Source organism: Lethenteron reissneri, chromosome 52 (assembly GCF_015708825.2).
Source record: "Lethenteron reissneri isolate LAM-NWPU_2019-01 chromosome 52, ASM1570882v1, whole genome shotgun sequence".
Taxonomy (NCBI): domain Eukaryota; kingdom Metazoa; phylum Chordata; class Hyperoartia; order Petromyzontiformes; family Petromyzontidae; genus Lethenteron; species Lethenteron reissneri.
In genome coordinates, this window is record NC_083830.1 from 5850936 (window position 1) to 5913203 (window position 62268).

Sequence of the window (62268 nt, forward strand, 5' to 3'; positions counted from 1 at the left end):
GAGTTGATAGTAGAGACAATGGGACGAAGAGGTGTATCTTCTTTATGTATCTTTGGCAAGCCGTACAATCTTGGTGGTCTGGCTGCAGAAGGTTTCAACGAGAACTGTTTGGTCTGATCAATTAATGCGGTTGAAGCAGAAATGATGTTGTTGGTTTTGGAGACGAGGCTGTTGGTGGGGTCTCTTTTTATTTTTGTATAGCTGCCATCGTTTAGTAGTTCTTGAATTTTGTTGTTGTATTCTATTTTGTCCATGATGACAGTGGCATTGCCTTTGTCGGCTGAGAGGATGACAATGTCATCCCTCTTTTTTAATTGAGCTAATTCAAAACGCTCCTCTTTGCTGATGTTGCTAGCTGGCATCTTAGCGTTTTTGAGGGTTACAGAGATTTCGGATCTTGCTACGTCTGCAGCGATGTGACTCAAGCCCTTGAGAGCTACATCTACTCGAGCAATTATATCATTAACTGGTATGTGTCTAGGTGTGACTGCAAAGTTTAGTCCTTTAGCTAAAACGGATTTCAAACCTTCAGAAATAGGACTGTTACTGCGATTAATTACGACTTTGTTAATATCTAGCTTTTCAATGTGTGGGTCCGGTTTCTTGTTTGAGAGGCGATTGAATTTGGAAATCAAGTTGTCCTTACATTTAGTCGACATAGCGGCAGCTGAAGAGGCAGTCATTTTTTCCACATGTTCCCAATCCGATGTGGACATTGTTACACTCAAAGATAAGTGTGATTTGTAGAGTGTCTTGTCTAACTGATCTAGTTCGGTGCGCGTAAGTCTGATTTTCTCTGAGATAAGAGCTAAGCTAGTTCTAGACAGAATTCGTTCCGCATTAGAAGAAGTTACAGCAGCAGATGTTAGTGTAAATGCGTTTGGTATTACCTTAGAGTCGCGGCATCTCTTCAGAAAGGTGAGAGACTCGATTAGCTGAGCCTTCTTATCCCGGAGCTTGTTGAAGGATCTCAAAGTTATGTGGAAACCCTCCCCGTAGAGGCGGTTAAATTTCGATTTAAAGCTTTCGTGACTGCAGGGATTCATCTTCTTGTTTCTTTCGGTAAAGTCACGTAGAAGGGAAGTAATAAAATAATAAAAATAAAACATAATAAAACAATTCTCACGACGTTTCGGCTACAACGCAAGCAGCCGTCTTCAGGTGAAGAATGAGACACTACCAAACTAGGAGCTTATATATAAGCTGCATTGGGGGTTGAAGAGCGCCTTAACAAAAAGAATGTGCATGTGAAGAGGGATTTAGCATATTCATGGAAAATGCGTAGGCGTTGGGCGGGGGGGTGTCAAAGTCATATTATGCCCATGCATTATGCAGGATCAGCAGCAACCAAGGGGGGTGCAGGGATTAGCAGTAACAAAGGAAAGGAATGTTAATGATATGTAGCTGCAGTTACTCAACAACACGTAGAAAACTAAAGTATAAACTACATAAAAAACTAAAGTATAAACTGCATCGCACCATCAGTATACTTACTATACTCTATAATAAGCTGAGTTACTAACAGCAAGTAATACATTACAATTTTACCTCGTAAAAATTCTATAATATGCTTCCATCTAAACCTTATTCTCTTACATCACACGAGCATATACCGTACTATATACTGCCATAGATAAACCCAACATTAAATTATATACTGTATTGCTGTAAACCAACCTATATCTTATACATTTAATATCACACTATGTATTATTCTACACACCCTAATGTGTATCGAAATGGTTTATTACGTCCTTCCAATGATTGCTGAGCCAGAATCCATCTTCTCGGTTAAAGTTGTCTCTGTGTTTGTATATGTGGATCGCCTCATGAACGAATCTCTCATGATAGCCAGATGGCTTGCAGAGAACCTCTGTCTTGGAGAAGTCAATATCATGTGAGCCCACTGAGTTGTAACAGTGATCTGCCACGGCTGAGGTGTTAGTCCTACCGTGTTTCAGGTCAGCTTTATGTTCACGGATGCGGTCCGAGACATGTCGTTTGGTTTCCCCAATGTAACTGCTACCACAGAGGCAACTTAGTTTGTAGACGCCAGGGTACTGTATGTCTGGAACCACATCTTTTACAGACGGTACCAGATCACGGATTTTATGTACTGTGTTGAATCGGACCTGGATCTTGTGTTTAATCAGGATTTTGGAGATCTTTTTTGTGACCCCAGCAATGTAGGGTAAGGTGATGGTCTTGAAAGGCTCCTCAACAGGATCCTTCTTGATGGTTGGAGTGATGGCTTTGCGGATTGTATAGTCGGAGTAACCATTTGCCTTAAGAGCTTGGCGTACGTGTTTGAGTTCACTGGAAATGTGTTCATGGTCGGAGATGCATTGGGCTCTATGATATAGAGTCTTGATGAGGGAATTCTTCTGAGATGGATGGTGGTGGGAATCCGGTTTTAGATAAGCATCCGTGTGGGTGGCTTTCCTGTAGACAGAGTGGCTCATTGAACCATCAGGTCTCCTTTTGATTAGGACATCCAAAAAGGGTAGCTTGCCATCATTTTCGACTTCCATGGTGAATCTGATGGCTGGGTGTATGGAATTGATGTGGTCGAGAAATTGGTCTAGAGCAGGCCGGCCATGTGGCCAGATGACAAAAGTGTCGTCTACGTACCTCTTCCATAAGGTCGGGCGTAGAGTGGCAGTCTGGATGGCGTCCGTCTCAAATTTCTCCATGAAGATGTTGGCTACAACCGGAGATAGGGGGGAGCCCATTGGGGTGCCCTCAATTTGCTTGTAGAAGGTTCCATTCCAGGTGAAGTATGTATTGGTTAAGCAGTGTCTCACCAGGGGGGGTACCCCAGCATTCAGTCCTTGATGAACCAAGTCTTCAATGATTGCGATGGTGTCAGGCACAGGTACCTTGGTGAACAAGGAAACCACATCAAAACTGACAAGCAGGTCGTCTGGGGACAGGGCAATCCCCTTGATTGTCGATACCAGGTCAGTAGAGTTTAGTACTGCAGAGGTGGTTTTTCCAGTGAAAGGCCGTAGGATTTCGGACAAAAAACGAGCCAGTTTGTAAGTGGGGGAGTTGATAGTAGAGACAATGGGACGAAGAGGTGTATCTTCTTTATGTATCTTTGGCAAGCCGTACAATCTTGGTGGTCTGGCTGCAGAAGGTTTCAACGAGAACTGTTTGGTCTGATCAATTAATGCGGTTGAAGCAGAAATGATGTTGTTGGTTTTGGAGACGAGGCTGTGGTAGCAGTTACATTGGGGAAACCAAACGACATGTCTCGGACCGCATCCGTGAACATAAAGCTGACCTGAAACACGGTAGGACTAACACCTCAGCCGTGGCAGATCACTGTTACAACTCAGTGGGCTCACATGATATTGACTTCTCCAAGACAGAGGTTCTCTGCAAGCCATCTGGCTATCATGAGAGATTCGTTCATGAGGCGATCCACATATACAAACACAGAGACAACTTTAACCGAGAAGATGGATTCTGGCTCAGCAATCATTGGAAGGACGTAATAAACCATTTCGATACACATTAGGGTGTGTAGAATAATACATAGTGTGATATTAAATGTATAAGATATAGGTTGGTTTACAGCAATACAGTATATAATTTAATGTTGGGTTTATCTATGGCAGTATATAGTACGGTATATGCTCGTGTGATGTAAGAGAATAAGGTTTAGATGGAAGCATATTATAGAATTTTTACGAGGTAAAATTGTAATGTATTACTTGCTGTTAGTAACTCAGCTTATTATAGAGTATAGTAAGTATACTGATGGTGCGATGCAGTTTATACTTTAGTTTTTTATGTAGTTTATACTTTAGTTTTCTACGTGTTGTTGAGTAACTGCAGCTACATATCATTAACATTCCTTTCCTTTGTTACTGCTAATCCCTGCACCCCCCTTGGTTGCTGCTGATCCTGCATAATGCATGGGCATAATATGACTTTGACACCCCCCCGCCCAACGCCTACGCATTTTCCATGAATATGCTAAATCCCTCTTCACATGCACATTCTTTTTGTTAAGGCGCTCTTCAACCCCCAATGCAGCTTATATATAAGCTCCTAGTTTGGTAGTGTCTCATTCTTCACCTGAAGACGGCTGCTTGCGTTGTAGCCGAAACGTCGTGAGAATTGTTTTATTATGTTTTATTTTTATTATTTTATTACTTCCCTTCTACGTGACTTTACCGAAAGAAACAAGAAGATGAATCCCTGCAGTCACGAAAGCTTTAAATCGAAATTTAACCGCCTCTACGGGGAGGGTTTCCACATAACTTTGAGATCCTTCAACAAGCTCCGGGATAAGAAGGCTCAGCTAATCGAGTCTCTCACCTTTCTGAAGAGATGCCGCGACTCTAAGGTAATACCAAACGCATTTACACTAACATCTGCTGCTGTAACTTCTTCTAATGCGGAACGAATTCTGTCTAGAACTAGCTTAGCTCTTATCTCAGAGAAAATCAGACTTACGCGCACCGAACTAGATCAGTTAGACAAGACACTCTACAAATCACACTTATCTTTGAGTGTAACAATGTCCACATCGGATTGGGAACATGTGGAAAAAATGACTGCCTCTTCAGCTGCCGCTATGTCGACTAAATGTAAGGACAACTTGATTTCCAAATTCAATCGCCTCTCAAACAAGAAACCGGACCCACACATTGAAAAGCTAGATATTAACAAAGTCGTAATTAATCGCAGTAACAGTCCTATTTCTGAAGGTTTGAAATCCGTTTTAGCTAAAGGACTAAACTTTGCAGTCACACCTAGACACATACCAGTTAATGATATAATTGCTCGAGTAGATGTAGCTCTCAAGGGCTTGAGTCACATCGCTGCAGACGTAGCAAGATCCGAAATCTCTGTAACCCTCAAAAACGCTAAGATGCCAGCTAGCAACATCAGCAAAGAGGAGCGTTTTGAATTAGCTCAATTAAAAAAGAGGGATGACATTGTCATCCTCTCAGCCGACAAAGGCAATGCCACTGTCATCATGGACAAAATAGAATACAACAACAAAATTCAAGAACTACTAAACGATGGCAGCTATACAAAAATAAAAAGAGACCCCACCAACAGCCTCGTCTCCAAAACCAACAACATCATTTCTGCTTCAACCGCATTAATTGATCAGACCAAACAGTTCTCGTTGAAACCTTCTGCAGCCAGACCACCAAGATTGTACGGCTTGCCAAAGATACATAAAGAAGATACACCTCTTCGTCCCATTGTCTCTACTATCAACTCCCCCACTTACAAACTGGCTCGTTTTTTGTCCGAAATCCTACGGCCTTTCACTGGAAAAACCACCTCTGCAGTACTAAACTCTACTGACCTGGTATCGACAATCAAGGGGATTGCCCTGTCCCCAGACGACCTGCTTGTCAGTTTTGATGTGGTTTCCTTGTTCACCAAGGTACCTGTGCCTGACACCATCGCAATCATTGAAGACTTGGTTCATCAAGGACTGAATGCTGGGGTACCCCCCCTGGTGAGACACTGCTTAACCAATACATACTTCACCTGGAATGGAACCTTCTACAAGCAAATTGAGGGCACCCCAATGGGCTCCCCCCTATCTCCGGTTGTAGCCAACATCTTCATGGAGAAATTTGAGACGGACGCCATCCAGACTGCCACTCTACGCCCGACCTTATGGAAGAGGTACGTAGACGACACTTTTGTCATCTGGCCACATGGCCGGCCTGCTCTAGACCAATTTCTCGACCACATCAATTCCATACACCCAGCCATCAGATTCACCATGGAAGTCGAAAATGATGGCAAGCTACCCTTTTTGGATGTCCTAATCAAAAGGAGACCTGATGGTTCAATGAGCCACTCTGTCTACAGGAAAGCCACCCACACGGATGCTTATCTAAAACCGGATTCCCACCACCATCCATCTCAGAAGAATTCCCTCATCAAGACTCTATATCATAGAGCCCAATGCATCTCCGACCATGAACACATTTCCAGTGAACTCAAACACGTACGCCAAGCTCTTAAGGCAAATGGTTACTCCGACTATACAATCCGCAAAGCCATCACTCCAACCATCAAGAAGGATCCTGTTGAGGAGCCTTTCAAGACCATCACCTTACCCTACATTGCTGGGGTCACAAAAAAGATCTCCAAAATCCTGATTAAACACAAGATCCAGGTCCGATTCAACACAGTACATAAAATCCGTGATCTGGTACCGTCTGTAAAAGATGTGGTTCCAGACATACAGTACCCTGGCGTCTACAAACTAAGTTGCCTCTGTGGTAGCAGTTACATTGGGGAAACCAAACGACATGTCTCGGACCGCATCCGTGAACATAAAGCTGACCTGAAACACGGTAGGACTAACACCTCAGCCGTGGCAGATCACTGTTACAACTCAGTGGGCTCACATGATATTGACTTCTCCAAGACAGAGGTTCTCTGCAAGCCATCTGGCTATCATGAGAGATTCGTTCATGAGGCGATCCACATATACAAACACAGAGACAACTTTAACCGAGAAGATGGATTCTGGCTCAGCAATCATTGGAAGGACGTAATAAACCATTTCGATACACATTAGGGTGTGTAGAATAATACATAGTGTGATATTAAATGTATAAGATATAGGTTGGTTTACAGCAATACAGTATATAATTTAATGTTGGGTTTATCTATGGCAGTATATAGTACGGTATATGCTCGTGTGATGTAAGAGAATAAGGTTTAGATGGAAGCATATTATAGAATTTTTACGAGGTAAAATTGTAATGTATTACTTGCTGTTAGTAACTCAGCTTATTATAGAGTATAGTAAGTATACTGATGGTGCGATGCAGTTTATACTTTAGTTTTTTATGTAGTTTATACTTTAGTTTTCTACGTGTTGTTGAGTAACTGCAGCTACATATCATTAACATTCCTTTCCTTTGTTACTGCTAATCCCTGCACCCCCCTTGGTTGCTGCTGATCCTGCATAATGCATGGGCATAATATGACTTTGACACCCCCCCGCCCAACGCCTACGCATTTTCCATGAATATGCTAAATCCCTCTTCACATGCACATTCTTTTTGTTAAGGCGCTCTTCAACCCCCAATGCAGCTTATATATAAGCTCCTAGTTTGGTAGTGTCTCATTCTTCACCTGAAGACGGCTGCTTGCGTTGTAGCCGAAACGTCGTGAGAATTGTTTTATTATGTTTTATTTTTATTATTTTATTACTTCCCTTCTACGTGACTTTACCGAAAGAAACAAGAAGATGAATCCCTGCAGTCACGAAAGCTTTAAATCGAAATTTAACCGCCTCTACGGGGAGGGTTTCCACATAACTTTGAGATCCTTCAACAAGCTCCGGGATAAGAAGGCTCAGCTAATCGAGTCTCTCACCTTTCTGAAGAGATGCCGCGACTCTAAGGTAATACCAAACGCATTTACACTAACATCTGCTGCTGTAACTTCTTCTAATGCGGAACGAATTCTGTCTAGAACTAGCTTAGCTCTTATCTCAGAGAAAATCAGACTTACGCGCACCGAACTAGATCAGTTAGACAAGACACTCTACAAATCACACTTATCTTTGAGTGTAACAATGTCCACATCGGATTGGGAACATGTGGAAAAAATGACTGCCTCTTCAGCTGCCGCTATGTCGACTAAATGTAAGGACAACTTGATTTCCAAATTCAATCGCCTCTCAAACAAGAAACCGGACCCACACATTGAAAAGCTAGATATTAACAAAGTCGTAATTAATCGCAGTAACAGTCCTATTTCTGAAGGTTTGAAATCCGTTTTAGCTAAAGGACTAAACTTTGCAGTCACACCTAGACACATACCAGTTAATGATATAATTGCTCGAGTAGATGTAGCTCTCAAGGGCTTGAGTCACATCGCTGCAGACGTAGCAAGATCCGAAATCTCTGTAACCCTCAAAAACGCTAAGATGCCAGCTAGCAACATCAGCAAAGAGGAGCGTTTTGAATTAGCTCAATTAAAAAAGAGGGATGACATTGTCATCCTCTCAGCCGACAAAGGCAATGCCACTGTCATCATGGACAAAATAGAATACAACAACAAAATTCAAGAACTACTAAACGATGGCAGCTATACAAAAATAAAAAGAGACCCCACCAACAGCCTCGTCTCCAAAACCAACAACATCATTTCTGCTTCAACCGCATTAATTGATCAGACCAAACAGTTCTCGTTGAAACCTTCTGCAGCCAGACCACCAAGATTGTACGGCTTGCCAAAGATACATAAAGAAGATACACCTCTTCGTCCCATTGTCTCTACTATCAACTCCCCCACTTACAAACTGGCTCGTTTTTTGTCCGAAATCCTACGGCCTTTCACTGGAAAAACCACCTCTGCAGTACTAAACTCTACTGACCTGGTATCGACAATCAAGGGGATTGCCCTGTCCCCAGACGACCTGCTTGTCAGTTTTGATGTGGTTTCCTTGTTCACCAAGGTACCTGTGCCTGACACCATCGCAATCATTGAAGACTTGGTTCATCAAGGACTGAATGCTGGGGTACCCCCCCTGGTGAGACACTGCTTAACCAATACATACTTCACCTGGAATGGAACCTTCTACAAGCAAATTGAGGGCACCCCAATGGGCTCCCCCCTATCTCCGGTTGTAGCCAACATCTTCATGGAGAAATTTGAGACGGACGCCATCCAGACTGCCACTCTACGCCCGACCTTATGGAAGAGGTACGTAGACGACACTTTTGTCATCTGGCCACATGGCCGGCCTGCTCTAGACCAATTTCTCGACCACATCAATTCCATACACCCAGCCATCAGATTCACCATGGAAGTCGAAAATGATGGCAAGCTACCCTTTTTGGATGTCCTAATCAAAAGGAGACCTGATGGTTCAATGAGCCACTCTGTCTACAGGAAAGCCACCCACACGGATGCTTATCTAAAACCGGATTCCCACCACCATCCATCTCAGAAGAATTCCCTCATCAAGACTCTATATCATAGAGCCCAATGCATCTCCGACCATGAACACATTTCCAGTGAACTCAAACACGTACGCCAAGCTCTTAAGGCAAATGGTTACTCCGACTATACAATCCGCAAAGCCATCACTCCAACCATCAAGAAGGATCCTGTTGAGGAGCCTTTCAAGACCATCACCTTACCCTACATTGCTGGGGTCACAAAAAAGATCTCCAAAATCCTGATTAAACACAAGATCCAGGTCCGATTCAACACAGTACATAAAATCCGTGATCTGGTACCGTCTGTAAAAGATGTGGTTCCAGACATACAGTACCCTGGCGTCTACAAACTAAGTTGCCTCTGTGGTAGCAGTTACATTGGGGAAACCAAACGACATGTCTCGGACCGCATCCGTGAACATAAAGCTGACCTGAAACACGGTAGGACTAACACCTCAGCCGTGGCAGATCACTGTTACAACTCAGTGGGCTCACATGATATTGACTTCTCCAAGACAGAGGTTCTCTGCAAGCCATCTGGCTATCATGAGAGATTCGTTCATGAGGCGATCCACATATACAAACACAGAGACAACTTTAACCGAGAAGATGGATTCTGGCTCAGCAATCATTGGAAGGACGTAATAAACCATTTCGATACACATTAGGGTGTGTAGAATAATACATAGTGTGATATTAAATGTATAAGATATAGGTTGGTTTACAGCAATACAGTATATAATTTAATGTTGGGTTTATCTATGGCAGTATATAGTACGGTATATGCTCGTGTGATGTAAGAGAATAAGGTTTAGATGGAAGCATATTATAGAATTTTTACGAGGTAAAATTGTAATGTATTACTTGCTGTTAGTAACTCAGCTTATTATAGAGTATAGTAAGTATACTGATGGTGCGATGCAGTTTATACTTTAGTTTTTTATGTAGTTTATACTTTAGTTTTCTACGTGTTGTTGAGTAACTGCAGCTACATATCATTAACATTCCTTTCCTTTGTTACTGCTAATCCCTGCACCCCCCTTGGTTGCTGCTGATCCTGCATAATGCATGGGCATAATATGACTTTGACACCCCCCCGCCCAACGCCTACGCATTTTCCATGAATATGCTAAATCCCTCTTCACATGCACATTCTTTTTGTTAAGGCGCTCTTCAACCCCCAATGCAGCTTATATATAAGCTCCTAGTTTGGTAGTGTCTCATTCTTCACCTGAAGACGGCTGCTTGCGTTGTAGCCGAAACGTCGTGAGAATTGTTTTATTATGTTTTATTTTTATTATTTTATTACTTCCCTTCTACGTGACTTTACCGAAAGAAACAAGAAGATATATACTGACTGTTTTAGTATTTACTATAGCGGTATCTACCAACTCGATAGCAGTATCTACTATCACTACAGCAATGTATACCGACTGAGGTCGTACCTGCTATCACTACAGCAGTGCATACTGCTGTGTTGGTACCTGTTATGATGACAGCAGTGCATATTGTGGTGGAACCTGCTATGATTACAGCAGTGCATACTGCTGTGGTGGTATCTGCTATGATGAGAGGAGTACATATTGTGGTGGTGGTACCTGGTATGATAACAGCAGTGCATATTGACTGTACTCATCATTCACCCTCACCATTCACCACTCACAACTCACCCTTACCACTCATCCTCACCACTCACCACTCCCACTCACTATTCACCATTCACCCTCACAACTCACCACTCACCAACCTCCCTCATCAATCTCCCTCACCACTCACCCTCACCACTCACCCTCACCACTCACCCTCACCACTCACCAATCACCACTCACCCTCACCACTCACTCTCATCACTAACCCTCACCACTAACCCTCAACACTCTCACTCACCACTCTCCCTCACCACTCACCACTCACTCTCACCATTCACCCTCACCATTCAGCCTCACCACTCACCCTCACCACTCACCCTCACCACTCACCGTCACAACCACCACTCACCCTCACCACTCAACTTCACCCTCACTACTCACCATTCATCCTCACCACTGACCAATCACCACTGACCAATCACCACTCACCACTCTCCACTAACGCTCACCACTCAACCTCACCACTCACCCTCAAAACTAACCACTCTCTCACCACTCACCCTCACCACTCAGCACTCACCCTCACCACTCACCCTCACCACTCACCCCCACCACTCACCCCTCACCGCTCACTACTCACCCATCACCACTCACAACCGCCACTCACCCTCACCACTCATCCTCACCACTCACCCTCACAACAACCACTCACCCTCACACTCACCCTGACCACTCACCACTCATCCTCACCAATCACACCCTCACCAATCACCACTCACCCTCACCACTTGCCACTCACCCTCACCACTCACCATTCACCCTCACCACTCTCCCTCACCACTCACCACTCACCCTCACCATTCACCCTCACCACTCTCCCTCACCACACTCCCTCACCACTCACCAGTCACGCTCATCACTCACCCTCACTACTCACCACTCACCCTCAACACTCACCCTCACCTCTCACCCTCACCACTCACCCTCACCACTCACCCTGACTACTCACCACTCATCCTCACCAATCACACCCTCACCAATCACCACTCACCCCCACTGCTCACCCTCACCACTCACTCTCACCATTCACCACTCACGCTCACCCTGACCACACAACCCTCACTAATCACCACTCACAACCGCCACTCACCCGCACCACTCACCCCTCATCCTCACCAATCACACCCTCAACAATCACCACTCACCCTCACCACTCACGCTCAACACTCTCCCTCACCACTCATGCTCACCACTAACCCTCACCACTCACCCTCACCACTCACTAATCACCTCTCACAACCGTCACTCACCCTCACCACTCACTCTTACCACTCACCCTCATCACTCACCCTCACCACTCACCCTCAACACTCACCCTCGCCGCTCACCACTCACCCTCACCACTCACCCTGACCACTCACCACTAATCCTCACCAATCACACCCTCACCAATCACCACTCACCCTCACTGCTCACCCTCACCGCTCACCCTCACCACTCACCCTCACCACTCACCCTGACCACTCACCACTCATCCTCACCAATCACACCCTCACCAATCACCACTCACCCTCACTGCTCACCCTCACCGCTCACCCTCACCACTCACCCTCACCACTCACGCTCACCCTCACCACTCACTAATCACCACTCACAACCGCCACTCACCCTCACCACTCACCACTCACCCTCACCACTCACCCCTCACTAATCACCACTAACCCTCACCACTCACCCTCACCACTCACTAATCACCTCTCACAACCGTCACTCACCCTCACCACTCACTCTTACCACTCACCCTCACCACTCACCCTCACAACAACCACTCACCCTCACTACTCACCCTCACCACTCATCCTCACCAATCACACCCTCACCAATCACCACTCACCCTCACTGCTCACCCTCACCACTCACGCTCACCCTCACCACTCACCCCTCACTAATCACCACTAATAACCGCCACTCACCCTCCCCACTCACCCTCACCAATCACCACTCACCCTCACCACTTACCACTCACCCTCACCACTCACTACTCACCCTCACCACTCTCCCTCACCACTCTCCCTCACCACTCTCCCTCACCACTCACCCTCACCAATCACCACTCACCCTCACCACTCACCACTCTCCCTCACCAATCACTACTCTCCCTCACCACTCTCCCTCACCACTCTCCCTCACCAGTCACGCTCAACAACCCCCACTCACGCTCACCACTCACCCTCACTACTCACCCTAACCACTCACCCTCAACACTCACCCTCACCGCTCACCACTCACCCTGACCACTCACCACTCATCCTCACCAATCACACCCTCACCAATCACCACTCACCCTCACTGCTCACCCTCACCGCTCACCCTCACCACTCACCCTAACCACTAACGCTCACCCTCACCACTCACCCCTCACTAATCACCACTCACAACCGCCACTCACCCTCACCACTCACCACTCACCCTCACCACTCACCACTCATCGTCACCACTCACCCTCACTACTCACCACTCATCCTCACCAAACACACCCTCAACAATCACCACTCACCCTCACTGCTCACCCTCACAGCTCACCCTCACCACTCACCCTCACCACTCACGCTCACCCTCACCACTCACCCCTCACTAATCACCACTCACAACCGCCACTCACCCTCACCACGCACCCTCACAACAACCAATCACCCTCACAACAACCACTCATCCTCACCAATCACACCCTCAACAATCACCACTCACCCTCACTGCTCACCACTCAACCTCACCACTCACGCTCACCCTCACCACTCACCCTCACCACTCACGCTCAACACTCACCCTCGCCACTCATGCTCACCACTAACCCTCACCACTCACCCTCACCACTCACTAATCACCTCTCACAACCGCCACTCACCCTCACCACTCACTCTTACCACTCACCCTCACCACTCACGCTCACCACTCACGCTCACCCTCACCCCTCACTAATCACCACTAACAACCGCCACTCACCCTCCCTACTCACCCCTCACCACTCACCCCTCAGCACTCACCCCTCACCACTCACCCCTCACCACTCACCCCTCACCACTCACCACTCACCCCTCACCCCTCACCACTCACCCCTCACCACTCACCCCTCACCACTCACCCCTCACCACTCACCACTCACCACTCACCCCTCACCCCTCACCGCTCACCCCTCACCGCTCACCCCTCACCGCTCACCCCTCACCCCTCACCCCTCACCACTCACCCCTCACCACTCACCCCTCACCCCTCACCACTCACCCCTCACCACTCACCCCTCACCACTCACCACTCACCCCTCACCACTCACCCCTCACCACTCACCCCTCACCACTCACCACTCACCCCTCACCACTCACCACTCACCCCTCACCACTCACCCCTCACCCCTCACCCCTCACCACTCACCCCTCACCACTCACCCCTCACCACTCACCCCTCACCACTCACCCCTCACCACTCACCCCTCACCACTCACCCCTCACCACATGTTAAGCGCGATCCTAAAGGAATCTACAACCTTCGAAGATTCCTTTGCGCGATTCAAAGAATCGATTCCTGGCGCATAGGAGGTTTCCATTTTTAATTACAGAGTTTTATTTTCATTGTTATGTTATGTTTAAAAGTTTTCAGGAGTTTTTAATTATATTTTAGCCCCAGTCAACGCCGGATATTTCCCATTCGTAGCAGTTTATATCAACTCTATAACCAACTTTATTAAACGGAAATAAGGCGATTCTAAATGAATCTACAACCTTCGATTCCTTTTCGCGATTCAGATAATCGATTCTTGGCGCGGTCGGGTTTATAATTTTAATTACACAGTTGTATTTTCATTGGTATGTTATGTTTTAAAGTTTTCAGAAGATTTTAAATGTATTTTTCCCCCGGGCAACGCTGGGTATATCGAGTTTATACCACAAAGTCGTCGCCTGACAGAGTTGCGTGTCGAGGCCTAGTACCGTGCAGAGCCTCCGGCCTCGCCTAGATTGCCCACCCGGCTGAGGGACGGGTACTGGGGCCCTTACGCCCCCCCCCCCCCCCCGCGCTACAATAATACTGTTTAATCGCTATAATTTTATTATCTACCGACCCTATAATAGTAATTGCACACATTGGGGTGGAAGGGGAGTGAAGAGGACGTGAAACTTTGATGAATTTACCTCAGAGTCGCGTGTTAATGCGTGCGCATATTTGTAACGGGAATTAAAAATGGCGTCCACCCCGCAGCGAAGTTGTTGCTACCCGTTGCCAGGGGCAACCGTCGTAGTCCGCGCCGGCCGGCAATATTAAATAAATAAATATATAATTGTGTAACTAAATAAAGAGCAATCGCACTAAATCGATAATCAGTCCGATTTAAAGTTTAGAGACGAAAAATCGGAAATGCCTAAGTTTACCGCGGGCCGGGGGCGTGCCCACCTGCAAAATTTAATCTCGGCGAACCCCACGGTCCGAGAGCTAAATCCCCCGGAAGGGAGCGTACGCAGACGGACAAACAGACAGACAGATAGACAGACAGACAGACAAAAAATGAATTATATAGGTTAGATTATCTCGCCCTCTATAGTCTCTATCTCTTTCATTTGCTGATCAGCGAAACGTCGGTTCTGTGTTTGTGAACCACGCCTCGATCGTCACCACGGCTCCGTCTCCTCTCTGTCTCTCTCTCTCGGGACGAGCGCTTTTTTATTGTTTTTAACGGTGGTGGGTGAGGCAGCTCAACTCCTCGGCACAGGCGCAAAAGGCATTCTCCTTGAATTATACTTCATAACGAGCGCATTGGTCGCGCGTGCCGTGGCGTGCGTGACGACGGCGGTGTTTGTGACGCGCGTGTCACGTGCGGCGCCACGTGACACGCGCGTCACAGAGTGGCGCGCACGCGTGACGCTGTACTCGATGTGACTTTGTATCGAAATGGGCTTCAGTGCTTTCGCTGTTGGCAACAATGAAAGTGGTTTAAAACTCTCACCTCTCTCCTTCTGTTCTATCTCCACATTATCTCTCCAACACTATCTCTCACTTTCTCGCAACTCTAATTAAAGTGTATCTTCTCACTCCATCTCATTGTCAGTATCCGCCCCCCCCCCCAATCTCTCTCTTCTCTCTCCATCTCTCTCCTCTCTCTGTGCGCGCGCGCTCCTAGTGCCGTCACGTCGTCATTCATTACATCGCAGCAAATATTCGTTTGAAGCGGTGGGGGGGTGGGGGGCGGTGGTGGGGGGCCCGGGCGGGAGAGAGCGATGGTGGGGGGGGGTGGAGGTGTGGGTAGGTGGGTGAGAGGGGCAGAGGGGGGTGGGGTGCAACGTTTATTTACTTAACATTTATATAAGTTTAAAGAAATATCGAGATTTTATGCTGCGCTCTCACTACACAGGAGCGTTTCATGAGGCCGACCCCGAAGGGCCCCAACCTCCTCCTCCTCCGCGTTCATCGCGGGAGCGGCTTCCCGGCTGCAGCCACCGCCCAACGCGCGTGGGAGACGCCGGTGGGGGTGGCGGCTAGAGGCGCAGCCCCTGCAACTTCTCGTGGGCGCCACGGTGGCCAGGAGATGTTGACTACCTCTTTTGGTAGGCAGGAGGTCGTGGGTCCGATCTCGTCCCTGACGATGCCTGCTGTATATTTGGAGTTTGCGTGTCTCTCTTATCATCATCACGGTGGCTAGGAGATGTTGACTACCTCGCCTGGTAGACAGGAGGTAGTGGGTCCGATCCAGACCATGACGATGCCTGCTGCTGTATATTGGAGTTTGCGTGTCTCTCTCACATCATCATCATCATCACGGTGGCCAGGAGATGTTAATTACCTCGCCCGGTAGGCAGGAGGTAGTGGGTTCGATCCAGACCATGACGATACCTGCTGCTGTATATTTGGATCTTAATTTTAATTTGGAGCTTTCGTGACTGCAGGAATTACTCTTTGGTTCTTTCGGTAAAGTCACGTATAAAGATAAAATAATAAATTAAATAATAGCAAGCGACGTTTCGATTGCAACACAAGTTTGCGTGTCTCTCTCTCATCATCATCACGGTGGCTAGGATATGTTAACTACCTCGCCTGGTAGGCAAAACGTCGTGGGTTCGATCTCGACCCTGACGATGCCTGCTGCTGTATTTTTGGAGTTTGCGTGTCTCTCTCACATCATCATCATCACGGTGGCTAGGAGATGTTGACTACCTCGCCTGGTATGCAGGAGGTCGTGGGTCCGATTTCGACCCTAACGCCTGCTGTATATTGGAGTTTGTGTGTCTCTCTCTCATCATCATCATCACGGTGGCTAGGAGATGTTGACTACCTCGACTGGTGTGCAGGAGGTCGTGGGTCCGATCTCGACCCTAACGCCTGCTGTATATTGGAGTTTGTGTGTCTCTCTCTCATCATCACCATCACGGTGGCTAGGAGATGTTGACTACCTCGCCTGGTGTGCAGGAGGTCGTGGGTCCGATCCCGACCCTAACGCCTGCTGTATATTTGGAGTTTGCGTGTCTCTCTCTCATCATCATCATCACGGTGGCTAGGAGATGTTGACTACCTCGCCTGTTATGCAGGAGGTCGTGGGTCCGATTTCGACCCTAACGCCTGCTGTATATTTGGAGTTCACGTGTCTCTCTCTCTCTCATCATCATCACGGTGGCTAGGAGATGTTAACTACCTCGCCTGGTATACAGGAGGTCGTGGGTCCGATCTCGACCCTGCCGCCTGCTGCTGTATATATTTGGGGTTTTGTGTCTTCCTCCCCGTGGTGTTCGCGTGGATAATTTGGCTGCGATACATTTCCACACGACGATAAGCTACATAGCTCAGTGGACCTTACCTGCTAATAAAAAAATAGTTTATTCGTTTTAAAGAAATTCTCGCGCTAACACCAAGACGGAGAGAGCCCGCCCCCTCCCCCACCCCATCAAACTCTGGATAGTATTTGGCCTACTCTTCCACGTTGTCCAAGCATATTTGGACAGTGGTATAGTTAGGGATAGAGGGTTAGGGCGATCACTCGTGTTAGAGACGGGGTGTGGTTAGGGTTAGATGGTTGGGGTTTAGAACTATCACTCGTGTTAGAGACGAGGTGTAGTTAGGGTTAGATGGTTGGGGTTTAGAACTATCACTCGTGTTAGAGACAGGGTGTGGCTAGGGTTAGATGGTTGGGGTTTAGAACTATCACTCGTGTTAGAGACAGGGTGTGGTTAGGGTTAGATGGTTGGGGTTTAGAACTATCACTCGTGTTAGAGACGAGGTGTAGTTAGGGTTAGATGGTTGGGGTTTAGAACTATCACTCGTGTTAGAGACAGGGTGTGGTTAGGGTTAGATGGTTGGGTTTAGAACTATCACTCGTGTTAGAAACGGGGTGTGGTTAGGGTTAGATGGTTGGGGTTTAGAACTATCACTCGTGTTAGAGACAGGGTGTGGCTAGGGTTAGATGGTTGGGGTTTAGAACTATCACTCGTGTTAGAGACAGGGTGTGGTTAGGGTTAGATGGTTGGGTTTAGAACTATCACTCGTGTTAGAGACAGGGTGTGGCTAGGGTTAGATGGTTGGGTTTAGAACTATCACTCGTGTTAGAGACAGGGTGTGGTTAGGGTTAGATGGTTGGGGTTTAGAACTATCACTCGTGTTAGAGACAGGGTGTGGCTAGGGTTAGATGGTTGGGGTTTAGAACTATCACTCGTGTTAGAGACGAGGTGTAGTTAGGGTTAGATAGTTGGGGTTTAGAACTATCACTCGTGTTAGAGACAGGGTGTGGTTAGGGTTAGATGGTTGGGGTTTAGGACTATCACTCGTGTTAGAGACGAGGTGTAGTTAGGGTTAGATGGTTGGGGTTTAGAACTATCACTCGTGTTAGAGACAGGGTGTGGTTAGGGTTAGATGGTTGGGTTTAGAACTATCACTCGTGTTAGAAACGGGGTGTGGTTAGGGTTAGATGGTTGGGGTTAGAACTATCACTCGTGTTAGAAACGGGGTGTGGTTAGGGTTAGATGGTTGGGGTTAGAACTATCACTCGTGTTAGAGACAGGGTGTGGTTAGGGTTAGATGGTTGGGGTTAGAACTATCACTCGTGTTAGAAACGGGGTGTGGTTAGGGTTAGATGGTTGGGGTTAGAACTATCACTCGTGTTAGAAACGGGGTGTGGTTAGGGTTAGATGGTTGGGGTTAGAACTATCACTCGTGTTAGAAACGGGGTGTGGTTAGGGTTAGATGGTTGGGGTTAGAACTATCACTCGTGTTAGAAACGGGGTGTGGTTAGGGTTAGATGGTTGGGGTTAGAACTATCACTCGTGTTAGAAACGGGGTGTGGTTAGGGTTAGATGGTTGGGGTTAGAACTATCACTCGTGTTAGAGACAGGGTGTGGCTAGGGTTAGATGGTTGGGTTTAGAACTATCACTCGTGTTAGAGACAGGGTGTGGCTAGGGTTAGATGGTTGGGTTTAGAACTATCACTCGTGTTAGAGACAGGGTGTGGCTAGGGTTAGATGGTTGGGTTTAGAACTATCACTCGTGTTAGAGGCAGGGTGTGGTTAGGGATGGAGGCGAACAGCGTTGTCTCGGTGTTAGTAAAGTCTATGAATGCCATCTTTGTGAACCCCAGGACGGTGATCGCGGCACCGAATACAAAGATCCCCCGTATAGCCTGAACAGACTGTAGGGGCAAGTGCTGCTAGCGAGTAGCAGCACCTAGCTATGTGGCCAGCACGGCGCCCGGCCGCCTTTGTCTCCCCCAATGGCCATGTTTGGTACACACCGCACACCAGGTACTCATTCGATGCCGAGTCGACCTAGGGGAGGGGGGGCCCAGGATCGGTTCAGATCATCGTCACAGGCGTTGGTGGCAGCGATCCGTTGGGTTTCGTAGCGCAATGCAACGCTAACCGCTGCGCCACCGCTCCCCAGCACCGAGCCCCATTCCCCCTGCCACGGGCGATCCCACAGCGCCCTCTGCTGCCGCTACACCCCCCCCCCCCCCCCCCCCGGCTCTGCTCACCTATGAACAACAAAATTAACTTACACGGTACAAGGGTTACTGTCTGTTAGGGGCCGTCCATAAATGACGTCACGCGATTTTGGATGATTTTTGACCCCCCCCCCCTCGTTACACGGCATCACAAATAGTCAGACCCCCCCCTCAAATATGACGTCACATAGCTGTGCCCCCCCCCCCAAATAAAACATGCTTCAAAACGCTTTAAACTATTGTGATTGTAGTGCGTAATTAATGTGGCGCTGCACTCTGATGTTGTCGGAGAAAACATTTATTTAAAAGTCTGTTTAATTAAGTAGAACGTGTTGTCTATATTTATTTAAAGTTGCGCATTTTGATGTGACATCACATTTCTCAAATCTCCCCCCCCCCCCGTCACACATCGTAACAAATTTCTGACCCCCCCCTTCCCTAGGTGTGTGACGTCATTTATGGACGGCCCCTTACAGCCGTTTTCTATCCACTGAAAAATAGCCGTATAGCTCAGTGGTTTCTTCAGAACCCGATAAGTAGATCTAAGGGTCTCTAAGTCGATGGGTCTCTATGTATGAAGTCTATGGATCTCTGTGTAAGTCGATGGGTCTCTATGTATGCGGTCTATGGATCTCTGTGTTCAAAGACAATGCATATATTATCATCGTGTGTTTTGTTTGCATTTCGACTGCAGGTGTTGTGGTTAATGCAGACATGAATCCTTGTAAAAAGGTTTCAGCTTTGTTGCAAGAAAAAGGGGAAAACCCCTATTATTATATTTGGGTACTGGCAAAGGAGGTCTAATGATGAAGTATGTATCGAACTCGCTGGGCTTGTGAAGCCGATTTCATAACGCGTGGCTGTCACGCGGATTCGATCCCATGTATCTCAGCGTCTCTGACCCCGATTCTAATCTCTTTTCACACCACAACGGTTTACCATGTTAGCTCGTATGTATCCGCAGCATGAATGTCGAATCTCTTTCGCACCGTACGTAGTCAGCCGTGCCAATCGGAGGTGTCGGGGGAAGGAAAACTCAACATAAAGACCAGTTCTAAAGAAATGCGTTTTAAAATCGAGATTTAAAAGTGCATCGTTCCATTGGCTTTCTAATACACTGGTCAACAACAAAAACAATTGTGGACTTTTGCAGCTGTTTTAGACTAATTTCAGGGTGCTGATTCCAAATCTGATCTCAGATTTGCTCTATCACATCTCACTTTTATGCTATCGGCATACTCCATTTTCATTGATTTTACCCGAAATTAACTCTGTCACTTATGATTGCAAGTTGTTGCGAGTCAGTGACTGCTTTAGTGTTAAAATATGGTGCTGTATTTTTAGGACAGTGTGTTCATAATATCATTTTATGTAGATATCCACATTTATTTAATCTTTTTCTTCTGCAGTTTTTATTGAAAATGCAATATTTGATATCTCAAAAACCTGATGTGATAGAGAAAAACCGATGCCAGATTTGGAATCAGCACCCCACAATGACCTTAAACCCGTTGGAATACCTCATGCCAGAAAAAAGTGTGTTGACCAGTGATATATCGGAGGGGAAAGCGTCTGCACGTATGCACGTTCAACTTCTTTCGCACCGTACGTATCCAAACCGTGCCAATCGGAGGTGCGTGGTAAGAACGACGAACACGATTAGGTCGATAGTCGCTTGACCCGAACACCTGAACTCTGACACGAAAGAACGACGTAGACAAAGGTCCCCCGTACAGCGCGAACAGACTGTCGGGGCAAGTGCTGTTAGCGAGTGGCAAGCAGCACCTACGAAGGCGGCCGGCATGACATCCGAGAGGTGGCGGAGGGGAGTGTGTGTGGGGGGGGGGGTGCCCAGCGCCACGTTCACAATTCCGACGGAGACTCCAGACGTGGACGAGTGTCAACGGATCTTTAATTCACATGGAAACCCACCCACACGCATGAACCCCTCCCTACACACACGTGAACGCCCTTCCGAATCACGAGCCCTCACGTCCCCTCCCCACACACATGAACGTTCCCTGCCCCCCACTCCCCACCCCCCACTTCCCCCCCCCCCCCCCCCCGGACACAGCTGTACCCAGCCGCAGTAAAATTCAGGGGCAATCTTGCAATTAATTGGCGGAACGTATTAACCCGGAACAATATTTATCCGTCTATATGTATAAAAAAAATATTAAATTTCTCCGTATGTACAAATCAATTCGAAATAAATTATCTTTACCTAAGATTAAGATTTGTTTTTGTTTCTGCTGCTGCTGCTGCTGTTCTTGTCGATTCATCTCCGATGGACGATGCTACTCACCGCATCGGCCCTGACGTCCAAATCAAGCAACCCCGCTTGTGCCAGGCTAGGTGCAGCAGCAGCAACACCGAATACCTCGTCTCATCCGTGTAGAATAGGAGGGGGTGGGGGAGCGGTGGCGCAGCGGTTAGCGCACTGTGCGCTTTGTCGTTGCCCGGAATATCGGAGGCAGTCCGTGGTGATGCGTGTCTCTCTCTCTCTCGCTCCCCCCGTGGTCGCGTGGATTTTTGTCTCCGGGTCTCTCCGGTTTTCCCCCCCCTCCACATTCAGAGTCAACGTCACGCGTTTTGCGAGAAGTTGGATGCTGCTATGAATGTCCGCACGACGATGATGATGATGACGATGATGACGACAATGATGATGATGATAACGATGATGATGACGACGATGACGATGATGATGATGATGATGACGACGATGATGATGATGACGACGATGATGATGATGACGACGATGACGATAATGATGACGACGATGATGATGACGATGATGATGACGACGATGATGATGATGACGATGATGATGATGATGATGACGATGATGACGATGATGATGATGACGATGATGATGATGATGACGATGATGACGATGATGATGATGACGATGATGATGACAAAGATGACGATGATGATGATGGGCCCACTTCGTGTCAGCTATCATTTGTGATGGCCAGGTCGCTTCTAGAAAGAAACAAAAGCTATGTAGCAGCTTAGTGGGCCTTGCCTGCTAAAATAAAAAGGTTTAGTCTTAGTTCATACTCTTTGGTTCTTTCGGTAAAGTCACGTAGGTAGAAAACAAAAACATAAATCACGAGGCTTCGATCGCAGCACAAGCAATCGTCGTGAGGTGGAAAGATACAGCGGTAGAACTGCCGAACAAGAAAGGGCTTCTGCAACAAGAGGTCATATCTACAGGTGTGAGGTGGGTGTCACCCAAGGGTAAGTGGGAGGGGTCAGAGGTGGAAAGGTGTCCCGTCGCCGCACACATGCGCAGCAGCTGCGTTCAAGGGAGAGATTGACATCTCTGACCCCGGTTGAAAGCTTTCGTGACTGCAGGGATTCATCTTCTTGGTTCTTTCGGTAAAGTCACGTAGAATGTAAACCGCTCGCCAAACCTCCTACGCATTTCACAAGTAGTACTAATCGCATATCTGCATTTCCCATACATATGCTAAATTCCTCTTCATATGCAAATTATTTTGTCTGAGCGCTCTTCGCCCCTCCAACCCAGCTTAAATAGTCGCTCTAAGCCTGGGGCGTCTCATTCAGACTCTGTCTTCTCGACAGACCTGTTCTCCACCTGAGGACGGCTGCTTGCGTTGTGGCCGAAACGTCGTGAGAATTGTTTTATTATGTTTTATTTTTGTTATTTTATTGTTTACATTTTACGTGACTTTACCGAAAGAACCAAGAAGATCTCTGACCCTGCCCACTGACCCTTGGGTGACACCCACCTCACACCTACACATATAACACTGGTCAACAACAAAAACACATTATTTTCTGGCCTGGACTTTTGCAGCTGTTTTAGACTTATTTCAGGGTGCCGATTCCAAATCTGATCTCAGATTTGCTCTATCACATCTCATTTTAATGCTATCGGCATACCCCATTTTCATTGATTTTACCCGAAATTAACTCTGTCACTTATGATTGCAAGTTGTTGCGAGTCAGTGACTGCTTTAGTGTTAAAATATGGTGCTGTATTTTTAGGATAGTGTGTTTATAATGTCATTTTATGTAGATAGCCACATTTATTTAATATTTTTCTTCTGCAGTTTTTATTGAAAATGCAATATTTGATATCTCAAAAACCTGATGTGATAGACAAAAACTGATGCCAGATTTGGAATCAGCACCCCAAAGTTACCTTACAACCGTTGGAATACCTTATGCCAGAAAAAGTGTGTTGACCAGTGAATAATCTCTTGTTGCAGCAGCCCTTTCTTGTTCAGCAGTCCTACCGCTGTATCTTTGCACCTGATGACGATTGCTTGTGTTGCGATAGAAACGTCGAGATTCATTATTTATTTTTCTACCTACGTGACTTTACCGAAAGAACCAAAGAATATGGATTCCTGCAGTCACGAATGCTTCAAATCGAGATTGAGTTTTAGTTTAAGCAACCAAAAGTGGCGAAGTATGGACAAACAACCCCACCCCCCACCACCCCTGCACGCCCTACCCCCTATGACAGCCAAAGCAGAAATAGATAAATAATATTGGGTCTTTCGGTTCAAAGAACCTATCTACGTAGATATGTTCAAAGAATCTACGTGACTTTACTGAAAGACCCAAGAATATGAATTATTCCTGCAGTCACGAAAGCTTCAAGTCAAGAAATCGATATCTTACATTGAGGCGTTGTTGTTGGTGGTCAGCTCCCGTTCAAAGCCAGCGGTGGCATTTACCTGGACGACCTGCGGGTAAAAGAGAGCTCCAAGTCTCGTCGGATTTCTCCGCGAGAGATGAGGATTCTGACCGTCTGACGTTCCTGTGGCGGGGTGATTTGAGAATAACTCAATCTGCTCACAGCCCCCCCCCCCCCCCCCACCAATCGTATTCTGTTGATGGCCCCCCACACCAGTATAAGACCCCCCCCCCGCACCGCGCACGCCCCCACCCACCACAGCCTTCCCCGTGGCACCACCAATGCCCCCAGGTGAGGTTTGTACAGGTGATCTCCCACACCTGTAGGGCACATCAGCGGCGTAGGTGCCAGGTGTTGCACAGGTGTGCACGGGGGAGCGGTGGCGCAGCGGTTAGCGCGCCGCGCTACGGACCCCGGCTGCCCGAGTTCGGTTCCCGCTCACGGCCAACACCAGTGACGGTTATCTGAACCGGTCCTGGGCCTCCCCCTAAGTCGACTCAGCCTCAATGAGTACCTGGTGAGGTGCGTAAACATCGCCACTGGGGGAGACAAAGGCGGTCGGGCGTGGTGCTGCCCCCCACCCCCCACCCCTCGTGTACCGTGCTGTCCTTCGTAGGCACTACTCGCTGACAGCACTTGCCACAACAGTGTGTTGAGGCTACACGGGGGATCTTTATCTTTGTCTTGCACAGGTGTGCTGCAACTCCTTGTGTGTACAGGTGTGAGGCTACTGTCCACAGGTGTGTACTGGTGCACTGCTGCAGGTGCGTACAGGTGTGAGGCTACCGTCCACAGGTGTGTACTGGTGCACTGCTGCAGGTGTGTACAGATGTGAGGCTACTGTCCACAGGTGTGTACTGGTGCACTGCTGCAGGTGCGTACAGGTGTGAGGCTACTGTCCACAGGTGTGTACTGGTCTACTGCTGCAGGTGTGTACAGGTGTGAGGCTACCGTCCACAGTTGTGTACTGGTGCACTGCTGCAGGTGTGTACAGATGTGAGGCTACTGTCCACAGGTGTGTGCTGGTGCACTGCTGCAGGTGTGTACAAGTGTGAGGCTACTGTCCACAGGTGTGTGCTGGTGCACTGCTGCAGGTGTGTACAGGTGTGAGGCTACTGTCCACAGGTGTGTACTGGTGCACTGCTGCAGGTGTGTACAGGTGTGAGGCTACTGTCCACAGGTGTGTGCTGGTGCACTGCTGCAGGTGTGTAGAGGTGTGAGGCTACTGTCCACAGGTGTGTGCTGGTGCACTGCTGCAGGTGTGTACAAGTGTGAGGCTACTGTCCACAGGTGTGTGCTGGTGCACTGCTGCAGGTGTGTACAGGTGTGAGGCTACTGTCCACAGGTGTGTGCTGGTGCACTGCTGCAGGTGTGTAGAGGTGTGAGGCTACTGTCCACAGGTGTGTACTGGTGGACTGCTGCAGGTGTGTACAGGTGTGCCGCAGCAAATGTAGGTGTGTACAAGAATCCCCCGCGATAAGGTTCCACGTGCGTTGTTTTGCAAATACATTGCCGATTAATAAGGGAACATATTTCCGTTTAAGTGTAATGTTTCGCATATGCGTTGTTTAAAAAATGTATATCAACACGTAGGCTTTCGCGACCGATATCATCCATTATAGAGGTTAATTTTTTTTGTTAGATCGCGTAAATATATACATGTGTGTCGTTAAAACCCGCCACCACCCGACACAGCCAATTAGTATCCCTCTATTTAAGGAACGAAGCAGGAGGATTTCTCTACAAGTCTGGCTGCCGCCTGATGATGCCGGTTGTAATTACCGGCGAAACGTCGTACTTAGATTGTAAATCTTCTTGGTTCTTTCGGTAAAGTCACGTAGAAGGGAAGTAATAAAATAATAAAAATAAAACATAATAAATAATTCTCACGACGTTTCGGCCACAACGCAAGCAGCCGTCCTCAGGTGAAGAACAGGTCTGTCGGGGAGACAGCGTCTGAATGAAACACCACCACGCTTGGAGCGACTATTTAAGCTGGGTTGGAAGGGGGGAAGGGCGCCTTGACAAAATAATTTGCATATCAAGATGAATTTAGCATATTTATGGGAAATGCAGGTATGTGATTAGTACTACTTGTGAAATGCGTAGGAGGTGTGCGGGGGGTTTCAAAGTCATATTATGTAAATGTTGTGGATTTGCTCTCTAACACACCGGTGTTGCTGTACTAGTAACGAATCGGCCACGTTCTGTTTACATCACAAACATTACTAATTGGCTGTGTTGGATGGTGGCGGGTTTAACGACACATTTATATTCACGCAACCTAACCCAAAGAAAACCTCTATTATGGATCGAAAAAATATATATTTGCGCCAAAAATGTTTCCAACATTTTTTTTAACTCGGAACGCACACGGACTATGTTGCGATGTAATGCCGCACGTTGGGCGAATATTCGCGTACCACCGAATATCGTTCCGTCACGTGATCCGCCTCCTTGTCTGCCAGACCGCCATCTTGTGTGATCGCAGCGCACGTGGTTAGGTAGAAATGTCGCGTTCGGTGAGTTTTTTTTACAGTACAAAGGCCTTAGAAAGGTGAGTGCTAAATGCACGGAAAATTATGTTAGCGCCTCTGGCAAGAAAAGGCGAAAGGTAAAGAATCTCAACGATAAATCAGAAGTTTCAAGTCGTTATAAAGCATGTGAAAAGGCTGTCGATATTTGCGAGAATGCGTGGCCTTCGTCTGCATAACTCCACAGTCGTCGATCAATAAGCTTTGCTTTACCATCTCTGGTAAGTTTTATCGAATTATTTGTATTTTTTATTCGTTAAAATCCATGCTACCTGATGGGTTTCTTTTTAAATAAACTTCACGACATTTAGTCACGCATTTTATTCCTGAAATGTCGGTTAGGAACTCAACCCCTTACTTTAACATGTTTATGGGAATTTAGAGTAGTTCGCTTTTAAGTTATTTCGAGTTAAGTAGCATTTCTCAGGAACACAACCCTTATGTAGAGCGGGGGATTCCTGTACAGGTGTGTACAGGTGTGCTACTGCAGGTGTGTACAGGTGTGCTACTGCAGGTGTGTACAGGTGTGCCACTGTTCCTGAAGGTGTGTATAGGTGAGTACAGGTGTGCTATTACAGGTGTGTACAGGTGTGCTTCTGCAGGTTGTACAGGTGTGTACAGGTGTGCTATTATAGGTGTGTGCAGGTTTGCTACTGCAGGTGTGTACGGGAGTGCCACTACTCATGCAGGTGTGTTAAGGTGTGCCACTGGTACTGCCGGCGTGTTTAGCTGGTGTGCCACTGCTACTGCAGGTGTGTACAGGTATGTACAGGTGTGTCATTACAGGTGTGTACAGGTGTGCCACTGTTTCTGCAGGTGTGTACAGGTGTGCTACTGCAGGCGTGTACAGGTGTGCTCCTGCAGGTGTGTACAGGTGTGCTCCTGCAGGTGTGTACAGGTGTGCTGCAGGTGTGTACAGGTATGTACAGGTGTGTCATTACAGGTGTGTACAGGTGTGCCACTGTTTCTGCAGGTGTGTACAGGTGTGCTACTGCAGGCGTGTACAGGTGTGCTCCTGCAGGTGTGTACAGGTGTGCTCCTGCAGGTGTGTACAGGTGTGCTGCAGGTGTGTACAGGTATGTACAGGTGTGTCATTACAGGTGTGTACAGGTGTGCCACTGTTTCTGCAGGTGTGTACAAGTGTGCTACTGCAGGCGTGTACAGGTGTGCTCCTGCAGGTGTGTACAGGTGTGCTCCTGCAGGTGTGTACAGGTGTGCTGCAGGCGTGTACAGGTATGTACAGGTGTGTCATTACAGGTGTGTACAGGTGTGCCACTGTTTCTGCAGGTGTGTACAGGTGTGCTCCTGCAGGTGTGCACAGGTATGTACAGGTGTGTCATTACAGGTGTGTCATTACAGGTGTGTACAGGTGTGCCACTGTTTTTGCAGGCGTGTACAGGCATGCTCCTGCAGGTGTGCACAGGTATGTACAGGTGTGTCATTACAGGTGTGTCATTACAGGTGTGTACAGGTGTGCCACTGTTTCTGCAGGCGTGTACAGGTGTGCTACTGCTGGCGTGTACAGGTGTGCTCCTGCAGGTGTGTACAGGTGTGCTCCTGCAGGTGTGTACAGGTGTGCTGCAGGCGTGTACAGGTATGTACAGGTGTGTCATTACAGTTGTGTACAGGTGTGTCATTACAGGTGTGTCATTACAGGTGTGTACAGGTGTGCCACTGTTTCTGCAGGTGTGTACAGGTGTGCTACTGCCGGCGTGTACAGCAGGTGTGCTCCTGTTGTGCAGAGTCACTGAGTCTCCCGCTTGGTGAGCACTGTGTGGGATGTGTGGGATGGGGAGGGTGGGCGACCCTCGTGGGGCAGGGCCCCCCCCCTCATCTTGTAGGGATCGGGACCCCCAGGGGGGGAGCTCCCGGGAGGAGACGGGAGCGGCGTGTCCGGGGTGGCTGCGACGCAGAGACACGCACCACACGCGCACACAAAGACAAAGATCCCCCGTGTAGCCTGTAACAGACTGTTGGGGCAAGCGCTGTTAGCGAGCATCTACGAAGGCCGGCACGGCACACGAGGGGGTGGGTGGCCAACACCACGCCCGGCCGCCTTTGTCTCCCTAGTGGCGTTGTTTACACATTGCACCAGGTACTCATTTGAGGCTGAGTCGACCTAGGGGTGGCCGAGGACCGGTTAAGATAATCGTCACTGGTGTTGGCCGTGAGCGGGAATCGAACCTGGGTCGCCAGATTCGCAGCGCAGCGCTAACCGCTCCACTACTGCTCCCCACGGACGCGCACAACAACAACAACCGCCATTCGCCACTAAGTGGCGGTGACATCACCACGACGCTTGTGCCAGGCCATGTGCACCTTGAGGCCACGTGAAGTGTCGAACGCCCGCTGGCAGGAGGTCACGGGGCAGACCCGACCCTGCAGGTGCCACGGGTCGACTCACTGAGATGACCGAGATGACTGGCTGATGCACCACCTGTGCCCCCTACTGTGCCAACTTGCTGTGCTTTAGCCACCCGGCGCTCCGCTCGTTGTTGTGAGCGTCGCTCCTCTATCCCTCCGTTGTTGTTGGAGGGCGCAGCCTTGCCTGCCGGAGGAGCTCACCGATGGGACTTTGCCCAGATCTTTCAAGGATTTGTGAGCTCCTCACACAATCCAGCCTGGTTAAACCCAGGATGGATCGTAGGCAGGCCAACCTAAATGTTCCTAACCAACGTGCACACACACAGACACACAAACACAAACAGCGGTGTGCTACATGGTGGTGGTGGTGAGCGTCTACTCACACAGGTGAGCGGTGTGCTGCATGGTGTGCTGCGTCGCCATGGGGTTGCTGATGATGACCGGGTGCCCACTGCCAGAGTTGCCCAGGAAGTGATGCGGGGGGTCTGGGGAGCGGGAAGGGGGCGGCGGCTGCTGCTGCTGCTGGTGAGGGGGGTGAGCGGGCAGGTGAGGCAGGTGAGGCAGGTGGGGCAGGAGCTGGGGGTGAGCGGGGTGAGCGGGGTGAGCGGGCGCCTGGCCGGCGGGTGCAGCGTCGGCCGTCACTCCTGCGCGCGCACAAAGACAAAGGCCCCCCGTGTAGCCTCGAACAGTCCGTTGGGGCAAGTGCCGCTAGCGAGCGCCGGTACGGCGCATGACCTGATGAGGTGGCCGGCAACCACGCTCGCTTTGCCTCGCCAGTGCTGATATCTACTACGCACTGCAACCAGGTACTCATTTCAGGCTGAGCCGACCTAGGGAAGGCCCAGGACCGGTTCAGATATTCGCCAGCGGCATCGGCGAGCGAGCTGGCGGCCGGGTCCACGCTAACCACTGGGCCCACCGCTCCCCGGCACTGCCGAGGATTTCTCTCGGCCACTTCGTGTTTGGCCGTCACTGAGATTTAACCGCAGCAGGTCGACGGCTTCACAGCCCAAACCCGTGCCAAATTCAAGCGGATTTGGAATCGCCCTGAGCAGCAATCTTCCTCTTCCGCCCTTCCTCCTCTATCCATGACTCTAGGCCAGGGGTCGGCAACCTCTCAAAGCAGAAGAAGACGAAGAGCCGTTTTTTGTCTTGGTCTTTGACCAAAATAGCACGGGCAGCTAGCTACTTGTACACACAAACACAGCAAGCGGGCACACAGCCAATGACAACACCACGCATTCTGACTTGAATAGACAAAATAGTTTGAGAGCCGCGTCACACGCTACAGCAACTTGTACACACAAACACAGCAAGCGGGCACACAGCCAATGACAACACCACGCATTCTGATTTGAATAGACAAAATAGTTTGAGAGCCGCGTCACACGCTACAGCAACTTGTACACACAAACACAGCAAGCGGGCACACAGCCAATGACAACACCACGCATTCTGATTTGAATAGACAAAATAGGTTGAGAGCCGCGTCACACGCTACAGCAACTTGTACACACAAACACAGCAAGCGGGTATACAGCCGACGAGAAAAAAATTCTGACTACAATCAACAAAATAGGGGATGGAATAAACGGCGTCTATTTCGTTTTTCAGTTATTCGTTAACAATCACACAGCTTGACTGTAGTTCATTGTGTTGTCGCCAAAACATCAAATAGTGACACTCCCATTCCCTGTTGTATTTAATACATTGCCGATTACATTTCGATTGAAAGCTTTCGTGACTGCAGGGATTCATCTTCTTGGTTCTTTCGGTAAAGTCACGCAGAAGGGAAGTAATAAAATAATAAAAATAAAACATAAACAGGACCCTGCGGGGTGGGCTGGTAGGAACGAATAACCAAAGAATGTAAACATAATGTATTATTACACTTGTTAAGCCAGGAAAGCCCCACTGAGTCAAAAGGTTTTTGTAGGGTCCTGCCAAGTGTTTGCAGTAGGGGGCGATGTTGCTACACCAAATCGGACGATACGAAGGGAGAGATTGAGGCCTAGTTCTAGGCTTTAGGCCTAGCTGTAGGCTTTAGGGCGCTGTGAGTTAATTTTTAATTTAAATGTTTTAATGATTCATGTAAAAGCTTTAAATTTAAATGTTTCTATTTAAAAACATGAGGGAATGTAACATTGTTAAACATAACTCCCTTTCACACACGCGGGGGTACGATACGAAGGGAGAGTTTCAGGCCTAGTTCTAGGCTTTAGGCCTAGCTGTAGGCTTTAGGGCGCTGTGAGTTTTTTTTTATTTAATTTGAAAGTTTTCATTAAAAGCTATCTCAGGGAATTATTAGGTCGCTGTGAGTTTTTTATTTAATTTCAAAGTTTTAATTAAGAGCTATCTCAGGGAATTATAAGGGAATGTTACACGTGTTTAGCCAAGAAAGCCTCATTAATTTAAATGTTTAAATTAAAAGCTATCTGAGGGAATTTTAAGGGAATGTTACACTTGTTCAGCCAGGATAGCGTCACTGAGTCTAAAGGTTTTTGTAGGGTCATGCCAAGTGTTTGCAGTAGGGGGCGATGTTGCTACCAGGATAGCGTCACTGAGTCTAAAGGTTTTTGTAGAGTCATGCCAAGTGTTTGCAGTAGGGGGCGATGTTGATACACGGACGGACGGACGGACACATTAATCTATTGGTGGTCTGGTCCACTTCGTTCCTACCAGTATAAAATACAATTCTCACGACGTTTCGGCCACAACGCAAGCAGCCGTCGTGAGAATGATTTTATTATGTTTAATTTTTTTTATTATTTCCCTTCTGCGTGACTTTACCGAAAGAACCAAGAAGATTGCCGATTACCCTTAGGTGAAATTACGTTTTAGATTTAAAATATTTTTAGTTGATTTTTTTTTAAGCGGCTGCCCGCAAGGGGGCAGCCAAAGAGCCACTTGCAGCCGGCCTCAAAGCCGCCATTTACCGACCGCTGCTCCAAACCGCAGCAAATTAACCAATTCCACCGCTCCATCTCCCGCCTGCGTGGACGACCTCCCGTCGGACACGGACCATTGCCCGGCTGCCGCTCCGTCGCTATTATTCTTGACCGCCGTTACTATCCGGCGGGGCGGGGAGGCGCGTTCGGCGAGCCGTGTGGCCTCAATCAAACGCTGGCGCGAAAGCCGCAAAAGCGCAACGGGTTAAAGCCCGCGAGAGGGAAGCAATTAAAACGATGTCGTTTTATTTTAGCAGGTAAGGCCCCGCTGAGCTGCTATATAGCTCAACGAAAGTGGCTCATCATCATCATCGTATGGACATTGAGAGCAGCAGCCACGTGCTCAAAACGCGTGATGTTGATTCGGAAAACCGGAGCACCCGGAGACAAATCCACGCGAGCACGGCGGGAGAGACACCGCAAACTCCAAAAATACAGGCGCCAGGCTCAAGATGGAACCCACGACCTCCCGCATACTAGGCGAGGGAGTTAACATCTCCGAGCCACCGCTGCGCGCCAGCTTCTGCCGCATTTCTCGCCCCTTCATAACGCCACCTCGCGAGACGTGGAGGATGACGGACTGAAACCTCCCGCCCCTCCGCCGTACCTCCGAGCAGCATCTCCTGCAGAAGGTTGTCCACCTTGGCGACGCCGAAGAGGCGGAGGAGGTGGACCTGCTCGACGAGCTGCCACGTGATGCTCTGCAGCGCCGGCAGCAGCAGCAGCAGCTCGCCGAATCGTCCGCGGCTCTCGTACTGGCGGTCGGTCACGTAGTCCTCCAGCAGCACCTGGGGTGAGTGAGCGGGCGAGCGGGTGAGCGAGTAAGTGGGTGAGCACCCACATGGATTAGGCACGTAGTCCTCCAGCAGCACCTGGGGTGAGCGAGTGGGTGAGTGGGTGAGCGAGTGAGTGGGTGAGCACGCACATGGATTAGTCATGTAGTCCAGCAGCACCTGGGGTGAGCGAGCACGAGTCACTCATGGGTCAATGTCCCGTCTCACCAAGTCACCAGTCACTCAATCACCGGTCACTCACTCTCTGGTCTCTCACCAGTCACTCACCCTCAGCTACCGTCGCTCACCCTCGCGCACGCCACTCACCTGCACGTGGAAGCGCATCGCTTTGATTCGAGCAGCGTCGCTCAATCCCTTCGCATCTGCAACAACAGCGAGGTCACGCACACCGGGTGAGCGCTCACCACCCCCACTCGGCCACAGCCTCACCACCCCCACACTGACCCACAGCCTCACCACCCACACTCACCCACAGCCTCACCACTGACCACACGTACCACCGGGTGGTGCATCTGCCAGACGTCTCGGTCGGTCGACCCATGGCGCCTGTGTGTGCCCCATGACCCCCTGCCTGCAGCGAGTCTTCCACACGCCACGTGATAACCTCAAGCTGGACCTAGCCTGGCACGAGGGCTCTGCCGTGACATCGCCGGTTGTTGTTGTTGTTGTTGTTTACAGGTGTGTGGGTAGCACTGGGTGTATTTTACATGAAGAGTGAAGGTGCAGATGGAGGTCTTGAGCCTGGATTTGAACAGGGAGCAAGGAGACGGCTGGGGTGGTGGTGGGGGGTGGTGGTGGTGGGGGGTGGGTGGGTGGGGGTAGTTCCAGACTATAGGGCAGAGGTCACAATCGGGTACCCGATACCCGTACCCTACCCGATACCCGGCTACCCGTACCCGGCCGGGTACGGGTAGCCGTTTGCAACTCTGGTGCGGCCGGGTACGGGTAGGCGGTGAGTCACCGTTTGTCACTCATTTCCCAACGTCTTGTCTCTTCTCACAATTCAAGTTCCTAGAATCAACCCACCCACGCCTGCAACATGGCTTCATCCCAGAGGTCACAATCGGGTACCCGATACCCGCACCCGACCCGATACCCGGCTACCCGTACCCGGCCGGGTATCGGGTACGGGTACCCGTTTGTGACCCTGGTGCGGCCGGGTACGGGTAAGGAATCAAAACCCGTTTGCGACCTCTGCTATAGGGGTCACCAGAGAAGAATCAGCAGCCTCCCTTTGAGCGAAGGTCGACTGGGAGCTCCCACAGAAAGCCACGGCTGCCGTAGCCAAGAGTGCGCGGAGGGGAGTAGCCAGCGAGAGATGAGAGGTTGGCGAGTGTCATAGAAACTCAATTTGGAGCTTTCGTGACTGCAGGAATGACTCTTTGGTTATTTCGGTAAAGTGACGTATAAAGATAAATAATAAATTAGATACTAGCATACGACGTTTCGATTGCAACACAAGCAATCGTCATCAGGTATAAATGAAATAGAAAACACAAATCTAGTATACTTAGAAATGTAATGTAATACAACAGAGAGTCGGATAACATAACAGTCAACACCCTACCTATACACTACTACACACTACACTATACACTACAATACACTACTACACTATACACTACTACAACAGAGAGTCTGATAACATAACAGTCAACACCCTACCTATACACTACTACACACTACACTATACACTACAATACACTACTACACTATACACTACTACAACAGAGAGTCTGATAACATAACAGTCAACGCCCTACCTGCTTGATTACGTTCTTCCTGAGAATGCTAAATTTGAGAGAGAGATAAAACACAGAACCAGAGACATATAGACAGACATATAAGTAGAGACAGATATCACAGAGATACGTAGAGAGAGTGTCATACAGTTATTCTTTGGTTCTTTCGGTAAAGTCACGTATAAAGATAAAATAATAAATTAAATAATAGCATACTACGACGTTTCGATTGCAACACAAGCAATCGTCATCGGGTATAAAAGAAATAGCAACAAAAATCTAACCAGAAAACTATAGACAGACATATAAGCAGACAGACATCATAAAGATACACAGAGAGAGAACACGTATCGGCACAAAGAGAGAGGTCGTCTCTGTGACGAGGCCTTAAATATAGAGAGGGGGCGGGGGCGGAGAGAGGGAGGGGGCAGAGACATGCTAATTTTTTCTCTGCCCCCTCCCTCTCTCCGCCCCCGCCCCCTCTCTATATGTAAGGCCTCGTCACAGAGACGACCTCTCTCTTTGTGCCGATACGTGTTCTCTCTCTCTGTGTATCTTTATGATGTCTGTCTGCTTATATGTCTGTCTATAGTTTTCTGGTTAGATTTTTGTTGCTATTTCTTTTATATCTGATGATGATTGCTTGTGTTGCAATCGAAACGTCGTAGTATGCTATTATTTAATTTATTATTTTATCTTTATACGTGACTTTACCGAAAGAACCAAAGGATAACTCTATGACCCTCTCTCTATGTATCTCTGTGATATCTGTCTCTGCTTATGTGTCTGTCTATGTGTCTCTGGTTCTGTGTTTGATCTCTCTCTCTCTCTCAAATTTAGCATTCTCAGGAAGAACGTAATCAACCAGGTAGGGCGTTGACTGTTATGTTATCAGACTCTCTGTTGTAGTAGTGTATAGTGTAGTAGTGTATTGTAGTGTATAGTGTAGTGTGTAGTAGTGTATAGGTAGGGCGTTGACTGTTATGTTATCAGACTCTCTGTTGTAATAGTGTATAGTGTAGTAGTGTATTGTAGTGTGTAGTGTGGTGTGTAGTAGTGTATAGGTAGGGCGTTGACTGTTATGTTATCAGACTCTCTGTTGTAGATTCCAAAGAACACAGGATGAGATGTTACTATCCTTTGTGCAAGCACTTCCAAGAGTTCATGAACAGTGAGCCTGGTGAAATTTGGGGAGCGCATCGTCAGTAGTGACCCTTTGGTTCCTAGGGTGTTTCGGCCTTTCATACTATACACCCTCCCCAAAGGCGGCCAGCGACAGGGTGATCAATCCTACGCTTGCGTCCCATTCCCAATTAGTCATAGGAGTTGCCTTGTTGTTGGTAGCCAACATCCCATGGGACTATGCATGGCAGGGGCGTCCTCCTCCCTGAGTCAAGCATTGTTGACTGCATACCTCCTGGTATGCAGTCAACAATGCGTAGTGTATTGTAGTGTATAGTGTAGTGTGTAGTAGTGTATAGGTAGGGCGTTGACTGTTATGTTATCCGACTCTCTGTTGTATTACATTACATTTATAAGTATACTAGATTTGTGTTTTCTATTTCATTTATACCTGATGACGATTGCTTGTGTTGCAATCGAAACGTCGTAGTATGCTATTATTTAATTTATTATTTTATCTTTATACGTCACTTTACCGAAAGAACCAAAGAATAATTCCTGCAGTCACGAAAGCTCCAAAATTAAGATTGTCACAGAGTTCACACGCGGGGCTCCAGGAGTATTTTGTTTCTCACCTGGATCAAAGAAGACGATGGCCTTGAGGCACGCGAACTCCGCGTCGTCGAGTTGGAGGTCACGGAAAGGTCGCACGAGCTCGTCCAGAACGCGGTTCGAGACGCGGCACAGCTCCTGCTCGGGGCAGTTCCTGGGAATCACCGACTCGGAGCCTGCGGCGAGACGCCGGGGAACGCCGCAGCGGCCCAGTAAGGCGAACGCATGGCAACGGCTTGCCGGTGAACCCATAGCAATGGCCACGCCGGTGAACCCATGGCAATGGGATCGCCAGTGAACCCATGACAACGGGATCGCCAGTGAACCCATGACAACGGGATCGCCAGTGAACCCATGGCAATGGGATCGCCGGTGAACCCATGACAACAGGATCGCCAGTGAACCCATAGCAACGGGATCACCAGTGAACCCATGGCAACGGCCTCACCAGTGAACCCATGGCAACGGCCTCACCAGTGAACCCATGGCAACGGCCTCACCAGTGAACCCATGGCAACGGGATCGCCAGTGAACCCATGGCAACGGCCTCGCCAGTGAACCCATGGCAACGGCCTCGCCAGTGAACCCATGGCAACGGCCTCGCCAGTGAACCCATGGCAACGGCCTCACCAGTGAACCCATGGCAACGGGATCGCCAGTGAACCCATGGCAACGGGATCGCCAGTGAACCCATGGCAACGGGATCGCCAGTGAACCCATGGCAACGGGATCGCCAGTGAACCCATGGCAACGGCCTCGCCAGTGAACCCATGGCAACGGGATCGCCAGTGAACCCATGGCAACGGGATCGCCAGTGAACCCATGGCAACGGGATCGCCAGTGAACCCATGGCAACGGGATCGCCAGTGAACCCATGGCAACGGCCTCACCAGTGAACCCATGGCAACGGGATCGCCAGTGAACCCATGGCAACGGGATCGCCAGTGAACCCATGGCAACGGGATCGCCAGTGAACCCATGGCAACGGCCTCACCAGTGAACCCATGGCAACGGCCTCACCAGTGAACCCATGGCAACGGCCTCGCCAGTGAACCCATGGCAACGGCCTCACCAGTGAACCCATGGCAACGGGATCGCCGGTGAACGCATGGCAACGGCCTCACCAGTGAAACCATGGCAACGGGATCGCCAGTGAACGCATGGCAACGGCCTCACCAGTGAAACCATGGCAACGGCCTCGCCAGTGAACGCACGGCAACGGGATCGACACTTCTCGGCAGTTGTGAAGAGCGGCGGTGCAGTGGTTAGCACGCTGCACTGCGAACCGAATGGCCCGAGTTTGACTCCCACTCACTTTCCATCCAAACATCGGTGAGTGATTTATCTGAAGCGGTCCTGGGCCTCCCCTAGGCCGACTCGGCCTCAAATGAGCATCGCCACTGGGCGTGGTGCTGGCCACTCACCCCCTCGTGCGCCGTGCCGGCCTTCATAGGTGCTCAGGACCAGCGCTCGCCCCAACGGTGTGTTGAAGACTATACGGGGCACCTTTGTCCGTGTGAGTGTGGTGCTCACCGAGCAGCAGCAGCTCCTTGTAGGGCAGGGAGCGCTTGGAGACCCCAAGAAGGAGGTGCTCGCCAGCGTGAGCTCTCAGCAGAGACACCTGGTGAGGGGGGCACGCGAAGGGTGAGGGGGGCACACGAGGGGTGAGCGGTGAGCAGGACACGTGAGGGATGAGTCACTTGCTTGGCGAGATGGGCGAGTTGCACGATTGGTGAGGGCAAGACACGTGATTGGTGAGGAGGGCGTGTCACGTGATTGGTGAGGTGGGAGAGTCACGTGATTGGTGAAGACAACGTGTCACTTGATTGGTGAAGACAACGTGTCACTTGATTGGTGAGGAGGGCGTGTCACGTGATTGGTGAGGTGGGAGAGTCACGTGATTGGTGAAGACAACGTGTCACTTGATTGGTGAAGACAACGAGTCACTTGATTGGTGAGGAGGGCGTGTCACGTGATTGGTGAGGTGGGAGAGTCACGTGATTGGTGAAGACAACGTGTCACTTGATTGGTGAAGACAACGAGTCACTTGATTGGTGAGGAGGGCGTGTCACGTGATTAGTGAGGTAGGAGAGTCACGTGATTGGTGAGATGGGCGAGTCACCTGATTGGTGAAGACAACGTGTCACTTGATTGGTGAGGAGGGTGAGTCGCGTGATTGGTTAGGTGGGTGAGTGACTTAATTGGTGAAGTCGGCAAGTAACTTGATTGGTGAGGAGGGTGGGTCACGTGATAGATGAGGAGTGCGAGTCGCCGTGCCTGGTCGTCTAGGGGCAGGTCGCAGAAGGCCGGGATGTACTTGGCCCACTCGACCAGCACCAGCAGCTGCTGCTTCATCGACTCGCACACGTCCTGCACCCCGGCCAGCTTGCGCACGGGCCCCCCGCCGTCCCCCGAGCCCCCCACTTCCCTGGCCCCCGTGATCTATGCGCACAGAGACAAAGAACACCCCCCCCCCCCCCCGTGTGAGGTGAAGTGAGTCAAACTCGGTTTTAAATAGTGCCGTTCGCGCAAGGCCCCACGGCGCTTGACAACGCAATCCCGGTAAACAACAAAAAAGCCTTAACATTACAACAGTGAGTAAGACAACCCCGCACAGACGGATATGCAGGAGAAAATAAATGTGTTTTCAGGCGAGCCTTCAAAAGCTCGACTGACGGAGCGTCCCTGACGGACTGGGGCAAAACATCCCACAAGCGAAACGCCCTGACTCCTGAAAGCTCTATCACCACCCATTGCATGCAGATTTGTCCTCAGTATACTCGGGGTGCCCGGATTTGGTGGATCAAAGTTGCCGGACAGGGGCAGAGTACGGTTTCAGCACATCTCCGAGATATAATGGAGCCACTAACGCCCTGTCATGGCGCTGAAGGCCAATACAAGAACTTTAAATTCGAACCTGTATTTTACCGTATCGCCCGAACGGACTTTAGGGGCACGTGCTCGTGAAGGTGAAGTCGGCACATCAGTGAGGGTGAGAGCGTCATCGTAAAGACCGAGAGTGCCACGCTTGAGTGAGGACCCCATGTTAGAGTGAGGGTGCCATGTTAGAGTGAGGGTGCCATGTTAGAGTGAGGGTACCATGTTAGAGTGAGTGTGCCATGTTAGAGTGAGGGTGCCATGTTAGAGTGAGGGTGCCATGTTAGAGTGAGGGTACCATGTTAGAGTGAGTGTGCCATGTTAGAGTGATGGTGCCATGTTAGAGTGAGGGTGCCATGTTAGAGTGAGGGTGCCATGTTAGAGTGAGGGTGTCATGTTAGAGGGAGGGTGTCATGTTAGAGTGAGGGTGCCATGTTAGAGTGAGGGTGTCATGTTAGAGTGAGGGTGCCATGTTAGAGTGAAGGTGCCATGTTAGAGTGAAGGTGTCATGTTAGAGTGAGGGCGCCATGTTAGAGTGAAGGTGCCATGTTAGAGTGAGGGTGTCATGTTAGAGTGAGGGTGCCATGTTAGAGTGAGGGTGCCATGTTAGAGTGAAGGTGTCATGTTAGAGTGAGGGGGCCATGTTAGAGTGAGGGTGCCATGTTAGAGTGAGGGTGCCATGTTAGAGTGAGGGTGCCATGTTAGAGTGAGGGTGCCATGTTAGAGTGAGGGTGCCATGTTAGAGTGAAGGTGCCATGTTAGAGTGAGGGTGCCATGTTAGAGTGAGGGTGTCATGTTAGAGTGAGGGTGCCATGTTAGAGTGAGGGTGTCATGTTAGAGTGAGGGTGCCATGTTAGAGTGAGGGTGCCATGTTAGAGTGAAGGTGCCATGTTAGTGTGAAGGTGTCATGTTAGAGTGAGGGTGCCATGTTAGAGTGAAGGTGCCATGTTAGAGTGAGGGTGCCATGTTAGAGTGAGGGTGCCATGTTAGAGTGAGGGTGCCATGTTAGAGTGAAGGTGCCATGTTAGTGTGAGGGTGTCATGTTAGAGTGAGTGTGTCATGTTAGAGTGAAGGTGCCATGTTAGAGTGAAGGTGCCATGTTAGAGTGAGTGTGTCATGTTAGTGTGAGGGTGACATGTTAGAGTGAGGGTGTAATGTTAGAGTGAGGGTGCCATGTTAGAGTGAGGGTGTCATGTTAGAGTGAGTGTGCCATGTTAGAGTGAGGGTGCCATGTTAGAGTGAAGGTGTCATGTTAGAGTGAGGGTGCCATGTTAGAGTGAGGGTGCCATGTTAGAGTGAGGGTGCCATGTTAGAGTGAAGGTGCCATGTTAGAGTGAGAGTGCCATGTTAGAGTGAGGGTGCCATGTTAGAGTGAGTGTGTCATGTTAGAGTGAAGGTGTCATGTTAGAGTGAGGGTGCCATGTTAGAGTGAAGGTGTCATGTTAGAGTGAGGGTATCATGTTAGAGTGAAGGTGCCATGTTAGAGTGAGGGTGTCATGTTAGAGTGAGGGTGCCATGTTAGAGTGAGGGTGCCATGTTAGAGTGAAGGTGCCATGTTAGAGTGAGGGTGCCATGTTAGAGTGAGGGTGCCATGTTAGAGTGAAGGTGTCATGTTAGTGTGAGGGTGCCATGTTAGAGTGAAGGTGCCATGTTAGAGTGAAGGTGCGATGTTAGAGTGAAGGTGCCATGTTAGAGTGAGGGTGTCATGTTAGAGTGAGGGTGCCATGTTAGAGTGAGGGTGCCATGTTAGAGTGAAGGTGCCATGTTAGAGTGAGGGTGTCATGTTAGAGTGAGGGTGCCATGTTAGAGTGAGGGTGCCATGTTAGAGTGAAGGTGCCATGTTAGAGTGAGGGTGTCATGTTAGAGTGAGGGTGTCATGTTAGAGTGAGGGTGCCATGTTAGAGTGAGGGTGCCATGTTAGAGTGAAGGTGCCATGTTAGAGTGAGGGTGCCATGTTAGAGTGAGGGTGTCATGTTAGAGTGAGGGTGCCATGTTAGAGTGAGGGTGCCATGTTAGAGTGAGGGTGCCATGTTAGAGTGAAGGTGCCATGTTAGAGTGAAGGTGCCATGTTAGAGTGAGGGTGCCATGTTAGAGTGAAGGTGCCATGTTAGAGTGAAGGTGCCATGTTAGAGTGAGGGTGTCATGTTAGAGTGAAGGTGCCATGTTAGAGTGAGGGTGCCATGTTAGAGTGAGTGTGCCATGTTAGAGTGAAGGTGCCATGTTAGAGTGAGGGTGCCATGTTAGATTGAGGGTGCCATGTTAGAGTGAAGGTGCCATGTTAGAGTGAGGGTGCCATGTTAGAGTGAGGGTGTCATGTTAGAGTGAGGGTGTCATGTTAGAGTGAGGGTGTCATGTTAGAGTGAGGGTGTCATGTTAGTGTGAGGGTGCCATGTTAGAGTGAGGGTGCCATGTTAGAGTGAGGGTGTCATGTTAGAGTGAGGGTGTCATGTTAGAGTGAGGGTGTCATGTTAGAGTGAGGGTGTCATGTTAGAGTGAGGGTGTCATGTTAGAGTGAGGGTGTCATGTTAGAGTGAGTAGGTTGAGGGTGTCATGTTAGAGTGAAGGTGCCATGTTAGAGTGAGGATGTCATGTTAGAGTGAGGGTGCCATGTTAGAGTGAGGGTGCCATGTTAGAGTGAGGGTGCCATGTTAGAGTGAGGGTGCCATGTTAGAGTGAAGGTGCCATGTTAGAGTGAGGGTGCCATGTTAGAGTGAGGGTGCCATGTTAGAGTGAGGGTGCCATGTTAGAGTGAGAGTGTCATGTTAGAGTGAGTGTGTCATGTTAGAGTGAGTGTGTCATGTTAGAGTGAAGGTGCCATGTTAGAGTGAGGGTGCCATGTTAGAGTGAGGGTGTCATGTTAGAGTGAGGGTGTCATGTTAGAGTGAAGGTGCCATGTTAGAGTGAAGGTGTCATGTTAGAGTGAAGGCGCCATGTTAGAGTGAGAGTGTCATGTTAGAGTGAGGGTGCCATGTTAGAGTGAGGGTGCCATGTTAGAGTGAGGGTGCCATGTTAGAGTGAGAGCGCCATGTTAGAGTGAGAGCGCCATGTTAGAGTGAGAGCGCCATGTTAGAGTGAGGGCGCCATGTTAGAGTGAGGGTGCCATGTTAGAGTGAGGGTGCCATGTTAGAGTGAGGGTGTCATGTTAGAGTGAAGGTGCCATGTTAGAGTGAAGGTGTCATGTTAGAGTGAAGGTGCCATGTTAGAGTGAGAGTGTCATGTTAGAGTGAGGGTGCCATGTTAGAGTGAGGGTGCCATGTTAGAGTGAGAGCGCCATGTTAGAGTGAGAGCGCCATGTTAGAGTGAGGGCGCCATGTTAGAGTGAGGGCGCCATGTTAGAGTGAGGGTGCCATGTTAGAGTGAGAGCGCCATGTTAGAGTGAGAGCGCCATGTTAGAGTGAGAGCGCCATGTTAGAGTGAGAGCGCCATGTTAGAGTGAGGGCGCCATGTTAGAGTGAGGGTGCCATGTTAGAGTGAGGGTGCCATGTTAGAGTGAGAGCGCCATGTTAGAGTGAGAGCGCCATGTTAGAGTGAGGGCGCCATGTTAGAGTGAGGGCGCCATGTTAGAGTGAGGGTGCCATGTTAGAGTGAGAGCGCCATGTTAGAGTGAGAGCGCCATGTTAGAGTGAGAGCGCCATGTTAGAGTGAGAGCGCCATGTTAGAGTGAGAGCGCCATGTTAGAGTGAGTGCGCCATGTTAGAGTGAGGGTGCCATGTTAGAGTGAGGGTGCCATGTTAGAGTGAGAGCGCCATGTTAGAGTGAGAGCGCCATGTTAGAGTGAGGGCGCCATGTTAGAGTGAGGGCGCCATGTTAGAGTGAGGGTGCCATGTTAGAGTGAGGGTGCCATGTTAGAGTGAAGGTGTCATGTTAGAGTGAGTGTGCCATGTTAGAGTGAGGGTGCCATGTTAGAGTGAAGGTGCCATGTTAGAGTGAGGGTGCCATGTTAGAGTGAGGGTGTCATGTTAGTGTGAAGGTGTCATGTTAGAGTGAGTGTGCCATGTTAGAGTGAGGGTGCCATGTTAGAGTGAAGGTGCCATGTTAGAGTGAGGGTGCCATGTTAGAGTGAGGGTGCCATGTTAGAGTGAAGGTGTCTTGTTAGTGTGAGGGTGCCATGTTAGAGTGAAGGTGCCATGTTAGAGTGAAGGTGCGATGTTAGAGTGAAGGTGCCATGTTAGAGTGAGGGTGTCATGTTAGAGTGAGGGTGCCATGTTAGAGTGAGGGTGCCATGTTAGAGTGAAGGTGCCATGTTAGAGTGAGGGTGTCATGTTAGAGTGAGGGTGCCATGTTAGAGTGAGGGTGCCATGTTAGAGTGAAGGTGCCATGTTAGAGTGAGGGTGTCATGTTAGAGTGAGGGTGTCATGTTAGAGTGAGGGTGCCATGTTAGAGTGAGGGTGCCATGTTAGAGTGAAGGTGCCATGTTAGAGTGAGGGTGCCATGTTAGAGTGAGGGTGTCATGTTAGAGTGAGGGTGCCATGTTAGAGTGAGGGTGCCATGTTAGAGTGAGGGTGCCATGTTAGAGTGAAGGTGCCATGTTAGAGTGAAGGTGCCATGTTAGAGTGAGGGTGCCATGTTAGAGTGAAGGTGCCATGTTAGAGTGAAGGTGCCATGTTAGAGTGAGGGTGTCATGTTAGAGTGAAGGTGCCATGTTAGAGTGAGGGTGCCATGTTAGAGTGAGTGTGCCATGTTAGAGTGAAGGTGCCATGTTAGAGTGAGGGTGCCATGTTAGATTGAGGGTGCCATGTTAGAGTGAAGGTGCCATGTTAGAGTGAGGGTGCCATGTTAGAGTGAGGGTGTCATGTTAGAGTGAGGGTGTCATGTTAGAGTGAGGGTGTCATGTTAGAGTGAGGGTGTCATGTTAGTGTGAGGGTGCCATGTTAGAGTGAGGGTGCCATGTTAGAGTGAGGGTGTCATGTTAGAGTGAGGGTGTCATGTTAGAGTGAGGGTGTCATGTTAGAGTGAGGGTGTCATGTTAGAGTGAGGGTGTCATGTTAGAGTGAGGGTGTCATGTTAGAGTGAGGGTGTCATGTTAGAGTGAGGGTGTCATGTTAGAGTGAAGGTGCCATGTTAGAGTGAGGGTGTCATGTTAGAGTGAGGGTGCCATGTTAGAGTGAGGGTGCCATGTTAGAGTGAGGGTGCCATGTTAGAGTGAGGGTGCCATGTTAGAGTGAAGGTGCCATGTTAGAGTGAGGGTGCCATGTTAGAGTGAGGGTGCCATGTTAGAATGAGGGTGCCATGTTAGAGTGAGAGTGTCATGTTAGAGTGAGTGTGTCATGTTAGAGTGAGTGTGTCATGTTAGAGTGAAGGTGCCATGTTAGAGTGAGGGTGCCATGTTAGAGTGAGGGTGCCATGTTAGAGTGAGGGTGCCATGTTAGAGTGAGGGTGTCATGTTAGAGTGAGGGTGTCATGTTAGAGTGAAGGTGCCATGTTAGAGTGAAGGTGTCATGTTAGAGTGAAGGCGCCATGTTAGAGTGAGAGTGTCATGTTAGAGTGAGGGTGCCATGTTAGAGTGAGGGTGCCATGTTAGAGTGAGGGTGCCATGTTAGAGTGAGAGCGCCATGTTAGAGTGAGAGCGCCATGTTAGAGTGAGAGCGCCATGTTAGAGTGAGGGCGCCATGTTAGAGTGAGGGTGCCATGTTAGAGTGAGGGTGCCATGTTAGAGTGAGGGTGTCATGTTAGAGTGAGGGTGTCATGTTAGAGTGAAGGTGCCATGTTAGAGTGAAGGTGTCATGTTAGAGTGAAGGTGCCATGTTAGAGTGAAGGTGTCATGTTAGAGTGAAGGTGCCATGTTAGAGTGAGAGTGTCATGTTAGAGTGAGGGTGCCATGTTAGAGTGAGGGTGCCATGTTAGAGTGAGAGCGCCATGTTAGAGTGAGAGCGCCATGTTAGAGTGAGGGCGCCATGTTAGAGTGAGGGTGCCATGTTAGAGTGAGGGTGCCATGTTAGAGTGAGAGCGCCATGTTAGAGTGAGAGCGCCATGTTAGAGTGAGAGCGCCATGTTAGAGTGAGAGCGCCATGTTAGAGTGAGGGTGCCATGTTAGAGTGAGGGTGCCATGTTAGAGTGAGGGTGCCATGTTAGAGTGAGAGCGCCATGTTAGAGTGAGAGCGCCATGTTAGAGTGAGGGCGCCATGTTAGAGTGAGGGCGCCATGTTAGAGTGAGGGTGCCATGTTAGAGTGAGGGTGCCATGTTAGAGTGAGAGCGCCATGTTAGAGTGAGAGCGCCATGTTAGAGTGAGAGCGCCATGTTAGAGTGAGAGCGCCATGTTAGAGTGAGAGCGCCATGTTAGAGTGAGTGCGCCATGTTAGAGTGAGGGTGCCATGTTAGAGTGAGGGTGCCATGTTAGAGTGAGAGCGCCATGTTAGAGTGAGAGCGCCATGTTAGAGTGAGGGCGCCATGTTAGAGTGAGGGCGCCATGTTAGAGTGAGGGCGCCATGTTAGAGTGAGAGCGCCATGTTAGAGTGAGGGTGCCATGTTAGAGTGAGGGTGCCATGTTAGAGTGAGGGTGCCATGTTAGAGTGAGGGTGCCATGTTAGAGTGAGAGTGCCATGTTAGTGTGAGGGTGTCATGTTAGAGTGAGGGTGTCATGTTAGAGTGAGGGTGCCATGTTAGAGTGAGTGTGCCATGTTAGAGTGAGGGTGCCATGTTAGAGTGAGGGTGCCATGTTAGAGTGAGGGTCTCATGTTAGAGTGAGGGTGTCATGTTAGAGTGAGGGTGCCATGTTAGAGTGAGGGTGCCATGTTAGAGTGAGGGTGTCGTGTTAGAGTGAGGGTGCCATGTTAGAGTGAAGGTGTCATGTTAGAGTGAGGGTGCCATGTTAGAGTGAGGGTGCCATGTTAGAGTGAAGGTGCCATGTTAGAGTGAGGGTGCCATGTTAGAGTGAAGGTGCCATGTTAGAGTGAAGGTGTCATGTTAGAGTGAGTGTGCCATGTTAGAGTGAAGGTGCCATGTTAGAGTGAAGGTGCCATGTTAGAGTGAGGGTGCCATGTTAGAGTGAGTGTGCCATGTTAGAGTGAGGGCGCCATGTTAAAGTGAGGGTGCCTTGTTAGGTTAAGGGCACCTGTCTGGAGAGGGCCTCAGCCTGCACGAGGCTGCTGATTGAGAGCGACCCCACCTCCTCATAGCTCGGTCTCCGCAGGGCGATCCGATCTCTCTCATTCTGCACGGCTGCTTGAGGGGGGAGTGAGGGGTTTGGGGTGAGGTGGGGACAGTGGGGAGTAGGGGGTGGCGGTGAGATGATTTTGGGGGTGCAGCACAAGATCGTCAACACCACTCGGCTTATGGGTCAGGCTAGCTGTCCCAGGTGTAGTAAGTCTGAGTTTAATGAGATTTTAAAGAGGTGTAATGGGGGGAGGGAGGGGTTCTCTGGGGTTTTATGGGGTTTTATGGGTCTAATGAGGTTTTTCTGGGTCTTAATGGGTCTAATGGGATTTTATCTGTATTTTAATGGTATTTTCTATGGGGTTTAATGGGAGTTTTTATTGAATTTAATGGAAGTTTCACTGTGTTTTGATGGGATTTCACTGGATATTAGGATTATCTATGAGTTTAATGGAGTTTCTCTGGGTTGTAATGTGTTTAATGTGTTTTAGTGGAAATTTCTATCGATTATTAATGGGGTTATTCCTGATTTAATGGGATTTTTATGGGATTTTCTGTGGTAAATTTTTTGATTTTCAATGCGGTTTAATTACATTTTTTCTGTGTTTTAAAGTAATTTTACGTCGGCTTTTTTACAGAATTACCACTGAGCTTTAATGAGATATTTTCCATGGGTTCCGAATTTAATTTTCTCTCGCTTTTAATAGGGTTTCCCTTTGGGATTAACGGCTTTTCCATCTGATTGCCTCCGCTCACCCTCCTTCTTCATCCCCGCACGGAAGCACTTGCGCAGGCGGCAGTAGCGGCACTGGTTGCGTTTGTCCTTGTCCACCACGCACTGCCGATTGAACCTGGGGGTCAGAGGTCATCCAGGGGAGCGGGTCAAAGGTCATTTGACAAAAAATGTACTCACTGCCAGGTTGTGGTACGGCGAGGGTTATGGTTAGGATAGCTTGACTGGGTATGGTGCGGCTAGGGTTATGGTTAGGCCAGCTAGACCGGGTGTGGTAGGGCTAGGGTTATGGTTAGGTCAGCTAGACCAGGTGTGGTAGGGCTAGGGTTATGGTTAGGCCAGCTAGACCAGGTGTGGTAGGGCTAGGGTTATGGTTAGGCCAGCTAGACCAGGTGTGGTAGGGCTAGGGTTATGGTTAGGCCAGCTAGACCGGGTGTGGTAGCGCTAGGGTTATGGTTAGGCCAGCTAGACCAGGTGTGGTAGGGCTAGGGTTATGGTTAGGCCAGCTAGATCGGGTGTGGTACAGCTAGGGTTATGGTTAGGCCAGCTAGACTGGGTGTGGTAGAGCTAGGGTTATGGTTACGCCAGCTAGACCAGGTGTGGTAGGGCTAGGGTTATGGTTAGGCCAGCTAGACCGGGTGTGGTAGGGCTAGGGTTATGGTTAGGCCAGCTAGACCTGGTGTGGTACAGCTAGGGTTATGGTTAGGCTAGCTAGACCGGGTGTGGTAGGGCTAGGGTTATGGTTAGGCCAGCTAGACCTGGTGTGGTACAGCTAGGGTTATGGTTAGGCTAGCTAGACCGGGTGTGGTAGGGCTAGGGTTATGGTTAGGCCAGCTAGACCTGGTGTGGTACAGCTAGGGGTATGGTTAGGCTAGCTAGACCGGGTGTGGTACAGCTAGGGTTATGGTTAGGCTAGCTAGACCGGGTGTGGTACAGCTAGGGTTATGGTTAGGCTAGCTAGACCGGGTGTGGTACAGCTAGGGTTAGGGTTAGGCTAGCTAGACCGGGTGTGGTACAGCTAGGGTTATGGTTAGGCTAGCTAGACCGGGTGTGGTACAGCTAGGGTTATGGTCAGGCCAGCTAGACCGGGTGTGGTAGGGCTAGGGTTATGGTTAGGCAAGCTAGACCGGGTGTGGTACAGCTAGGGTTATGGTTAGGCCAGCTAGACCGGGTGTGGTACAGCTAGGGCTATGGTTAGGCCAGCTTGACCGGGTGTGGTACAGCTAGGGTTATGGTTAGGCCAGCTAGACCAGGTGTGGTACAGCTAGGGCTATGGTTAGGCCAGCTTGACCGGGTGTGGTACAGCTAGGGTTATGGTTAGGCCAGCTAGACCAGGTGTGGTACAGCTAGGGTTATGGTCAGGCCAGCTAGACCGGGTGTGGTAGGGCTAGGGTTATGGTTAGGCCAGCTAGACTGGGTGTGGTACGGCTAGGATTATGGTTAGGCCAGCTAGACCAGGTGTGGTAGGGCTAGGGTTATGGTTAGGCCAGCTAGACCAGGTGTGGTAGGGCTAGGGTTATGGTTAGGCCAGCTAGACTGGCTGCAGTATGGCTAGGGCAGGGGTCGGCAACCTGCAGCTTCAGAGCTGCACGTGGCTCTTCAATCTAAGGAGTGCTTCGTGACGTTACTCATTAAGGACCACTGTCTCGCATTCACATACAGTGCAGTTTAAAAAAAATAGTTTTTACCAAATTCGAACGAAAAATGGCAAAGGTTATGGTTAGGTTAGCTTGACCGGGTGTGGTACGGCTTTTGTTATGGTTAGGTTAGCTTGACTGCGTTTGGAATGGCTAGGTTTACCACCCGTCCTGGTTGATTTTTTTCCTAGGGTCGTCAAAATATCACAACAAACAACAACGAGCGGTCGGTTTGGTCAGAGAAACGCCACCGGCTGGAGAGACGGGCAGGGTGCGAGGGGTGGCAGTGGTGTCCAGAGCGAGCCATTCCGGGGTGATTGTAGCTACTTGGATTCCCCGGTACGATCCCCGCTCAAGGCCTGTGCCGGGCTTTGGCCGCGTGGCCGGGCGGCGGGGGGGGAGCATCTGGGATTAGTGTGGGGTGACGGGGGCCTGCATGGGAGGGTTTGCGGTTTGCGTTAATGGGTAACTCATTTAGCCGCCCCATCGCCCGCCCCCACTCCGCCACTGCAGGTGAGCGTTGGGTACGCACGGAGCGACCTTGGCTGCTACTATCGGGGCAGTAAAGTGGAGATAGCAGCGGGGTCGTAAAATCGACATCCCACGTCGTCGTCGACGCCTCGTGGGTTTTGGCAGAGGCCGCACGAACGAATCCCCGGGGCGCTCGGCCGAGAGGGAGGGAGGGAGGCGGTGGTGGCGGTGGCGACGCCGCCCAAACCGCACGCAGGTGAACACGCAGGTGGACACACAGGTGAACACGCAGGTGAACACGCAGGTGGACACGCAGGTGAACACGCAGGTGGACACACAGGTGGACACAAAGGTGGACACGCAGGTGAACACGCAGGTGGACATGCAGGTGGACACAAAGGTGGACACGCAGGTGGACACACAGGTGAACACGCAGGTGAACACGCAGGTGAACACACAGGTGGACACACAGGTGAACACGCAGGTGCACACGCAGGTGAACACGCAGGTGCACACACAGGTGAACACACAGGTGAACACACAGGTGGACATGCAGGTGGACACACAGGTGGACACACAGGTGAACACACAGGTGAACACGCAGGTGGACACACAGGTGGACACACAGGTGGACACAGGAGGACACACAGGTGAACACACAGGTGGACACACAGGTGGACACACAGGTGAACACAGGTGAACACACAGGTGGACACACAGGTGGACACACAGGTGAACACACAGGTGGACACGCAGGTGAACACACAGGTGAACACACAGGTGAACACACAGGTGGACACACAGGTGAACACACAGGTGAACACACAGGTGGACACACAGGTGGACACACAGGTGGACACGTGTGCACGCGCGAGCGCCCATCCCATCACCCGCACGGCCCTTCCTCCATTGGTTGAACGCAGGCAAGCTCAGGACAGGTGTGTCATCAGCAGAGTCAGGCTATGCTTGAATCAATGCTGCAGGCAGCGGTGCACTACAGGCGGTGCGCTACTACAGGCGGTACACTAGGGGCCGTCCATAAATGACGTCACGCACCTAGGGGAGGGTCAGACATTTGTGACGATGTGTGACGTCAAAATGCGCAACTTTAAATAAATATAGAATTGTTATAACAAGACTCCTACAATATCAGAGTGCAGCGCCACATTAAACACGCACTACGATGACAATAGTTTAAAGCGATTTTAAACATGTTTTATTTTCAAAATGGAAATATGGTTTTGGGGGGGGGGGGCGCGGGGGGCAGAGCTTTGTGACGTCATATTTGAGGGGGGGGTCTGGCTTATTGTGACGCCGTGTGACGAGGGGAGGGGGGGGTCAAAAATCGTCTAAAATCGCGTGACGTCATTTATGGACGGCCCCCTAGAGGGGGTACGCTGCTACAGCTGGTCCGCTGCAGGTGTCACACTGCTACAGGTGGTGTACTACAAGCGGGGTGCTACTACAGGTGGTACGCTGCTACAGGTGGTGTACTACAAGCGGGGTGCTGCTACAGGTGTCACGCTGCTACAGGCGGTGCGCTACGTTTACTACGCCAGGCAGCGCGATACTGAAACTGCAGGCGGGCGCGCCGCTGCCACCGCGGGTGCAAGCGCTGCAGGCGCAAGCGCTGCAGGTTGCAAGCGCTGCAGGTTGCAAGCGCTGCAGGTGCAAGCACTGCAGGTGCAAGCGCTGTAGGTTGCACCTGCAGGTGCAAGCGCTGCGGGTTGCAAGCGCTGCAGGTGCAAGCGCTGCAGGTGCAAGCGCTGCGGGTTGCAAGCGCTGCAGGTTGCAAGCACTGCAGGTGCAAGCGCTGCAGGTGCAAGCGCTGCAGGTTGCAAGCGCTGCAGGTGCAAGCGCTGCAAGTGCAAGCGCTGCAGGTTGCAAGCGCTGCAGGTTGCAAGCGCTGCAGGTGCAAGCGCTGCAGGTGCAAGCGCTGCAGGTTGCAAGCGCTGCAGGTTGCAAGCGCTGCAGGTGCAAGCGCTGCAGGTGCAAGCGCTGCGGGTGCAAGCGCTGCGGGTTGCAAGCACTGCAGGTGCAAGCGCTGCAGGTTGCAAGCGCTGCAGGTGCAAGCGCTGCAGGTGCAAGCGCTGCAGGTTGCAAGCGCTGCAGGTGCAAGCGCTGCAGGTGCAAGCGCTGCAGGTGCAAGCGCCGCCTCCGCACCTGCAGGTGTAGATGTGGTTCTTGCGCACGCTGCGCCGGAAGAACCCCTTGCAGCCGTCGCAGCTGGAGGCGCCGTAGTGCTTCCCGGTGGCGCGGTCTCCGCAGATGGCGCACGTGGCCACCACGCCGCTCACTAGCACGCCCGCCCCGGGGCCCCCGGGCCCCACGGAGTCCGAGGGCCCATGCACACCTGGGGGGTAGGGGGTGGGGGTGGGGGTAGGGGGGGTGGGGGGGACGGGGTAGGGGGGGGGATGGGGGGTAGGGTGGGGGGGGGGATGGGGGTAGGGGGGTAGGGTGGGGTGGGGGGGGATGGGGTAGGGGGGGTAGGGTGGGGTGGAGGGATGGGGTAGGGGGGTAGGGGGGGGTAGGGTGGGGTGGGGGGTGGGGTAGGGGGGGTAGGGTGGGGTGGGGGGGGATGGGGTGGGGGGGTAGGCGGGGGGGTTGGGTGGGGGGGGACGGGGTAGGGGGTGGAAGAGTTCAAAATAAGATTAACACGTAGGAGGCTTCTTCTTGGTTCTTTCGGTAAAGTCACGTAGAAGGGAAATAATAAAATAATAAAAATAAAACATAATAAAATACAATCCTCACGACGTTTCAGCTGTCCTAATGAACACGTGTTCTGTCGGGAAGACAGCGTCCGAATGAACACGTGTTCATTCAGACGCTGTCTTACCGACAGCCCTGTTCTTCACCTGAGGACGGCTGCTTGCGTTGTGGCCGAAACGTCGTGAGAATTTTATTTTGTTTTATTTGTATTAGGCGCAGCTCCTGCAAGTGCTCCGTCGCGCCCCTGCTGGCGGAAGCTCTGGCGTTTGTAAGAGGTGGGGTGTATGTACTGAATTGTGGAACTTCTTTCGCACCGTACCTTGCCAACCGCGATAATCGGAGGTGCGGAGGAAGGACCGCAAACGACACGAAAAGGAGTTCAAAAAAAATTAGTTTTCAATCTAAATATAAAAGTGCATCCGCTCCCAGTGGCTTCCTCATATCGGAAGGGAGAGCGTTCCAGACGGCTGCAGAAGCGCGTCTGAAGGCGCCGCGCGATGCGGCGACCACCGTTGTCGTACCCACACTATACCCCACACCACACGCACACTGCGAATCCACTCTGCTGAGTGGACAGATGGCACTCATCTGTAACATCACTCACCTCCAACATCACTCGCCTTCAACATCACTCATCTGTAACATCACTCGCCTTCAACATCACTCATCTGTAACATCACTCACTCACCTGTAACATCACTCGCCTTCAACATCACTCATCTGTAACATCACTCACCTCCAACATCACTCGCCTTCAACATCACTCATCTGTAACATCACTCACTTCTAACATCGCTCACTCACCTCCAACATCACTTGTAACATCACTTCCCTGTAACATCACTCACTCACCTGTAACATCACTCACTCACCTGTAACATCGCTCGTAACATCACTCCCCTGTAACATCACTCACTCACCTGTAACATCGCTCGTAACATCACTCCCCTGTAACATCACTCACTCACCTGTAACATCACTCACTCACCTGTAACATCGCTCGTAACATCACTCATCTGTAACATCACTCACCTTCAACATCACTCGTAACATCACTCACCTTCAACATCACTCGTAACATCACTCATCTGTAACATCACTCGTAACATCACTCACCTTCAACATCACTCGTAACATCACTCACCTCCAACATCACTCGCCTTCAACATCACTCACTCAACTGTAACATCACTCACCTCTATCATTGCTCAACTGTAACATCACTCGTAACATCACTCACCTGTAACATCACCTTTAACATCACTCGTAACATCGCTCACTCGCCTGTAACATCAATCACTCTTAACATCACTCACTCACCTGTAACATCACCTGTAACATCACTCGTAACATCACTCACCTCTAACATCACTCGTAACATCGCTCACTCGCCTGTAACATCAATCACTCGTAACATCACTCACTCACCTATAACATCACTCACTCACCTATAACATCACTCACTCACCTGTAACATCACTCATATGTAACATCGCTCGCTCACCTCTATGCACATCTAGATCGACATTTTTTTTCAGCGCTGCTTATTGCGTGCGCTAGTTTGTTGCCCTTCCCCCGCACCTCCGATTGGCACGGATTGGCTACGTACGGTGCGAAAAAAGTTCAACACACACCACTCGCCGATAACATCACTCGCCCAAGTGCAACATTGCCCACTCGTCTGTAAACATCGCGGTGTGGATCACTCGGTCCCACTGGACACAAGCAGGTCCCAGAACCCCTCTGTGAGGTTCCTGAAGAGACTCACTCGGTCCCACTGGACACAAACAGGTCCCCAGAACCACTCTGTGAGGTTCCTGAAGAGACTCACTCGGTCCCACTGGACACAAACAGGTCCCCATAACCCTCTGTGAGGTTCCTCAAGAGACTCACTCAGTCCCACTGGACACAAACAGGTCCCCAGAACCCCTCTGTAAGGTTCCTCAAGAGACTCACTCGGACTCACTGGACACAAACAGGTCCCCAGAACCCCTCTGTGAGGTTCCTCAAGAGACTCACTCAGTTCTACTGGACACAAACAGGTCCCCAGAACCTCTCTGTGAGGTTCCTCAAGAGACTCACTCGGTCCCACTGGACACAAGCAGGTCCCAGAACCCCTCTGTGAGGTTCCTGAAGAGACTCACTCGGTCCCAAAACAGGTCCCCAGAACCCCTCTGTGAGGTTCCTAAGAGACTCACTCGGTCCCACTGGACACAAACAGGTCCCCAGAACCCCTCTGTGAGGTTCCTCAAGAGACTCACTCGGTCCCAAACAGGTCCCCAGAACCCCTCTGTGAGGTTCCTGAAGAGACTCACTCGGTCCCACTGGACACAAGCAGGTCCCCAGAACCCCTCTGTGAGGTTCCTCAAGAGACTCACTCGGTCCCACTGGACACAAACAGGTCCCCAGAACCCCTCTGTGAGGTTCTTCAAGAGACTCACGCGGTCCCACTGGACACAAACAGATCCCCAGAACCCCTCTGTGAGGTTCCTCAAGAGACTCACTCGGTCCCACTGGACACAAACAGATCCCCAGAACCCTCTGTGAGGTTCCTCAAGAGACTCACTCGGTCCCACTGGAAACAAACAGATCCCAGAACCCCTCTGTGAGGTTCCTCAAGAAACTCACTCGGTCCCACTGGACACAAACAGGTCCCAGAACCCCTCTGTGAGGTTCCTCAAGAAACTCACTCGGTCCCACTGGACACAAACAGGTCCCCAGAACCCCTCTGTGAGGTTTCTCAAGAGACTCACTCGGTCCCACTGGACACAAACAGATCCCCAGAACCCCTCTGTGAGGTTCCTCAAGAGACTCACTCGGTTCCACTGGACACAAGCAGGTCCCCAGAACCCCTCTGTGAGGTTCCTCAGGAGACTCACTCGATCCCACTGGACACAAACAGGTCCCTAGAACCCCTCTGTGAGGTTCCTCAAGAGACTCACTCGGTCCCACTGGAACACAAACAGATCCCAGAACCCCTCTGTGAGGTTCCTCAAGAAACTCACTCGGTCCCACTGGACACAAACAGGTCCCTAGAACCCCTCTGTGAGGTTCCTCAAGAGACTCACTCGGTCCCACTGGACACAAGCAGGTCCCAGAACCCCTCTGTGAGGTTCCTCAAGAGACTCACTCGGTCCCACTGGACACAAACATGTCCCCAGAACCCCTCCGTGAGGTTCCTCAAGAGACTCACTCGGTCCCACTGGACACAAACAGGTCCCCAGAAACCCCTCCGTGAGGTTCCTCAAGAGACTCACTCGGTCCCACTGGACACAAACAGGTCCCCAGAACCCCTCTGTGAGGTTCTTCAGGAGACTCACTCGGTCCCACTGGACACAAACAGGTCCCCAGAACCCCTCTGTGAGGTTCCTCAAGAGACTCACTCGGTCCCACTGGACACAAAACAGGTCCCCAGAACCCCTCTGTAGGTTCCTCAAGAGACTCACTCGGACTCACTGGACACAAACAGGTCCCAGAACCCCTCTGTGAGGTTCCTCAAGAGACTCACTCAGTTCCACTGGACACAAACAGGTCCCCCAGAACCCCTCTGTGAGGTTCCTCAAGAGACTCACTCGGTCCCACTGGACACAAGCAGGTCCCAGAACCCCTCTGTGAGGTTCCTGAAGAGACTCACTCGGTCCAAAAACAGGTCCCCAGAACCCCTCTGTGAGGTTCCTAAGAGACTCACTCGGTCCCACTGGACACAAACAGGTCCCCAGAACCCCTCTGTGAGGTTCCTCAAGAGACTCACTCGGTCCCAAACAGGTCCCCAGAACCCCTCTGTGAGGTTCCTGAAGAGACTCACTCGGTCCCACTGGACACAAGCAGGTCCCCAGAACCCCTCTGTGAGGTTCCTCAAGAGACTCACTCGGTCCCACTGGACACAAACAGGTCCCCAGAACCCCTCTGTGAGGTTCTTCAAGAGACTCACGCGGTCCCACTGGACACAAACAGATCCCCAGAACCCCTCTGTGAGGTTCCTCAAGAGACTCACTCGGTCCCACTGGACACAAACAGATCCCCAGAACCCCTCTGTGAGGTTCCTCAAGAGACTCACTCGGTCCCACTGGAAACAAACAGATCCCAGAACCCCTCTGTGAGGTTCCTCAAGAAACTCACTCGGTCCCACTGGACACAAACAGGTCCCAGAACCCCTCTGTGAGGTTCCTCAAGAAACTCACTCGGTCCCACTGGACACAAACAGGTCCCCAGAACCCCTCTGTGAGGTTTCTCAAGAGACTCACTCGGTCCCACTGGACACAAACAGATCCCCAGAACCCCTCTGTGAGGTTCCTCAAGAGACTCACTCGGTTCCACTGGACACAAGCAGGTCCCCAGAACCCCTCTGTGAGGTTCCTCAGGAGACTCACTCGATCCCACTGGACACAAACAGGTCCCTAGAACCCCTCTGTGAGGTTCCTCAAGAGACTCACTCGGTCCCACTGGACACAAACAGATCCCAGAACCCCTCTGTGAGGTTCCTCAAGAAACTCACTCGGTCCCACTGGACACAAACAGGTCCCTAGAACCCCTCTGTGAGGTTCCTCAAGAGACTCACTCGGTCCCACTGGACACAAGCAGGTCCCAGAACCCCTCTGTGAGGTTCCTCAAGAGACTCACTCGGTCCCACTGGACACAAACAGGTCCCCAGAACCCCTCCGTGAGGTTCCTCAAGAGACTCACTCGGTCCCACTGGACACAAACAGGTCCCCAGAACCCCTCCGTGAGGTTCCTCAAGAGACTCACTCGGTCCCACTGGACACAAACAGGTCCCCAGAACCCCTCTGTGAGGTTCTTCAGGAGACTCACTCGGTCCCACTGGACACAAACAGGTCCCCAGAACCCCTCTGTGAGGTTCCTCAAGAGACTCACCTCGGTCCCACTGGACACAAACAGGTCCCCAGAACCCCTCTGTGAGGTTCCTGAAGAGACTCACCTCGGTCTCACTGGACACAAGCAGGTCCCAGAACCCCTCTGTGAGGTTCTTCAAGAGACTCACTCGGTCCCACTGGACACAAACAGATCCCAGAACCCCTCTGTGAGGTTCCTCAAGAAACTCACTCGGTCCCACTGGACACAAACAGGTCCCCAGAACCCCTCCGTGAGGTTCCTCAAGAGACTCACTCGGTCCCACTGGACACAAACAGGTCCCCAGAACCCCTCCGTGAGGTTCCTCAAGAGACTCACTCGGTCCCACTGGACACAAACAGGTCCCCAGAACCCCTCCGTGAGGTTCCTCAAGAGACTCACTCGGTCCCAAAGCAGGTCCCCAGAACCCCTCTGTGAGGTTCCTCAAGAGACTCACTCGGTCCCACTGGACACAAACAGGTCCCCAGAACCCCTCCGTGAGGTTCCTCAAGAGACTCACTCGGTCCCACTGGACACAAACAGGTCCCCAGAACCCCTCCGTGAGGTTCCTCAAGAAACTCACTCGGTCCCACTGGACACAAACAGGTCCCCAGAACCCCTCCGTGAGGTTCCTCAAGAGACTCACTCGGTCCCAAAGCAGGTCCCCAGAACCCCTCTGAGGTTCCTGAAGAGATTCACTCTATCCCACTGGACACAAACAGGTCCCCAGAACCCCTCTGTGAGGTTCCTCTAGCGACTCACTCGGTCCCAAAGCAGGTCCCCAGAACCCCTCTGTGAGGTTCCTCTAGCGACTCACTCGGTCCCAAAGCAGGTCCCCAGAACCCCTCTGTGAGGTTCCTCTAGCGACTCACTCGGTCCCAAACCAGGTCCCCAGAACCCCTCTGTGAGGTTCCTCAAGAGACTCACTCGGTCCCAAAGCAGGTCCCCAGAACCCCTCTGTGAGGTTCCTCTAGCGACTCACTCGGTCCCAAAGCAGGTCCCCAGAACCCCTCTGTGAGGTTCCTCAAGAGACTCACTCGGTCCCAAAGCAGGTCCCCAGAACCCCTCTGTGAGGTTCCTCTAGCGACTCACTCGGTCCCAAAGCAGGTCCCCAGAACCCCTCTGTGAGGTTCCTCAAGAGACTCACTCGGTCCCAAAGCAGGTCCCCAGAACCCCTCTGTGAGGTTCCTCTAGCGACTCACTCAGGTCCCAAAGCAGGTCCCCAGAACCCCTCTGTGAGGTTCCTCAAGAGACTCACTCGGTCCCAAAGCAGGTCCCCAGAACCCCTCTGTGAGGTTCCTCAAGAGACTCACTCGGTCCCAAAGCAGGTCCCCAGAACCCCTCTGTGAGGTTCCTCTAGCGACATCACTCGGTCCCAAAGCAGGTCCCCAGAACCCCTCTGTGAGGTTCCTCAAGAGACTCACTCGGTCCCAAAGCAGGTCCCCAGAACCCCTCTGTGAGGTTCCTCAGAGACTCACATCGGTCCCAAAGCAGGTCCCCAGAACCCCTCTGAGTTCCTGAAGAGATTCACTCCATCCCACTGGACACAAACAGGTCCCCCAGAACCCCTCTGTGAGGTTCCTCTAGCGACTCACTCGGTCCCAAAGCAGGTCCCCAGAACCCCTCTGTGAGGTTCCTCTAGCGACTCACTCGGTCCCAAAGCAGGTCCCCAGAACCCCTCTGTGAGGTTCCTCTAGCGACTCACTCGGTCCCAAAGCAGGTCCCCAGAACCCCTCTGTGAGGTTCCTCAAGAGACTCACTCGGTCCCAAAGCAGGTCCCCAGAACCCCTCTGTGAGGTTCCTCTAGCGACTCACTCGGTCCCAAAGCAGGTCCCCAGAACCCCTCTGTGAGGTTCCTCAAGAGACTCACTCGGTCCCAAAGCAGGTCCCCAGAACCCCTCTGTGAGGTTCCTCTAGCGACTCACTCGGTCCCAAAGCAGGTCCCCAGAACCCCCTCTGTGAGGTTCCTCAAGAGACTCACTCGGTTCCCAAGCAGGCCCCAGAACCCCTCTGTGAGGTCCTCTAGCGACTCACTCTGGTCCCAAAGCAGGTCCCCAGAACCCCTCTGTGAGGTTCCTCAAGAGACTCACTCGTCCCAAAGCAGGTCCCCAGAACCCCTCTGTGAGGTTCCTCAAGAGACTCACTCGGTCCCAAAGCAGGTCCCCAGAACCCCTCTGTGAGGTTCCTCTAGCGACTCACTCGGTCCCAAAGCAGGTCCCCAGAACCCCTCTGTGAGGTTCCTCAAGAGACTCACTCGGTCCCAAAGCAGGTCCCCAGAACCCCTCTGTGAGGTTCCTCAAGAGACTCACTCGGTCCCAAAGCAGGTCCCCAGAACCCCTCTGTGAGGTTCCTCTAGCGACTCACTCGGTCCCAAAGCAGGTCCCCAGAACCCCTCTGTGAGGTTCCTCTAGCGACTCACTCGGTCCCAAAGCAGGTCCCCAGAACCCCTCTGTGAGGTTCCTCAAGAGACTCACTCGGTCCCAAAGCAGGTACCCAGAACCCCTCTGTGAGGTTCCTCAAGAGACTCACTCGGTCCCAAAGCAGGTCCCCAGAACCCCTATGTGAGGTTCCTCTAGCGACTCACTCGGTCCCAAAGCAGGTCCCCAGAACCCCTCTGTGAGGTTCCTCTAGCGACTCACTCGGTCCCAAAGCAGGTCCCCAGAACCCCTCTGTGAGGTTCCTCTAGCGACTCACTCGGTCCCAAAGCAGGTCCCCAGAACCCCTCTGTGAGGTTCCTCAAGAGACTCACTCGGTCCCAAAGCAGGTCCCCAGAACCCCTCTGTGAGGTTCCTCTAGCGACTCACTCGGTCCCAAAGCAGGTCCCCAGAACCCCTCTGTGAGGTTCCTCTAGCGACTCACTCGGTCCCAAAGCAGGTCCCCAGAACCCCTCTGTGAGGTTCCTCTAGCGACTCACTCGGTCCCAAAGCAGGTCCCCAGAACCCCTCTGTGAGGTCCCTGAAGATAGAGGTGTAAGGGAGGCAGTATCCGTGAGGTCCATCAAGGGGGGGGAGGAAGGGGGTTGCTGAGAGGGGTCCCTGTTGGGGGTCTCACCGTGAGGGGACCCCACGCCCTGCTGCTGGTCCCCGTGAAACTCCATGAGACGCGAGAAATCGGGGTCGAGAGCGGGGAAGTCGGACATGATGTCCGCGGTGAGACGTGGCGACAGGCGCATCCTCCTCCACCTCCTCCCCGCCCGGCTCGCCTCACCACTCCCCTCACCACTTGCCTCACCACTCGCCTCACCACTCCCCTCACCACTCGCCTCACCACTTGCCTCACCACTCGCCTCACCACTTGCCTCACCACTCGCCTCACCACTTGCCTCACCACTCGCCTCACCACTCCCTCACCACTTGCCTCACCACTCGCCTCACCACTCCCCTCACCACTTGCCTCACCACTCGCCTCACCACTCCCCTCACCACTCGCCTCACCACTTGCCTCACCACTCGCCTCACCACTCGCCTCACCACTCGCCTCACCACTCCCCTCACCACTTTCCTCACCACTCCCCTCACCACTCGCCTCACCACTTTGCCTCGCCTCCTCACCTTTTACCCCGCTGCCTGCCTCTAATCTGCCTCTCACCTGAATTCCTCACCTGTTCCGCCAAAACACTCCTCTCACCACTCGCCTCACCACTTGCCTCACCACTCCCCTCACCACTCGCCTCACCACTCTGCTCACCACTCCCCTCACCACTCGCCTCACCACTTTGCCTCGCCTCCTCACCTTTTACCCCGCTGCCTGCCTCTAATCTACCTCTCACCTGACTTCCTCACCTGTTCCGCCAAAACACTCCCCTCACCACTTGCCTCACCACTTGCCTCACCACTCGCCTCACCACTCGCCTCACCACTCGCCTCACCACTCCCCTCACCACTTTGCCTCGCCTCCTCACCTTTTACCCCGCTGCTTGCCTCACCCTCCAGGGATCGCTCACCTTGCTCCTCACCTAATTCCAACTCGGCCCGTCAAAACACTCTCCACCTCACCCCCAGGGATAATCTTACCTCACTCGCCTCTCTCCTCACCCCTCCCAGGCACCCTCACCCTGTCACTCACCTCAATCCTCACCCCCAGGGACACTCACCGATCACTTCACAGTGACGCTCACCTCAACCACCTAACCCTCACCACCTAACCATCACCACCCAATATCACTCGCCGAACCCGAATGCTCACCCCTTTGAGACGTACGCTCCCCTCACTCTGCTCCTCACCACTTAGAGACACTCACCCCTCACCTCACCCCTTCTTACACACTCGGCCACTAGTGATGCCTGCCGATGGCGCCTGCTCACCCCGGCCATGCGAGTCGAGCGAGCGCGGGGGTAAGTGAATGGGTGAGTGAATTGGTGAGTGGGTGAGTGAACGGGTGAGTGAATGGGTGAGTGAATGGGTGAATGGGTGAGTGGGTGAGTGAATGGGTGAGTGAATGGGTGAACGGGTGAGTGAATGGGTGAGTGAATGGGTGAGTGGGTGAGTGGACGGGTGAGTGAATGGGTGAGTGAACGGGTGAGTGAATTGGTGAGTGAACGGGTGAGTGGGTGAGTGAATGGGTGAGTGAATGGGTGAGTGAACGGGTGAGTGAACGGGTGAGTGATAGGGTGAGTGAATGGGTGAGTGAACGAATGAGTGAACGGGTGAGTGAATGGGTGAGTGATCGGGTGAGTGAATGGGTGAGTGAACGGGTAAGCGAACGGGTGAGTGAACGGGTGAGTGAACGGGTGAGTGAATGGGTGAGTAAACGGGTGAGTGAACGGGTGAGTGAATGGGTGCGAACGGGTGAACGGTGAGTGAACGGTGAGTGAACGGGTGAGTGTAATTGTCGCGAGTGTTGGTGAGTGCGAGGGAGTGTGAGGGTGAGTGAGAGGGTGGACTAGCTTGAATGAGGGTAAGTGTGAGGGCGAGCCTGCGTGGTGAGGGTGAGTTTGAATGACGGTGAGTAGAGGGGTGTGCATGAGCAAGGGGGTGAGTGCGAGTTGGTGAGTGTGATTGCAGGTGTGAGGGCGAGCGATGGTGACTTCGTGTGACTCTAACGGCGAGCGAGTGTGACGGTGAGTGTTGGTGAGTGATGGTGAGTGTTGGTGAGTGATGGTGAGTGTTGGTGAGTGATCACACGACCGGTACCCGTGTTGCTTCGATCTACGCTTTCCCCAAACAACACCGAAAAGTTACTTCCCCCCCCCCCCCAGTAACACCCCCAGGGTCATCCCCCACCACCCCCTCACGCCCCCCTCACCCCACGTGTGTCAAGCCAGTGCCGTGTGTGTGTGCGCGTGCGTGTGTGTGTGTGGGTGTGTGTGTGCGTGTGTGTGTGTGCGTGTGTGGTGCGTGTGTGTGTGGTGCGTGTGTGTGCGTGTGTGTGTGTGGTGTGTGCGTGTGTGTGCGTGTTTTTGTGTGGTGTGTGTGCGTGTTTGTGTGCGTGTGTGTATGTGTGTGTGTGGTGCGTGTGTGTGCGTGCGTGTGTGCGTGTGTGGGTGTGTGTGTGCGCGTGTGTGTGCGTGTGTGTGTGGTGTGTGTGTGCGCGTGTGTGTGTGCTTGTGTGTGCGTGTGTGCGTGTGTGTGCGCGTATGTGTGTGCGTGTGTGTGTGTGTG

General features: G+C 51.0%; 1 protein-coding gene across 2 annotated transcripts; it reads right to left on the reverse strand.

Moving 5' to 3' along the window:
* Window positions 1-24434: 24434 nt before the first annotated feature.
* Window positions 24435-59960, reverse strand: LOC133355807 (hepatocyte nuclear factor 4-gamma-like). Of its 2 annotated transcripts, none has more exons than XM_061573192.1 (11): window positions 59719-59960; window positions 51274-51463; window positions 47026-47120; window positions 46229-46335; window positions 38577-38741; window positions 37833-37920; window positions 36323-36475; window positions 33130-33185; window positions 32637-32817; window positions 29465-29725; window positions 24435-28619 (listed from the first exon to the last, which is right to left on the reverse strand). In XM_061573192.1, exons 1-11 carry the CDS (start codon window positions 59837-59839, stop codon window positions 28462-28464), a joined length of 1575 nt encoding a protein of 524 aa, XP_061429176.1. In that variant the 5' UTR covers window positions 59840-59960; the 3' UTR covers window positions 24435-28461. The 2 variants fall into 2 exon arrangements, with proteins under 2 accessions (XP_061429176.1, XP_061429175.1); XM_061573191.1 differs by having other exon boundaries at window positions 46229-46338.
* Between the last annotated feature and the right edge of the window lie 2308 nt (window positions 59961-62268).

Bases quoted from the DNA above. Each gene is read 5' to 3' on its own strand.
- LOC133355807 (XM_061573191.1), bottom strand. From the start codon at position 59,839: ATGCGCCTGTCGCCACGTCTCACCGCGGACATCATGTCCGACTTCCCC. The intron at 47,121-51,273 runs GTGCGGAGGCGG...TCTGACCCCCAG, and splicing joins AACCACATCTACACCTGCAG to GTTCAATCGGCAGTGCGTGG. The intron at 46,339-47,025 runs GTGAGCGGAGGC...TCCCCCCTCAAG, and splicing joins TGCGGGGATGAAGAAGGAGG to CAGCCGTGCAGAATGAGAGA.